The sequence below is a fragment of the Lemur catta genome, chromosome 12 (assembly GCF_020740605.2).
Source record: "Lemur catta isolate mLemCat1 chromosome 12, mLemCat1.pri, whole genome shotgun sequence".
In the NCBI taxonomy this organism is placed as follows: Eukaryota; Metazoa; Chordata; class Mammalia; order Primates; family Lemuridae; genus Lemur; species Lemur catta.
In genome coordinates, this window is record NC_059139.1 from 16,015,778 (window position 1) to 16,087,866 (window position 72,089).

The 72,089-nt window shown below is 33.6% G+C and overlaps 1 non-coding gene across 1 annotated transcript; it reads right to left on the reverse strand.

Moving 5' to 3' along the window:
* Positions 1–40,069: 40,069 nt before the first annotated feature.
* On the reverse strand, positions 40,070–40,282 carry LOC123648781. Its single transcript, XR_006738780.1, has one exon. It is a non-coding gene; the product is annotated as a small nucleolar RNA U3 (small nucleolar RNA).
* Between the last annotated feature and the right edge of the window lie 31,807 nt (positions 40,283–72,089).

Genomic DNA, 72,089 nt, shown 5'->3' on the forward strand with positions numbered 1-72,089 from the left:
TGTTGTCTTCTGAGTGCACCAATCTGTTCATATCTCCCTCCTTTTGCCCATGTTCCTTCAGCCTTGCAAAAACTTTTTATTACTATCTTTCAAGTTAAATATTTTCTATTTTTAAAACCTTTTTTCAACTGTACCTGCCCACTTCAGTTAGAATTAATCATCTCCTTCTTTTGCCTACTTGCATACTCAGTGAATATCTCTTGTATTTCATTGACAGTATAAGATCATTCAGAAAATAGATAGATTCAGCACCTGTTTAGCACACTTATTTAAAAATTTGAGGTAAATTTTTAAAATTAGAGGTACCACATTTTGTCAACATTTTTCAACATTTTAACATCTCTGACATTGGAATATATGTCAAAATTTATATCATGTTATAATATAATTGGCATAAAATTTTCTTTCTCTGCAGTATGTGAGATATTGGTAAGTGATTTAATTGGTAGAGGAGTCACTGTGAGAAATTTTAGTAATATTTTCTGATTTACCTACATTTATTTCCTGACATAATCTTTCTCTCTCCAATAATGATAATTATTTCTAATTTTGTAATAATATATACAAGGAGATGATCTCATTTTATGTTGAAGCCCAGTCATACAGTGTGTGATTAATTGTCTTTGCTTTATTTCAAGGTTCTCACAGAGCACTACTAATCCATATAAATTGCAAGAAGATTAGGCAATGTTTAAACATAACTTTCATGATTATGGTAAGCAAATTTTAAATGTTTTCAGATTTCATTTTCTGTGTGAGAGCAATCAACCTTCAGAGGCAGATCTAAGTCTTGTGGTTAAGAGAGACAGACTAGTGTTAACTTAATATTCCAAAGCAATTCTTAATAGAGCTTCTAAAGGTATTAACCTGCTACCTTGTAAAACAATGCAATTGGGCTTCTATATAATTGGAAATCTCCAAATAATCTTAGTGGCTATTAGTAAAAGAGTTTTTAAAGGTGTTGTAGACATCAGCTGAAGAAGAAAGATATTGAAAAAAATGAACTTTTTTGTATAATTCAGTTTTGGTGTTGCCTCTTTTCAAATACTGTCAAACTAACCTTATTCTAATAAATGGTTATCTGTGGGTTAATTTGAAATTTGAAATACATAATTTAAAAATAATATAAATAATGATAGGAAATGTGTTATTGGGAAAAATACAAGGAAGACAGATCACAAATTATCTACCTGAAATTAAAATAAATAAATATTACATATTTAAAATGGAAATGAACATAGCAATATGTCTAAATGAAAGGAAGAAACAAGGGCAAATGCTACAATCTTTGAGAACAGGTGTGCTGGGAAATAAGAAAGAAACTTCCAGGAATCAAGGGACTGATCCTACTTATACTTCCTTTGGGGAAATGAAAATGAATGCAAATAAAATGCAACTACGTACAGAAAAATAAGCTGAGTCTTGAACTTTAAAATACTACTGTATGTAGATTCAGCTTAACATCATCTTCAAAATAATTTTGGAGCGAAGACAAACATTTTAAGTGAAATATGCAGAAAATAAAGAAAAATGTCTTCACATCTTATCTGAACACTACGAAGGTGCAGATAGACTTTTCCTTAAAATACTAAGTACTGTGGCAGTAGTAATATTTAAGATTATGAAAAGTAGAAAAAAAAGAAAAAACATAATATGTGCATGCATCTCCCTGTGTGTGTTCACATGTGTGTGTGTATATGTATATATATAGTATTATAATATTTATTCCCTATGGAAAAATGTACTCAAAATCACAGAAAATTTATATTTACAAATGTATGGCTCATACAGTAGTAATGTAGACCACAAAATAAATTAGTAATAAAATCAAATGTAAGATGATAATAAAACACAGTTAGATGAAAAGGTAAAATTCAGAGTTAAGAAAAAATATTGAAGACTAAAACAGGATTATTACAGAATTGACAAATAAAGGATATCAAGAGAAGAAGATTGACAACATTGGAATAAATATGCTGACATGTTGAAGATACTTAAGAAAACAACAGAATGTTGAAGCATATAAAGATTATTTAACAATGTTAGGAATGAAGAGTACAAAAATACAGAAACATCATTTGAAAACACAGGTAATATTTTCTGTAAAACACACAACAATAAAAATGTATTCATATTTACCGAGATAACATACTATAGTGATGAAAGAACAAATGAAGCTGCAGAGTGAAGATTATGCTATATTTTTAGAAAATTTATACAGGTTGATAAACACCAACAGATTTTCCAATGAGCTTCTGACTTTTAAAATTAAGAAATAATTCTTCTGGGGTCCAATAAGAAAAAGCAAGTTAAGTACAACAATAATAAACTAGTTATGCTGGTCTCAGCCTTTTCTAAAGCAGTAGTCAATGCTATTGGCCAGGGAACATTGTTTCCCAATACTTAAAGTAAGCAAAATCACAACATTTTACACGAGGCAAATTATCCATAATAGATAAAGACAACAAATACAAGCCAATGGTATGTGTTTTTTTTTTTTTGTTTGTTTGTTTTTGTTTTTTTTTTTGAGACAGAGTCTCACTCTGCTGCCTGGGCTAGAGTCAGTGCCATGGAGTCAGCCTAGCTCACAGCAACCTCAAACTCCTGGGCTTAAGCGATCCTACTGCCTCAGCCTCCCGAGTAGCTGGGACTACAGACATGCGCCACCATGCCCGGCTAATTTTTTCTATATGTATTTTTAGTTGGCCAGATAATTTGTTTCTATTTTTTAGTAGAGACGGGGTCTCGCTCAGGCTGGTCTCAAACTCCTGACCTTGAGCGATCCACCCGCCTCAGCCTCCCAGAGTGCTAGGATTACAGGCATGAGCCACCGTGCCCGGCCAATGGTATGTTTTAACATAAGAAATCACTCGTATATCTCTAACAGCTAAATGAGCACACTCAATCTTTCATTTCCTTATAGATAAGTCTGGGTGATGCTACTTATTATTAGACTCTGGTAAGATTTTTGTGGGCTTTCAATTACATGAATGTTTGGATTCATCACACATCATAATTTCAGGACACTTTGTTAAATAATGCTGAGCATGTGAATGTCGGTATGTTTTTGAAAAACACCACTTCTGAGAAAGACAATATGGTTTACTCAAATTAACACTCCATGAAAGAGAAGATATAAAAGCCCCTTGTCATACTAAAAGAAACTTTGCTACTAATATAGAAAGAGGAAGGCGCAGATGCATGATGACTGGCTTAGGTCTGGATTTCCCTGGACTATACAGTTAGGCATTAAGTTTAATTCAAAAATCAATAAATAGCCCACACAGTTCTCTCAGACTTCCCCAATCTGAGATGAATTTTTTCCTTCTTTGCATTTGATAAGTTATTGTACACAAAGGAAACCTTTGAAGTGTATTAGAATAAATTATAAAAATTCCACAGTATTAATATAGCAAGTAGAGCAACAGAAAAACAGGAAATGAAACATGCTAATTTAAATTCAGGATAGCAAAATTTTGATGGCCAGTTTTCAAAAAAGTGTGATAACTGGTTTTATATTCATAATAAATTGAAGGTTTTCATCTGAGTTCGTACTATTTAAAACATTCAATGAAACTTGACTTATTACATTTGTGATTTATTTTGATGCTTAGAAAAACAATTTGAATAAAGTTTAATCAATATTTAAATTTTAGTGGAAAATTAATTTTTATATTCTTAAATTTTTTATTGTTTGTGTAAATCATCTTTAATTAGAAGCTTGATGAATAATGTTTAAAATAATTTAATAGTATTATAAAGAGTAATTTCTTACATTAAATAGTTCTATGTATCCTTCTTCATGCACAAAATTCATTCTGATATTATCTATCAATGCATTTTAAAAACTGAAAATCTAATAATATCTTTTATAAATGGTGCACTATTTAGGAACCTTGGAATAAGAAAAGATTGTATGATAATTTTTTCTCAATTATGAGTTTACTTATATGAACTTAAAATATGTTTATTTGATTTTTGAATACTATTTAACACATGATGGAAATAATGAAATCTCAATTTGGGGAAAAGATACATTTTTTTTTTCATTGTAGACAGAGGTAGAGAATATGGTTCACTTAGGCAAATATAATTCACTTTTTTTCCTTCATTAAAAATCCAAAAATATTTACATATCAGCATTCTATGTTTGTCATTGTTATAGTCTTTGGAAATATAATGACAAATAAGACATGCATGATCCTTGCTGTCATGGAGCTTAATACCCAGAAGAAGAGAGAGGCAAGCCAAAAGAAAACACTTTAATAAAGTAATTTTAACTGATGTTTGAACACAAAGAGAGAATCAAATAAAGTGCTAAGTTAAATAACAGGTAGGACCTATTTTTGACAAGAACAAGTGGAAGATCTTACTGATAAGCTGAGTTATAAATGGATTCAAGAGTAATAAGATACATCCATGCACAGAGAGGAGGAATGTCCGACGTGAGAACTGGTCTGGCTGTAAAGTCATCACATTTCCTGCCATGGGCAAGGCAGAGTGGCAGAATATGTGGCTAAGGGACTGAACAGTGACCTAATCACGAAAATCCTTCTAGGTCAGGTTGGGCATTTAACGATTATTCCAGGGTCAATAGTAAAGCCATCAGGGGTTTTAAGGTGGTGTTATTATCATTAATAACAGTAAGAGTTGTTTATTGAGAGCTTAGTGCGTGCCAGACACCATCCTAAATCTCAGGCGTCTGCAAGTAGCCTAAGAGTCAAATCTGCCCGCTATGCACACTTGTACAGTCCCGGGGTGCTGCCTGGGAGGTGGCTTTGAGGACCATGGAGACCCAGCAGGACGTCCCCCTCCGCCCCTGTTCTCTCTCTGCCCCCAGCGCCGCAGGCTAACAGCCAAGTGGGGAGGGGTGGGCTCTCCCAGGGGCCGCCAAGACTAGCGTGTGACTGGACAAAAAGTGGAAAGTACCGTGACACCCCACTGCAGCCGCAACTCGGATCTGTGGCTTTACCACCTCAGGTCTCACCTGAGAGCAACTGGGCACCTGGCCAGCCGCTGACCTGGACCACCCACCCAGGCCTGCGGGTAGGCAGGTATTGGTGTCCTCTCATCATTGATGTGGCTTTGTAATATACTTCTTCTTGCCTCATGTTCTATGAAGACTCAGCTATTAGCTGTCTCTTTACTTTCTTAGTCTCTCCCTAATGCTAGTCAATCCATAACCTTAGCATCCCCATCCAGCAGATGTGGAACTGAAGTTCAGCAAGGCTGCTCCGCCTGAGGCATGGTCCAAAAAATAAATTAGGGGAACCTAGATGAGGTCAAAAGAGGTAGAGGGGAAATAGATGAAGAGATTAGCAGTATATTTTAAACACAAGATTGTCAAGGCTTATTTTTAAATCTCGTGTTAGAGTGAGTTAAGGATAGGCAAATTGGGAAGTTTCTTCCTCTGTCAAGGATGCTAGTACAATTCTAGGATGGGAGTAAATTGGGAATGAGGTGAGGATAATGGGGAAAGAGTGGATTTGAAAGAATTTGTCCTACTGAATTGAAGATGTCTGTGAGACTCCCAAGAGGACCTGTAAGTAGGTAGCTCAATATAAGGTTCTAGAACTTGTATTGACTGACAGAGCATTCACCTTAGATGCAGAAAGGAAGTTGCCTATTGCTTTTTTTTTTCCCTCTCCTCTCTTTTTAACAGGAGACATAGTAAGACAGAACTGAAAAAGCAAGTTATAGTTAACCTCAGAACCAGCACAGCAGGAAAAGAAGAGAGAAAACTGAGGAGTACTGAGTATTCACTTCATTAAAGAAAACTGCAGTTTATTTGATAATTGCATACTGTGTTATTAAACTATGGAACTTAAAGTGGTTTAGCATTTATTTCAAAATTCAAGTTGTCATTCTGTAGTATATTATTTTGTGAGGTTGCCTAGTGCATTAACTAGGTTAGCATATTTCTATAGCCTAGGATTCTTAAAATATTCTATGATAGAGGACATTTAAAAAAAAAACAGCCTCAATAAGTGAAATTAATGTATAACAAAATTAAATCCAAATAACTTTAACACAGAACCATTCATTCTTCACTTTCTTCTATCAAATTTACTGGCTATCCATGCTTGATTTAACTTACATTGGATAAATAAATGGGGGATCTTTCCATAAGTTTCTTCAATATGATGACATGCTTTACTTGTTCCATTTATTCCTTTTGAGAGATCCAAAGGGTATGTACGAGCCAATCACTTTTACTCTGAAACCAGCAAATCATATTTTACTGAATATATTTTGATTGTTATCTACAGGTCAATCAAAAAAAGAATTAGCAAATTAGAAGTTGGTAGGAAATTGGATAAAATATGTTTACTTTAAATTCTTTTTTTTCCACTCCAAAAGGTTTAGAGCAATTAGAGATTTTAATTATATTAAAAATCACTTTCATCCTCTAAACAAAAAGATACTAACGTCTTCATACTCTAGTATATTACAAAGGATGCTGCCAAGATGTTAGTGTAATAGATGTCAAAAAAGTTTGGGGAAGTACAATTAAAATTTCACTGCTGAAATTATAGGAAGTCAAGTGGAAGCCTGTTAGAGACAAAACAGCAATTACTGAAGAAGCAAGAGGATCAAGTTAGTGCTGTATACAATTAAAAATGTCATGAAAGAACAACATTCATGTTAATGGGACCAGGCAGAAGGTTTCCACTTTTTCTCCTTCTTCAACCATTGGTATAATTCGCTGATGCCTACAAAGGCTGGTATTACCTAGTGAGCTTGGTGGGGGAGGGGAAATGGTAAGGCATGTGCTGAGGGATTAGCATTTTATTAATTAGAAATTTGGACCCTGCCTTTGTGGCCTTGAGAAAGAAGTATCCTCTGTCTTCTGACATCATTGCAGAGTTCATAAACTGAAAATTAATATATTTTTATATGCATGCTTTAGTAAATGTTGGGCAAATGTTTCCAATTCCTGTTTGAATAAAGACTACTCTCTAATTAAAAATATTTGCCATTTGTGGGAGACAATTTGTCAAATAGCTGAAATCTTATCAAATAAGAATCATAAAATAAATTATTAAATCAACTTATTACAGATAAAGAATATAAAGGGAAAAAAGAGAAAGAGGGAAGATGAGAGTACAAAATACAAAAACAAACAAACAAAAACACCCAAAAACTTTAAACCAAATTATTTGTTCAGTTATAAGCTTGTGGAAGTTTGAGAGTTCTCAGATCAAGATTATGAGAGATAAGGGAATCTCAATCATATTTGAATATACGTCCTGTCTTGATAAAATGTGAGACTGCCTTACTGTAGGGATGCCAGGCCAAAGGGCTTATAAACTGTGACTTGATTGGGTATTGGAGGCTAAATAGAATTATTTCACCTGAGGAAATTCCACAATAATTTTGTCAGCTAAATTCTGTATAATTCATGGATGTGGTGTTTTCCAGTTTAAATAAAATTTATATTATTATTATTGTTAATTAACTTCTGTTTTTATTCTAAAAATCAATTTATAATGTATATACTCCCACTAATATCTTCTCCTTCAGCTCTAATTATTGCTATACTTGAAAATATAGAATATTTATATGCCACAGTATTGCATTCCTTAAATAATAGTTTGTATTTCAGGCACTACAGCAAGTTTCTTGAGTTCCTTCTTTAATTAATATTAGTGAAGTTTTAAAGTTCATAATCCTTGGTTGAATATTGTATGAATAATCTATGGGGCTAAAGATATATTAAATTCCTAGTGGGTTAAAATCTGTAAAAAGCAAGTAAGAGGAGAGAAAAAGCTGGTTTACATGAAAAAACTGAAAAGTAATGAAAATCAAAAATCAACAGACCCTCTCTCCTTTGTGTTTTCTCATCCTCCCCTTCTTCCTCCTCCTCTTAAGGCCACTATCAATGCACCTGGGAGTACAGGCTCTGTGATGCACACTCAACCAATCACTAGTCTCCCTCACCAAGTTTGGCAAGATTATCTCCTTCATCCTGGAGCTAAATTAGCTAAATTTCTAAAGTCTCTTCAGGTCATTGGACAAAGAGATCTCAAAGGGCTCTATGTTCTTTTGCATTAAAAGCACATGTCTTAATAACTCATTTCAGACTATTCATGGGTAGTAGGAACCTACTTAGAGCCAATAATAGTCATTGAGCACAACTTAGCACAAGACTTTTGGTCCCATTGCTGGAGAACAGTAGCAGCCAAGAAATTGCTTCCCTGGTTTTTCTTAGAGCCCCTCTGTTGGATTTCGGTTGTACCCACCCAGCAAGCTCCTTCACTTTCTGTCTTTAAAGACTGCAATGCTCTGGATGTGCACCAAATCCTGTGTAAAGAGGCCAACTATCCTAAGTAAGGCCCTACAGATAAAGCCTTTGTAAATGCCTGTGAGCGTGCTGGAAAGATAACCAATAGGTTTTGGCCAGGAGGCATACTCTTCAACCATTATTTGAATTGTGAGCAGCACATACATTTTTTAATTGAGATATATAGAGTACATAAAATGTGCTGATCTTACTCACTGTTCAATTAATTTTTATATATAAATACTATGTAATCATTGACCAAATAAGGATTGAGAATATTTTGGAACCCAGTACAGTGCCTTTATGACCCTTTTCAGACAATACCACTCCCTCCCCCCAAGTTGTACCCTGAAGGCACCCAATATGCTCATTTCTGTCATCTTAGGGTAGTTTACTTGTTCTTTGTTTTGCTTTTTTTTTGCTTTGGTTTTTATTGTTCTTGTCATATTATAAAGGATTAATAAAGTATGTTCTCTTTTATAACTTCTTCATTCAACATACTTTGTTGTTGCAGTTTGTTCTTTTTATTACTTTGTAGTAAAACAAGGCATCAATAGAACACATTTAATTTATCCATTCTATTATTTTTGGATATTTAATGATTGTTTTCAATTTTTGGCTATGTAAATAAAACTGCTATGAATATACTCATAGCATAGATGAGCAAACTCATAGTGAGCATACTCACTTTTGTAGGACATAGGCACTCATTTCTTTTGTATATATACAAAGAAGTTGAATTGCCCAAGTGCCCAGGAGTATACATTTAATTTTATGAGGTATTGCTACACAGTCCCAGAGTGTGGTTTCACTCTCACCTATAACGTGTGAGCAAATGGTTTTCTCTACATCTTTGACAATGCTGGTCGTTCCTTTTTTTTAATTTGAGTATTTAGTGGATATGCATGGTATCACTTTGTAGATTTAATTTATATTTTTATGATGAGCTATTTTCTTACATGCCTACTGGCCTTTTTGTTATTCTATTCTGTGAAGTCCCTGTTCACATCTTTTACACATTATATATTGGGTTGTCAGTCTTTTACTTACTGATTTGTAAATATTCCTCATATACTCTAAAAGCAAAATTGAGGTTTATCTTTCATCTCTGGAATTGGTAGAACATGAGGCAAAAGGAAGTATATTCGGTGGCTATGGAATGGGCAAAAGAAATGATTCTGAGAAACTCACCCGTGGCATACACCGAGCACGTTGTTCACACTCACCTGTAACCTTTACTTCACCTGAATAGCAAGCTATATAATGATACTGCCATTGTAGATGCTGAATGGGGATTTTGTCTCCTTAGCTAGAGAGCAGGGAATAGAGGACTAAGTCATTGTGTCAGCAAATAGAGCTATTCAATGGGACAGTTCCCTGCTCCAGCAGAGCTACTTCTTCCCTAACTTTCCAGAGGCAATTGCAATTCTAAACTAACAAGAACATTCTGACTTTTGGTGTAACATGTAAGGGTGGAGAATGATGTACTTCTAGAAGAGTATGAGTATTGTGGCCTGATAGTGCCAAGAGGGGAGCTATCTGCTGTGGTAAAAAAACAAAACAAAAGAAAACAAAAAAACCAAACCAGCCTGCAGCTGACAAAGATGACCATGTGGGTTAACTGCCAAGACAGGCACCTAATAATAGTAGTTGTGTTAATTAGATAGGAGAGAAAGTTCCCACCTAATTTCAGAATGACAAAACACTGAGAATAATGCCGAGAAAAACAAACAAAGTCATTTGGCTCCCTCACAGTTTAACCACATTATAGAGTTTAAAAACTGGTAAGTTATGTCTTTAATGTCTTAGTAAACAGTATACCTATTGAAAAAGCGGAGACAAAATTGACAATTGAAGATAATATTATATACCTGAAAATTAAAAAAGCTAAAATAACTAATACAGTTATTCTGTACGTATATATATTTCCTGTATAATAATTTAAACATTACTAATATAAATGGAAAGAAATTTTATTTATGACAAGAGCAATATCTAAAAATAAGTAACATTTTAAAGAATATGAAATATTTTAATGACAAAAGCCATTTTGTTTAAAGAACTTATTGGATAAATGGAGAAATTAACAATGTCCAAACTAATTGTAAATTACTATGTAATTGAAATGCAATTCCATTTGGAATCCTAGTGTATTGGATTTTGTTATTATTTTTGTTTTATAATTTTTCCTGACAAGACAATTCTTCAATATCCTTTGGAGAAAACTTGTGATGAGATTGTAAGGTCCATTTGGAAGAAAAATATAGTAGAAAACTAGTCCTACTAAATGTTAAGATTTACAATAATGTTATATTTAGAAGCGATAATGTTGGTCTGAGAATGAAAAATAGAGTAATAACAACAATAGAACTAAAACATATCCAAGAATATGTGGGAACTTAATATTAAAGGTAGCATTTTAACTAGGTGAAAAATAGATGGGGTTATTCAATAAATCGTTTGGGGAAATGAAGATATTCTTGGTGGAAATCCTTTTAAATATCATATATATTTTACATGTGTAAATTTAAGCTTTATTGATGACATTAACAGAAAAAAATGCATCAATATGGAAAGAAAATATACAGACGAGTGCTTATAAAAACAGTAGGTGCAGGAACACATCTATGCTAGAATAAAAATCAAGAATCCATAAAAATAAAAATTTGGCCACATTAAAATGTATAAAGTATGTATAAGACCAAAAACATCATAAACAGTGTCAAAATAACAACTAATGAAATGAGAAATATTTGGAAATCCATACTCCAAAGTTGCCTCAAATTATTTCTCAGAATGCTCCTATATTCTCTTCAAAGCAAATTTAATTCAATTAAGCAAAAGCAGAACCTCACATTTGGCCTTTGAATGTAAATGAGGGATATAATTTCTGGAAGAAACCATTTGAAAGAAGAAACCGTGGACATATTTTGAGCAGAAAATGAAGTTATTACATAGTCTCTTAAATTAACACTAGTTGCCACCAGATTGAAGGGAGGCAAAAAAAAGAAAGAGGAGAACCCGTAATTAGATAATTAAAATAATTTTGATATAATGATGACTACGATTAGCCTCATTACTACAGCATTTTTGAGGTCACAGAAACTTCAAACCTATAATGGAGCATCATTGGTGATTTGGTGATGGCAAGGTAGAGAAAGATGATGGAGACTATCCTGGACGATAGATGAACGAAGAAGGAAAAAGACAAATGGATGAGATGTTAGATATATATGTATAAATATTTATGTATGTCTATATCTCATATGTACAACATAAAAAAATCATATTAAGATGATAAAATGGCTATGGAATGATTAATGAGTAGAGTGAATAAAGGCCGCTGCTTAGGATCCCAGCATGTGCCTCTCTAGCTGATGATTTCTTCAACTATTTTCTATACATTAATGAGTTCTCAAATTCTAACTCAAATCTGGTTCTCACCTCCAAGTTCCAGGTTGGTAAAGGTAACTATTTATTCAAATTCTCCACTTTATTATTTCGAAAGCACATTCAACACAATATGCCTGAGAGGATTTCTGATCATTTTCTTGTGTTCTATCCAGTCGTATGCCCATTTCAATGAATTTTATATTATTCTCTTTAGTTCTTAATTAAAAAGTAATTTTTATTTCCCTTGTCTCTGTCTCTTTTTCTGTGTGAGTGTATACACACACATAATTCACTTCATTTAAACAAATTCCAATTTTCCCTGATGCTTTCTAAAGTCTCCTTAGGATCTGACATCATGCCGCCTCTATGACTCATCACCCACCACTCTCCTGCTCACCCATTTGCTGCAGTCACTGCATCCTCCTGTAGCTGCTGTTAACATTATCTCAGTTCCTAGTTTTTTGCCATTTGTCAGTTTGTTGAGTATTAAACATTAAATAAACTAATAACTTAAAACATACAGAGAGCAATTAATGATTTAGTCTTTACTTTTTGAAAAGTGCAATTTTGGCAGAAGAAAGATCATCATCATCATAAAAGAAAAAAACATAGCCACCCCTTAAGTATACTTAACTAATTTCTGAGACTAAAAAATTAAAATGACAAAAGCTCATTCTCAAATATTTTAAATATATTAGCTCAGAATTAAAACCTCAGTGAGTTATTCCAAAAGCATAGAAAAGCTTGCTTGATTTCAGTATAATAATTATTAGAAAAATTACAAATATACTATAAAAATCCGCTTCTACCTGGATTGGTCAAACTTGGCTTAGGACAGCTGTTTGAGCCCTTGAGCTATTTGTTCCGAGCTTTAATTAGCCTTATCTGTTTACTGAGGTAAACTGTATAAATATTATTTTCTGTATGTACCATCAGGTCAAAATACAGAGAAGCGCAACTTTCAGGTACAAAATTCCAGTGGTACTGAAACTGTTAGCATAAGAAACAGAAAATTTCAAACTTCTTTTTCTGAAATATGCCTATCTTTTTTATCAACCCCCCAAAAAACAAAACAGAACAAAACAAAATTGCAATAAAAGAAAACTAGACTAATTTGGCTTTTCAAAACATATTTAAAAATCCAATTTACAACTATACTAAATAGATTCATGTATTTAAGATGCTTTTGTATAAGAAAGAAAAAGAAAGCATACACATCTGTAGATGTCACAAATAATCAAAATAATATTTTCATTTATTATATTTATTTATTATAAGAACTCTTAATATTGAAATGGGGCATAATGTCTATCTATCTATCTATTTCTATTTATCTATATCTAGGACTGGAATTACACTTAGTAGGCAATAGTGAAATAATTGCTATTAAAAGAAGAAAGAAGAAATAGGAAATTTTTAAATTTTTAATAAACTAGTTGCTCTAAAGCCATTTGCAAATAAACAATCCACGATAGACAAAATAATTCTGAAACAAATAAAACTGATGCATTAGGGCAAGATACAACAGATACGAAAACTTATTATAAAGCTACAAAACTTAAAGCAATTTGATATGAGCAAGTAAATACATATTATAAAAAGATAAAAAAATGGAAAAATACTAAGAAGAAAACCCAGTGGATATGGTGTATTATACATAGTGCATGTATGTTAATGAATGCAAAATGGACTATATTTAATACACAAGATTAAAGACAACTTCTTTAAAATATGAAGATGGTCCCCCAGTTCATTACAAAATCACGTTTAAAACCATAGCTAGGAAAAGCACCTCATGCTCATGGATAGGAAGAGTCAACATTGCTAGAAAATGGTATCTGCTAATTTAAATTTTCATATTCCTTATGATGAGTAAGTTTAAAGAAATGTTAAATATCCTCTTAAAATTTAAACTTTTATTTATTTTATTTATTTATATTTACTTTTTTTATTTCAGCATATTACGGGAGTACAGTTTTCCCACCTGTTTTAGAGAATTTTTCTCTTCTGGCTTGACCTGAGACTTGTTCTTCTCCTTTTTTTTTTTTTTTAATTTCAGAATATTATGGGAATGTATATACTTTGGTTACATATATTGCTTTTGCACTACTGGAGTCAGAACTACAAGTGTTCTTGAAATCATCCTCTTTAGGCATCTTTCTGAAACCTTATTGAACACCAAATACATTCTGCAGTTGTTTCTAATATGTAGTGGTGTAAAATCTGCTTTTGTTGAAGTTCAAGTTTTCGTTTCCTTTTTCTGGTTGACATTGCATTATTTGCTTGATTTATAAGATACAAAAGAGTCATCTTTTTGGTCCTGTTTATAACATAGAATCCTTTTGAATGTTTATCAGAGTGCTCGTACCTACAATATGAATGCCCAGCCCACTGTTTTGTGTTGCCTAACAATATGTTTCTGTAGAATCTTATATTGCATTCAAGTTATTTTTATGTGTTATAGGCACATTTTGTACTATCCTATGACCCCAATGTAGTTTAAAAGAAGATCATGTTTATTTTAATTTCATTGACCTTGCAGTACCATTTGCAAATTGTTACATTTAGAGGCTTTTGTATTTGGTGCATCTTAAATTTTATGTTAGTCTGATGGTTGCATTTATACATGTTTGTTGATTATTAAATTCTTGATAAGGAAAGCAATCCCAATTACTTTATTCTTATGTGACTATACAATTTCATACAGAAGAGTGCTCTGAGGAATCCATTGTAATAAAAATATGAATTGACCATATAATATGTGTCTTCATCATAGCCCCATTTGAGAATCTAATAAAAGCTATAGATGTTCTACCCACGGAATAACTTATTAATATATAAATCATATATACAGCAAAATATTTTACATCTGAATTCATAGGATTTGTAAATGACTTGAATATTAACCATAGGCAAGAAATTATTATATCTCGGATTATGACGTTTTAGAAAAAAATGCATTGACAGGTTTAAAATGAAGCATCTTTCTTCATGACCTTGGAATATAATAATTGAAATTATCTTAACTCTAGTTCTATGGCTGAGATTAATTGGGATCTACTCTTATATCTACTTACATATATGGCTTTCAACTTTCTAGCTTGAAAGGTCTTGCTTTATTCTTAACAAGGTGGACTAATTTTAAGCATCAGAAAATGTCATTTTTATGGTTACCATAAAATGGGATAGTTACCAAGCAAGCTATATTTTTGGCAAAATAGCTGTGTTAAAGTCATTAGTAAATATCATATATCAAAAAATTTGTCTAGGAAAAATGAAGTTTAAGAAATAATTAAGTTCTGAAAAGCTAAAATGTTTAAGAATATAATGGTGTTCAAGTATTTAAAATTAAAAGCAAAGTAAATTTATCCTATTTTAATTCAATCTGTTCTTTTATTTACTTAATGCTCACTGTCATATCACTGTAACATGGAATGCTAATTGTCTCATTATTACAATAGGCTCTGTATCATTCCCTCTTATCTTTATACTTCTCACAGGCATCAGAGACTATTATTTCTTAATGTATTATACAGAATTTGAGTTTGAGATCTAATAATTAATTTATCTATGATAGCTGTAGGCTAAACATTAAATTTTTGTTACTATCCACACAGTTCATCTTTTTCTTTTCCTCAACAGGAATAAGATTGAGACACATTTTATTTTCTCCCAAAGCCTAGAATAAATCAAAACTAATAAAAAAATAAGTAAGCAAATAAATTAAAAAACACTAAAAAACTTATTTCTTGTATCTAGGGATAATTGAGCGCTACAAAGTCATAACCTAGCCTGTAAAACCATTCAATCTCCAGGCAGTGCGTCCTCTTGTTCTGAGTGAAGATATTTACACATGTATGTAAATGTATATGTAAACATAGAGGTTTCTCCTAGGGCCCATACCTCTGACCTTGTGGTTTTTATTATTATTAATCTTTGCTTTGAAATAGTTTCACACTTAATTAAAAGTTACAAAATAATAAGCTAAGTATTCCCATATATTCCTCATATGCAATAACTAAATGTTAACTATTTCTAGCATTTACTTTTTTTCCTATGTGTCGCTTTGATAAATGTTGAAATATTTGAGAGTAAGTCACAGACATCATGTCCCATTACCTCTAAATATGTCAGTATCTACATTCTAAAAATAAGAACATTGTCTTACATAAATAGAGTATAATTGTAAAAGTCACAAAATTCATTGTAATAAAATACTATTTCTTCTACAGATAGTCAATTTTTATCAATTGTTCAATAATATATTTTATAGCAAAAGAAAAATAATCTTGTCTATCTAGAATTCAATCCATGAACACATGTTGCATTCAGCTGCTGTTTGTTTTTAATTTAGTCTGGAATGGCCTTTCAATCTTTCTTGTATATCATGATCTCTGCATTTTCTAAGAGTTCAAACCAATAAAGAAGTGATTAAAGAACAGGGAAGGTATGTGAAATGAAAACAGGAGTCAGACTGAAGTATTCCAGTTAGTCAGACTTGGGACTATTTGAACATTAAGGAAATAATAACAATAACCGATTATAATCCAGAAATAAAATAAGAATCCATGAGTCCACAGTGATATAAATGAAGAAATAAATAAAGGTCACAGAAGGGAAAGCTTCTCCTTATGGTATAATTCCAACAACCTAAAAGTGCAAAAGCGGTGATGGAAATAGAAAATTGCAATTTGGCAACTACAGCAGTTACAATAGATGCTAGCAAAAATCATCAACAGATGCTAAAACAGTAAAAAAATATGATGAAAAATAAGATACTTATCTACTCCCAAATTATTTCCTGCAGATTCTTATTGGTGAAAAAGTGTAAAACAGTAAATTTATAACGCAAAACCTTAACAGCTACCACCACAATCAGAAAAAAGTTAACTTCACTAATAAAGAGATGTCAAATGTTTCAATATCATGTACTGAGAAGGACACAATAGTACTTTCATGATATTCTGGCCAAAAATGAATAACCAGAATCTAATGATAAGGGAACATGAGATAGAGCCAAATTAAGGACAATTCTACAAAATAACCAATCTATACTTTTCAAAATAGTTGACATGGTTAAATTTTATATGTTTTGTTTTGCCCCATTCTCCCATGGTGGCACATTTCTTTATTCTAGGTTCTTCTCTGTTATTTCTCCCCCCTCTCCTTATATGTATTTCACAGAACGGTGGCACATAGCATAATGATGTACTCAAGATGTCACTATATGAAACTGCATAATGAACCCCAATCTCAGCTCAGTTCAAAAAGTATTTATTTTGTGAGCACTCAGATTACAGGCACAATTCATCTTTCCCTTATCTATATAACAAAAACTTTCTCTTCACCCCATCCATTAGGTTATGCTTTATGGTATTATGCAATGATTCATCCCCCTTATTAGATTATTTAAGGGAATCATCTATGGCTTACTCACCTTTGTATTCCCAGCAGTGTGCATAGTTGGTAAACAAACTGAATTTGAAATCTGTGTTATATTTTCAGATATTGACACTTTCCCTTGTGTTGTGTAATAAGACAGGTCATTGGTCTTTTCATCCTCCTCAGGTCATGTTTCCATATTCCCCTAACTGCACTCAAATAGATTTACTTGTGAAACTCACTATTTTATCCCAGCAGTTGAAAACTCAGTTTTCTAAGGAAAATTAATTTGCGTTCATCTTCCCATTGATCACAGAGGCATATATGAAGATATAGGTTAAAGAAGAATTCAAAGTAATTCTATTATATACAATTCTAGTATTGTATGTAATATTTTTAAAGTTGCATGAAAAACAAACTGTTTTTAAAAAGATATATTCTTCTTGCAAAGTTCCTCCAGAGCATGCCCTCATTTCTGAGGCACATTTCTGGCAATAATAGGTTGCGATCTCCTTACCCTTTTTTCTCTTAAAGTAAGTGAAACAGTTTTTACTGTTATGTGATTTTTCACTCTATTAACCAGTGATCAGATCAATTATGTAGCTGACCATTTTTTTTTTTCTGTTTGCAGGAAGAAGAAATTGATTCACTATTTCTTATGGAATGAAATAGAGTCTAAAAGAGATTTAGATTTGAGAGTTTCTTTTATGGTGCTTTTATTTTCAACAAGAAAATGCATAATTAGAAGCAGAATGTGTTAATATAAATTCTCATGTAATTATCCATATGGAAGGATAGTAATTAAGCCCTATACTGGTTCCACCTCACCCTTTTCAAAACCAAGTCCCTAATAGAAAAGAGACGGAATCTGGAGTATCTGGTTTTACACTCAAAGATAATAAACCTAGGATCTAATTATTTCAATGCCACTGAGTGGTCTATAACTAGTATTAAAACTCATTATCTGCATTCACATGTTTTGTTGGTTGAAATTATCATTCCTTATTCTCTCTGCAGGTTTAAATAACCAAATAAAACATGGAAAAGTTTTAAAATGCCCTGAATTTTTTGTTTGAACTTAAATAATTATAATAAAACTGGTAGCATTTTATAGAGATCAGTAAGGATATGATTACACAGGGTTGCATCTAATTTGGAAAATAATATATTGATACTTATCATTATTAGAGTTGATTTGTATAGGAAATGGCTAACATGGTATCCATAGAAATAATTTTCAATATTGTATGCCCTGTTGCATTAAAATGGGTAACCAAGCTACTCATTTTAGCCTACTTGTGGGCCAAATGTGGCCAAAAGTTCAAATCTAAGCAAAAGGCCATATTTGCCCTGAGACTTGTTTTCATAAATAAAGTTTTATTGGAAAACAGCCACATCCATTCTTTTTATGTCTATGACTGCTTTCATGATACAAGGACAGAATTGAGGAGTTGTCATATAGACCAAATGGCCTTCAAAGCTCCAAATATTTACTATTGGACTTTTATAGAAAAAGTTTTCTGACTCCAGAATTAAAAGAAAAATTTTGGGCAATTTTTTCTGATATTTGTGAATAGGTTATATGCATGTATTGATGGTAGGGAATACTCGATATCCACGCTCACTTGGCTTACACTTTCATTTAACATTAAAAAGGGATTTTTATAGTGAAGTTTAGAAACAAATGTTAAACTAAAGAATTCCTCATTTGATAGTGCAATTTTTTCTCAAACTGAGTTAAGTAGACAAAATGTTGCCAAATGTGTACTGCATATTATATGTTAATATTTTCTAAAGGCTGACCTTTGCAAATATCTTATTTACCTTATATTTGCATTATAGACAACATGATTATTTAAACCACTATAAAAGTTGTAGTGTATTGTTATTTCTTTGTATACTTTTAAATATGTTCTGCTTATGATGTTTTAGTCACTGATGTGCATATTTATTTAGCAAAATAAATTTCCCTTTCTCTTGGAAGTGAAGAGTGATATTTCATTAAGGACACCATGGTGTCGTATCCCTGAAGAAATATTTTAAATGTGAGCCCAGTGCTGAGACAATACCTTGGCCATTTGATCTGGACTTAGCCCAACATTTTTTTCACTCATGGTCATGGATTTGTAAGACTAAGGGTCAGTTAAAGCAGTTTTACTTTTGATATCTATAATGAAACATCTACATACGGAAAGCTGGATTTAGCCTTCCCGCTTCAGGAATAAAACACTTTTTACTCACTGAGTTTATGCTCAGTAGTTGTAGTTGAAATGTTAGAAATTTGCTTGAATTTTCTAATTCACTTTAACATATAAATGTAACAGTATTTTTTAACTTCATTCATATACCATTTAAAGTCATTTTAAATATGTCTGTGTAACCACATCTTTGAAATTGCTAATCAAAACCAACAGTTTCTCTAACCATTATAGACACTGAAACTGGAGAGTTTAAGTGACTGGCTGAATGTCACCTAGCGTCTTATTGCAAGGTCCCTTCTCATGTTTTGAGCTGTTTGTATTAATGACACAATACAGGCATACTTAGAGACATATGGGTTCAGTTCCACACCCCTGCAAAAAAGTGAACATCACAACAAAACAAGTCACAGAATCTTTTTGGTTTCCCAGTGAATATAAAAATTATTTTTGCTCTATATTGTAGTCTATTAAATGTTCAAAAAATATACATACCCTAATAAAAAAATACTTTATTGCTTAAAAATGCTAACAATCATCTGAGCCTCTAGCTAGTCATACTCATTTTGCTCATGGAGGATCTTGCTTTGATGTTAATGGCTGCTGACTGATCACGGTGGTGGGTGCTGAAGGTTGGAGTGGTTGTGGCTATTTCTTAAGACAAAAATAAAGTTTGTCACATCAATTGACTGTTTATTTAAAGAAAGATTTGTCTGTAGTGTGTAATACTGTGAGCATTCTACCAGAGAATTTCTTTCAAGACTTTAGTTCATCTCTCAAGCCCTCCCATTTATTTATCAACTAACCGTATGTAGTATTCTAAATCCTTTGTTGTCATTTCCACAATGTTCACAGCATCTTCACCAGAATTAGATTCCAACTCAAGAATCTACTCTTTCTTTGCTCATCCATATGAAGCAACTCCTCATCTGTTAAAATTTTATCATAAGAGAGCAGCAATTCAGTTGCACCTTCAGACTCCACTTCTAATTCTAGTTCTCTTGCTGTTTCCGCCTTGTCCGCAGTTACTTGGCTAGTGGCTTGGCTCAAGGGGTATGGCTTTCGATCTACCTCAGCTTTTGCCATGCCTTTCTCACTAAGCTGAATCACTTCCAGCTCTTGATTTAAAGTGAAAGATGTGAAACTCTTCCTTTCATTTAGAGGCCACTGTAGCCTTGTTAATTGGCCTAATTTGAATATTGTTGTGTCTCAGGGAATAGGGACACCTGAGGTAAGGGAAAGAGATGGGGGAACAGCCAATCAGTGGAGCAGTCAGAACACACGTAGCATTTATTGATTATGTTTGTTGTCTTATATGGGAATGGTTCATGGTGCCCCAAAATAACTACAAGAGTAACATAAAAGATCACTGGTCAAAGGTCATCATGATAGATACAATAATGAAAAAGTTTGAAATATTGCAATAATTATCAAAATGTGACACAGAGCTTTCCGTTTTCACAGAAATGTGAGAACATGCTGTTGGAAAAATGGTACCAAAAGACATGCTCAATGCAGGGTTGCCACAAACCTTCAATTTGTAAAACATGCAGTATCTGTAAAGTGCAATGAAAAGGATGAAGTGTGATAAAAGCAAGGTATCTTATATGTGTAAAAATGGTAACTGAAACAGTAATTTCATTTTACTGTAAATATTGTTGAGAGTTTCAAAAACAATCAAACTTGCATTCATTAGACTGTGGTAAGGTAACTAATAGAAAATTTAAAATTACACTTTTATCAAAACCTTGCAAGTTAAGATTATACATACAAATTCCCTGACATCTCTGTTCCCAGGTCAGGACCTTGACATATTTAAAGTAAGATCACAGGACTGCCCAAGTTTTTGAGCAAAAATAGTTCAGTGTGAGTGACCTACAAACTTATTCAACTAATCCAGTTAAATGGGCAAAAATTAATAACCAATTAATTTTAATTAGACATTGAGCACATATTAGTGTGCTGTTTTTGAATCAAACAACTTATTTCTTACTATTCCAGTTCAGCTACAGAATATAGATAGTATCTGTATTATGTATAACTAGTCTCATATGTAAGAATAGCCACATCCTCTAAGTAGAAAAATTTGACTCATAATTATATCACGTGGGATTTTTATCTTGGCCTCCTTAGGTATTAATAAAAGGCCTTGCAGGTATATATGTTAATCTAACTTTTAAATAATGTTTTTCAGAATTTATAATTTTATTTTAGCTTTAAATTATGGCCCCATTTTAGCCCTGGGATTTTTCTTCCTTAGAGGCATAATTAACTAATGAAAAATTATTTCTCAGAAAATAAAAAATAAATATAATATTTGCATACAAATGAGAAAATATGAAGTCAGCATATTTCATTGAAACAATAGTTTTAACTTATATGTAGGGAAGCTTTTTATATGGAACTTTCTACAGAAAAGGTAAGATTAATCATTGTTTAAATATATATAAGAATATTCAAATAATTTAGCACTAGAAAGTAGTTTTTATTACAACTATGGTTAGCTTTGTTATGACTCCAAAAGATTACTTTCAATTGTTTCTTAGGGCTAGTGTCAGTATATTTTTATCATCATTTTTTTTTCCATTTGAACAATATGTGCTTTTCTAGTCTTATCTTAAACCTAACTCTTTTCATTCATCACAATGAATATTGCTTTTTCCAAACTGCTTTAAAGTAGAAGCAATTATACTTGATAAAATGTTAACACCTCTTTTTATCTTTCTTTCTTCCTAAGTTGTATAATTTTTCCATGTTATAAACCTTGGCACATGCAAATCACATTTGGATACTGGAAAATAGTCAAAGAGAAAGAGAAAGAAAAGAATGATTTTGTGCTAACACAAAAACACAGCAAACTTTATACATTTTTTCTATGGATGCATCAATTTGGTAAACAAACCTTTTAAGATGACGTGATGGTTAATTTTAGTGTATCAACTCAACTAGGCCATTGTATCCAGTTGTTTGGTCAAATGCTAATCTAGATGTTGCTGTAAAGGTATTTTGTAGATGTGATTAACTATCAATTAATGGTAAACAAAAGAAATTACCATCTATCTTGCAGGTGGGCCTCATATAATCACTTGAGGGCCTTCCAAGCAGAAATTGGTCTTCCAGGGAACAAAGAATTCTGCCTCAACAAGGTAATATATAAATCTTCCCAGAGTTTCCAGCCTGCCCTATGAATTTCAGACTCAAGGCTGTGACTTCAACTGTTGTCTACGTTTGCAGCTGACTGGCCTGCCCTACAGATTTCAGACTTGTCAGACTCCACAATCCCATGAGCCATTTTCTTAAAATCTCTCTCTTTCTCTCCCCTACACAAATTTCTCAACTCCTTTTCCCAACATTTTTTGTCCTTCTAATTCTTCTTTCCTATGCAAAAGAGTCACTATATAATATTGTTGAGTATAATCAAAAACAAATTTTTTGGCATAATTTTCACAAGTTAATGTGAGAAAAAAACATGTTGCATAAGTGATAGAAACTGGGCCACACTCATGGGTGATTGATTAAAGGGAAACGTCAGAGAGGATGCTAAGTAAAAACTCTGACATTAACAGTTAAAATACCTATAAACCAAAGTCTCTGATGACTATTAGCAATAGTCCAGTGTATATTCTAAAATTATTGTCCAGAAATAAGGATATGGAACTTTCTGGGGGCTACAAGATATTTGGTATTACAGTGGAGTGGAAACAATATGACAGAAACAAATGTTAGAACCTAGCTGACTTCTATTACACCAGGCATGAAAGAAATTTATAAAAATACAAACTAATAGCACTTAGATCATTTAACAATTTTTGTCTTGGGAAATATATTAATTTTTAATAAAATATTTTCTTAATAATTAATGAGTTTAGCCTATTTAATTTTAAATGAATTAAGAAAAATCTTTTAAAAATTTCTCAGCTTTTATTTCTAATATGATAAATATCTATCTATCTATCTATATAAAACCCATTGCCTTAGTCTACTCATGCTGCTATAACAAAATACCACAGTTTGGGGGGCTATAAACACCAAAAAGTTATTTCTCACAGGTCTGGAGACTAGGAAGACTAAGATCAAGAGATATCCTTGAGGTTTTCTTAATTTTTTGAGTAGGAAGAGTTATGAATTTTTATGAAATCCGAATCATCAATTTGTTTTTTTATAGATTGTGTTTTGGTTTTCTAAAGAGTCTTTGCCTTAATCCAGGTCAAAAGTATATTCTGAGGTACTTTGCTCTAGAAGTTTTACAGTTTTTTGTTTTATATTTAGATCTTTTATCCATTTTATGTTAATGTTTGTATTAATATATGTCATGAGGAATGAATTGTGGTTAACTTTTGTGTGTGAAAAATTTGTGTTTATTAAATCTCCAAATACATCATATATAATGTGTGCTAGTATTTAATACGGTAAACAATAAAATAATTTGTGATCTGTCCTGTGAAAAGTCATATGCTCTTGACTGAACTGTGTTGAAAGTATCCTAATAGTACCTCTAATGATAATACTTCCAATGCATATTTTCTCACATGCTGAGCACTTCCAAGCTGTTCTCTGCTGCAAGTTGACAACAATAGTTAAAGGATCTCAGGGCTCAGGTCAGAGGACTTCTGTTTGGTTTTTATAATGATCTAATATTGATTGTTTTGTTACTAAAAATTTTAAGCATTGTTTATAAACTTGATATATCTACATATTTATGTACTAGATTCAAAAAAGTAGTAAAGACTTCAGGTAGCATTCACTTTTGTGAACATTATATTTGAAATTTAAAATAAATAATATGTTGAAGATGTCTCATTCTGAGGCTTTCTGCCTCCCCTAGGGACATGTTTATCTTTTCAATAATTTTGAAAGAAATCCCTTTAGGATCCTGAGGAAAGCCAAGATCATAAACAACAAATGTCCTACACAATGTAGAGTTGTGTGTATGTGTGTGTGCGCATGTGTGTAATACAACTATTTAAGGTATTCTTATACTCAAACTAAAAGTTAACAAAGTAAGTTTAATATAAAACATTCTTAAAGAGACAATAGGTACTGTTAATACTTAAAAGTTTCTATATTACAATATTCAAATTGGACAAAAGACTGACAATGATCAAACAAAAAACACTGTAATTAAAATTGTATTTACACCATACACATTCATAGGAAGACTTCTAAAGAACAGACTTCCAATGTAGCAAAAAAGATTCTAGTCCTTAAGAGGGGCGTATTATTATTCCAGAGGAGAGCTGACAGATCAGAAATAGTAATTGTATAATTAGCAATTGTAAATCATACATTTATTGAAAAATCTACACATTTTTCCTCTAATTTGAAGTGCCAATTTTACCTAATAAATTTCTTCAGTTAATAACTTGTCTCCTGCTTATAGATCTACATATCTATCACTGAGCCAACATCACGATGATTTAATCAATATAGTTTTATAATACTTTTATATCATTTATGACAAATTGCACACATTATTTTACCTTTTATGAATTTTATTTTCCATGTGAAATTTTAAAGTGAATTTTTAAGTTTTATGGGGTAATATGGTATTTCAAATAAAATTATTTTATATGCCTAGATAAGTTAGGAAAATCTGATCTTTTTATCACTTATTGTATCATTTAGGAATTGTTCATTAGTCTCCATTTATAGAAATAAAATTTTGGTTCATGGTGTTGATTTTCCAAATTGATAAGCCTTGCTCTTTTTTGTTAATTATATATGAGGTTATAATTTTGAGTGCTATTTTAAAATATATATTTAATTTTCTTCTGATAAGTTATTGTTAAAATTAACAAAAGCTTTTAATTCTAAATAGTAACCTCATAAATGGCCAAATAATCATCCTGTGTTATTTATTTTCAATTTTTCTTAATAAAAATAATATAAAATATTTTCTGTGAGAAAAGTTAGGACTATAATAAAAAGATTTTTATAGCAGTTTCCAAATACTCTAAAAACTAAAAAGCATTTGATCAAATGAGTATTTTAAGGTAGACTTAATGTTCAAGTTGTTATATATTTTAAAATATTTCATTAATACTTTTTAAAAATTTTCTTTTATTGTAGTAATGCAAATTTTATTGACAATATAAGGTAATTTATTTTTTCAACATGGTTTATAAGCTACTTTTACTTGTTTATTTCACATGTTAACTCCTGACATCTGTTTGCTTATTTATTTGTTCTTCAGTTCTCATGTTCACTTAAATTTTTTAAAATATTCTGAAATATATCTCATAATATAGGCACAATGTAGGATCCCTTTATATCTCTCCACTAAGAAATAAAATAATAAATAGATCTCTTTTAGCTCCTCTCTGGTGTCTTATAAAGATACATATGCTTTTCTCCTTGTTTTTTTTTTCTGTTACATTAAATTAAATTCCTCATTATATAAAGAGTAGACTCACTCTGTATGTAGCTGCTGACATATACATCTGCTCATGACCTTTTATAGGCTGCCTTTTAGGAAGCCAATGGACCAACAAGGTGATCTTCCTGAGACTTACTGCAACCATCACAACTTACGTCTGTTTTCTTTCCTCATGTCCAAAATGCCATATATAATTTTCTGACTTTAAATAAAAGTACAAGTGAATTTCCTACCAAATCATTATTTTATTCACACTATTCTAATTCTGAAATCCATTTCATGAAAGTTCAATGTAATTATAAAATGCAATGTTCTATTTCTCTGTATAAATGAATTAGCAAAATCATAGAATTAAAAAATATGTGCACTGTATTCAAATGTATCATCTACATATACCTGTCCTTGAAATAATTAACTCTTATTGTGTTTCTTGAATATAAAAAAAGAAGATAATGAAAAAAGTGAATAGTAAATATATACGTGTAAATCTGTTTATATACCTACTTTATATATTAATAAATCTAAATGTAACACTAGAAACATTTTATATTGTTTGTACATCAATGTTTAAGCTGTATCCCAAGCTGAATTTTGTCTTTCATGTATCTATACATTGCTTTACAATGAAAGTGCTGTTATGTCCAAATTATCCAATAGGGTCCCAGTAACAAATCAAAGATTGTGACTTACTTAATATCAAATCAATGTTAAAACTGAGATTTTTATCGTTATGTAGTGCAAAGGGTTAGAAAAATGGCTAAAAAATAGCTATAGGGAATGAATTAAAATAAATTAAAAGCCACAGAGGTACCTTTGTGTTATGTTTAAATTTAACTAAAATATGAAACTGTTATAGAAAGATTCTACTATGGTAAGTACCATCTGGTTTTATTTTGTTATATAACAATTTGCATAAAATCTATTAAGTTTGCTGTATTGTATGCTTCAGGAATTTAATAACCCAGAATTATGGATGATATACAGGACTTGGCAACAAATGTTAATAAACAGAAATTTTACTTCTAGCTAAAAATGCATATAGAAATGAATATGTAATTTTAGAGAAAATGAAGCTATTGCCATTGTTTTCATCATTTTTAGTAATTAATTAATTTGTTCTAATTAAGAAGGTGTGATTTGTATTCATATGTCTAATTCTTCAAGTATTTAAGAAAATGAAGTTTCTTCATTAACTTGGTAGCATATAATGGGTATCTTATCATTCCTCTTACTTAGTATCTCTTTTTCTCTCTTACTCAGTTTTTCTCCCTTAAACAGTAATGAATCCACATGAAATTCCTTATTAGTTGTAAAAATCAAAAGTTTTGCTAAAAAATGTTTTTTATCTATACAAACATGATACCCACAAGGCCTTGGGCATAAAAAGTTTGCAAATCCTTTCCATTCTGTTTGGAAATTATTTTATTCTCTTTCCCTCCAATATGAATTATTTCTGAATTTGGATTCCTCTGGGGCAAAGAATATAGAAAACATAATTTTATATCAGAGTAATCTTTTGGCATAATACCTATACTTCAGGTACATACATTATATTTTTATACCCTGCTAAAGCCAAAATTATTAAACAGTACAAATGTTTTCAGACTTTCCTTGAGGTCCTCTATCTTATTAATTGCAAATTTCTAAATAGTCTATGTGGGTCTTTCTGTACCATCAATGCTGTAGTATAGTACTTAAAAATATAGGCTTTGGATTCATAGATCCCTATACCCAAATCTGGATTTCACTTCAACTTAGCTGAGGGACCTTAGATAAAGTTATCCTCTAATCATAGGTTTCTTTAACAGAAATATGAAAACCTAATAGTAACACAGGATTAATGTACAGATTAAATGAAATGAAAAATATGTAGACATGCTGGGCATAAAAACATAACACAATAAATCCTGGCATATTTAAAGCTATTCATTTGGTGTCTATTCAAAACCATGAAGCATTCCGTCTGTGTAAACTATAATTTGTGAAACCAAACAAATAGAGGTCTTTATAATATTTGTGACACATTTTATAATTTTATAACATTTAAACGATTTATTTTATCAAACAAATGGTATAGTGAGAGAGTATGGCTGGGTGTAATCAAGGGTTTGTGTGTGTGTGTGCATGTGTATCCTCTCTTTTGCATCTGTCAGACCCATTAGCAATAAATAAAGATAAGTTTGAGTAACAACAGTAAAGTGGTTTTAGTATATTCTTGTAATTTCAAATCAAGCAAATTCCATTATGTCAACCCATTCATCTTTGCCAGAGTTGTTATTTTTTAGAGGGGCTAGAAATGAATTTGCTTTCATTTTTAAGGTTTCCTCTGAATTCTCTAAGTTTTATTCACTTTGGAAAACAAAAATTGAGAAAAATGGCCTCAGCTCGCTAGCCAGCCAGCCAATCAACAACTCTACATTGAGTATCTATTGTATGTCAGACACAGATGATAGGTCTTCAAGAAATAATAATGAACCAGTCATGGTTCCTAGTTTCAAGAATATTTCAGTTTAATCAAATATGGAAAAGTAAATAAGTGTACTGCAATGAAATGGGCTTCATATAAAAAAATGTATAAAAGACACTAGGAGAGCAAAGCATAATTGACTCTAATTACTGGCTTAGCAAAGATGTGATAGTCAATATAATCTTTTAAGTATAAATAGAAATTCACATGGTAGGAAAAATATGTTATCTTTTTGAATAAAAACAAAAACAAAAGGCCTGACAGGATTAGAAACATGATGATTCTCAGATGGCAAGAAATCCTAATATTTATTTTCCATATTTTTCTAAATTAATAATATGTTACTCCAAAGCAAATCAGTATAGTGTGCTTTAGAATGATTACTTTTAGAGGAATAATCTGAGAATAATAAACCATATACAATATTGTATAATGTTATCAAAAACTATTGAATATTGACTGTCCTCCATATTAGTATTTGGTAACAGTGTTGTTACGGTTTCCCTAATTTATACACAAACTTACTGTAGTATAAGAGGGTAAATATTTTGCCTGTGATCGTATAACTGATAAATGAATGCAGCTGTATTCAATTAAAATTCTAGCTTACTAAAACTCATACACTGTCCCTCTAGATTATACCTCTGACTCTTCTTATTTTAAATCCTTTCATTTTATCCCATTTTATTTTCAAAGAATAACTAGCTTGGTAGACTGGACAGGACTATTTATCTATATTATATTCACCTCACTTATGACTCATGAAGTGTCTATTGTCAGTTGAATACCCTTATAGTCATGAGAGATGTACCAGAAAACTAGGGCACTTCTGCCTTCAAATCTGTCCAATTGGTAAGATAGGTTAGTCACAGGAAATTTGCAGTATGTAACCTGAACAAATGACTCTATCATGCCTATAGAATAATTAATCACATTCCTTTTATACCTTTTATATCTCTAAATTAATTTTAAAGTGTTAAAACCCACTGTCAAAGCAAAAATTGCACTGGACAAAGTGAAGCATGCAAGATAGATTTAATTCAAGGCTGTCGCAATAGGGGGGTTGGGACAGAGCTTAGTCTGAACTTAACTCCACTGAAACATAAGGTGTGTGGGTTTGGTGGCAAGTTGAGTTGGGGGAAAATTAATAGGAGGACCTTGGGGAAGTTGATCACTGGGATGTGTCAGTCAAATTTAGTTATTTCCAGATTTGTATGTGTTTTTCTCCATGATTAGGTCTTCTGTCTTGGATAATTGGCACCCATCAGAGTTAGGCTCCTACCCTCCTGCAAGAGACAGTCAGGATACCACCTTCCTTGGTGATTACATTTCAAAAGGACGGCTTCCAGGTCCTTAAGGAAGACACTGTTAGGTTGTAAAATTGGCAAGAAGTTTTTTAAAAAGATAGGAGCACAGAAAGAATTTATAATTACAAGTTTTCTTGTAAATCCTCTAAGAAAACAAAGGTCAGTGCCTAGAGTTAGGAAGAAACCTTTCTAAATTTTAGTTAAGCCAAGGGGAAACATTAAGTCCTCTTTGCCACAAAACATGCTGACACAAATGTGTCAGTAGGCACATTTCCAACATGCTGTTTATTTTATCCTATCTCCTATGTTTTATTCAGTACCCGTGAGTACTTAAAGCAAGCCCTGGAAATTTACCTGGTAAAAAAGTCTTGTTTCATGTATTTGGTTTAGACTATAAATAGTTGACCCATGCAATATCTGAAATAAATATAGGCAACATATTCAATTTGGGGTATTCTCTATATTTTAATAGATTATTTGCTACCCTTGAAAATTGGAAAATCTGGTCTTTTGGGGCATTGGTACTTGTAATGCCTGTCTTATATAACCTAAATGAAATTTGTCACCAATTCCATAAGTAAGTTGTGGGAAGCTCTGTCATCTAATAGTTGACTGCTGCCATTCCTATTATAGATCCACTCCATCATACAGTGTAGTTGTTGGATATTAATTAGATGCCTTCAAGTGTTATTTGGCTTTATCTAAGCTTACAGCAGTGTAGTCATCCAGTGAAGAAGCCAGTGATATCGCCTCACATTTACATGAACTAGAGTGAATACTTCTTTTCCATGTAGACTTACCTACAATTAAGACTTATGGTATTTTTTTTTAATTTCAGCATATTACAGGGGTACAAGTGCTTAGGTTACATATATTGCCTTTGCCATGCCTGAATCAGAGCTTCAAACTTGTCCATCCTCTAGACAGTGCTCACTGCACCCATTAGATGTGTACATACCCATCTCCACCTCCCCCCTCCCCCCCACCTGCTCGACACCTGATGAATGCTACTACTTATGTGCATATATAGTAGTAACAGTTTGATACCAATTTTAATACCAAATTTAATACCAATTTGATGTACATGTGGTGCTTGTTTTTCCATTCTTGTGATATTTCACTTAGTAGAATGGGCTCCAGCTCTATCCAGGAAAATATAAGTGGTGCTAGATCACCATTGTTTTTTGTGGCTGAGTAGGACTCCATGGGATACATAGACCACATGTTATTAATCCACTCGTGGATTGATGGGCACTAGGGTTGTTTCCACATCTTTGCAATTGTGAATTGTGCTGCTATAAAAATTCGAGTGCAGATGTCTTTTTTATAGAATGTCTTTTTTTCCTCTGGGTAGATGCTCAGTAATGGGATTGCTGGATCAAATGGTAGTACTACTTTTAGCCCTTTGAGGTATCTTCATATTACTTTCTGCACAGGTTGTACTAGTTTGCAGTCCCACCAGCAGTGTATGAGTGTTCCTATATCTCCACATCCACATAAGCATTTACAGTTTTGGGACTTTTTTATAAAAGCCATTCTCACTGGAGTCAGGCAATATCTCATTGTGGTTTTGATTTTCATTTCCCTGATGATTAGAGATGTTGAGCATTTTCTTTCATATGGTTTGTCAGCCATTCCTCTGTCTTCTGTTGAAAAGTTTCTGTTCATGTCCTTTGCTCACCTTTTAATGTTTTGTTTGATTTTTTCTTGCTGATTTTCCTGAGTTTTATATAGATTCTAGTTATCAACTCTTTATCACATGTGTAGCATGTTAATATTTTCTCCCATTCTGTAGGTTGTCTATTTGCTCTTGTGATAGTTTCCTTAGCTGTGCAGAAGTTTTTAATTTGATGAGGGGAATATATTTAACTAAGGAGGTGAAACACCTCTACAGAGAGAACTATGAAACACTAAGGACGGAAATGCCAGAAGATGTAAACAGGTGGAAAACCAAACCAAGCTCATGGGTCAGCAGAATCAACATTGTTAAAATGTCTATACTCCCCAAAGTGATCTACAGATTCAGTGCAATTCCTATTAAAATACCGACATCTACCGATCTAGAAAAAATAGTTCTGCACTTCATATAGAACCAGAAGACCCTGTATAGCAAAAGCAATCTTAAGCAAAAAGAACAAATTTGGAGGCATGAATTTACCAGACTTCAAGCTATACTACAAGGCTATAGTAACTAAAACAGCACAGTACTGGCACAAGAACAAAGACGTAGACCAATGGAACAGAACTGAGAATCCAAATATAAAATCATCTGCATATAGCCATCTAATCTTTGACAAAGCAGACAAAAGCATACCGGGGAAAAGAATCCTTATTCAATAAATGGTGCTGGGAAAATTGTACAGCCACATGTAGAAGGCTGAAACAGGATTCACACCTTTCACTTCTCACAAAAATCAGCTCACAATGGATAACAGACTTAAACCTAAGACATGAAACTATAAGAATTCTAGAAGAAAATGTTGGAAGAAGTCTTATAGACATTGGCCTAGGCAAATAATTTATGAAGAAGACCCCAAAGGCAATCACAGCAAAAATGAAAATAAATCAATGGCATCATTTTATAGATAACTAAATTTCAGAGTATATTTTAAAAGCCTTGCATATGAGAGGTTGAGATGTACACCAGATCATGTTCTTATTTGGAAGATGTTCTTCTAATTGAAAAACTGTTGAATAATGTCTCAGTTTTAAATTGCATCCTTATATACAAAAGCTCCCCATATATTTTACTTTGCCTAATTTTTTATGGCATGGCTTACATGAAGACACAGAGAGTTTGATTTTACAGTCTTTACAGAAGTATCCAAGTTGTTTTATATAACTAATTTGACTCATTTATATTATTTATTGTTTGGGGCTAGATAACTTTGCAGCATCTACAAGGAAAAAAATTAATAGTAACTCTTGTAACATAATTTTTGGAGAGTAAGCAGTACACATGGACAAAAGGTCTTAGAATTTTAATATTTGAGGCTTTGCTTTCTGAAATAGTTAATCAAGCTTATTTACATTTATTCAACTGATAGTATTCAGACCTGAGGATAAGAAATAACAATCCTCTTAAGTTAGAGAAATTATTTCAATAGTATTGAGTTCAGTGTGAAGGCAACATTTTATAACTGGAATTGATAGTGTATATAATAGTAACTACAATAGTTTTACAAAATTATTAAATCACTCAATAAATGTATTAATGCAGAGAGATAATTATGAAAGTTCTGGAAAACTTATGACTTAAGAAAAACATTTGTTAGTTGATAATAATCTCATAGCAGTGGAAGATCTGCCTATATCTTTTTAATATGTTGTTCTGAAAATACATTAAGTGTTCTTTTATAGAATATTATTTAACATTTAACCTAATGTTGAGTGCCCACATTAATAAAAGTAAAAAAATATGCCATTACATTAGCATAAATTGATTTGTGATCTAACACAAAAAAATTTAAAATCTTAAATACATGCCATTAAATTAAACTTGGTCGTCTATAAGTCAAATTCACATAGATAATTCTAAATGTAAATAATCTCTCATAGTCTTTATATATAGGACAAAATTCTTCCATCATATATATAATAACCATTTTTAAAGCTGTGTCTGGAAAAATCAATAAAAATAAGATTCAGAAAGTTTTTGTAGTTTAATTTAGCCCAGCGCTTATACAATTTGTCCTAATAAAATTCAGTAAACAAGAAAAATTAAATTTGTAAAATTGATTTTTAAGAATGGAGATTTTTCTAGACCTCAGCATGTATATGATGGGATATTATATTTTCATAGCTAAAATATGATTCAAAATAAATATGCTTTCAACATGAGAGTGGATGTTATCATTGCCAAGGCAATCAGGATTTAAATATTATTTTAAAATTATACTCTGTAAAGTATTAACACAAATATGTATCTGTGTATGTATGTTTGGATATTTCCACTCAAAATATGATGTATACAAGCTATCCATAGGTTAACTTAAATAAATTACCACTGAGAAGCAAAACACAAAATCAGTTCAGTATCACAGTCATGCTAACTCTCTGGTAGGACATCAAATAAGGGACATTTAAAAGAGAAGCTTTTCTATTCACTGTCATTTCAGTACTCATAGCATGGGAATCCTCATGGTCAAAGGTTAAAATACGGCTAGAGACGGATACTCAAATGATCTCATGAAAACATAGCCTTATCTCTGTATCTTGGCTCTGACTTCTATTGTGTTTCCTAAATTCAGACTAACCTTCTTCTGCTCCATGCAAGTTGGCTTCCAATAGCACTAAGCTTATCTTCTATTATTTAGACATCAATAGAGGTAGATTGCTTATATTTACAATAATTCCAACAACAATTGTAAACAAAGTCTCATTGACCTAGTGCTGCATGTCCATCTCTATTAGTCAGTTGAAAATACACAGCCAGCTTGTAGTAGTTCAACACAGGAACATTTTATTTGTTGCTCAAGTCATGTCTGATGCAGTCATGCTATCTTTAACTCATGCCCTTAAATGTCTCCAGAGCAAGGAAGATAAAGGAAATACAGGTAAAGCACTGTGAACTATCTTGACAAGGATTCAATCAATGGACCCAACTGAATACACTGGTAAATATACTTTCCTGCATGTCAAGAAAGACAGAAAGAAACAGGATTTATTTCTGCCATGTTTTACTTCCCCAATCACTTTTCACATGGGTTTGGTACTCTAATTAGCCAGACTGGGGTAACATATTACTTTTGAAGTTTGGGGGAGATAGGAAGTCAACAGCATTCACATTACACTTGAGGGGTGTTATATCTCAAAATAATAATTACTTTTATAGCTCAATGAGGGGATAGAGACAAAGATATAGATTGAAAAAACAAACTGCCCAGATATATAAACAGTTGTTTAGAGAAATATATTCCTTCTCATTTTTACCAAATAATAATGTTGTCTGTCACATATAAGTTTTAATCTCATCTCCCTCAACAAAATATAGATAATTAAGTTTATAGTCTAAATAATTGATAAAAAATATGATTATGGGAAAGGTACCAGTGTTATGCTTAATGATGCTATGTTTTATTAGGTATAATAAAAGTAGGATTTTCACTACTCAGTAACAAATTTATTTTTAAGAAAGACTCACCAGACATGTATATTTGATAGATTACTATGTGCTACAAGTAACTTTTGGAGTTAAGGAGGAGATAAATAGTATTTGGGTTACTAACACATGTTCAAATTTGTGGAGATATGTTTAGATATATTCCAGAATAATATGTTTGTAGAATCTCAAAATTAGAAAAATACACAAAAGTCACTTAATTCAACAGGAATCTTATGTCTGAAGGCCCTGTCTCTCACTCCACATAACATATGCTGAATATTTGGTGATTGTGTTCTTTTTTGTATTTAGATGTAAGCCATTTACTAAAATATTAATAGCTACCCCATTTTATTAAGAAAACTATTGTCAGAGTTTAAGGAAAACAGAGTTTCATCCAAAAGTTTTAGTGAAATGAATAGAATGTTGAATTGCCACCTAATTAATAAATGTGTTGTGCAGACAGGATTCAGACATTCTGAACAGTCTCGTGTGCAAAGCTAACATCACTGGTTCATTTCTGTCAGGCCTATTATCTTGGCATTTTATTCTTCAGGTACTAAGTTGAATTGATCTCCTGTCTCTAACAGAGAAAATTTCATCTTCATGTATTATGCAAATTAATGCTAATCCATCATAGTCTCATTTAGTTCTTTAAAATACGACACAGCAGGCTTACATTGAAAACATGTGCAGCGACGTTCAGTCTGGATATGTCTGATGTTATCATTTTTCCCGTCTTTGAAGAATTCTGTGTAGAAATAGGCTACCTGGCATCCTGGAAAGATTGTTCGAGGCCACTTGGGAAGGGATCCCACAGCCTTTGCTATGAAAACCTGTCCTGGATGACACTGTGTTGCTTAAGTTACCAGGGAAGATTAATATTTATAAATGTTTGTTTTCAGAGATGTGCAGAGATTAGTAGTGTAAATCTTTTAGGAAGATGCTGCAACCTGAAGTATAAAAAGATTATGGAAAGACAAGAACGTGGCTGTGTTTCCAATTCTGACAAGACATTACCTGCATGTAGAGTGTCCCCAGATAGAAAGCAGAGGACAGTGAAAGCCACACTAACTTATATTTCACTTATTTGTGCTCTGTGCAGTCAATTACTGCATCCTTGGATTAAAAAACACCAGAAATAAGTATGTTTTTAGTGTTTCTTCCCACCAATCCCTATTTCATTTGAAAAATTTCAAGGGCTATTCATCAAATTTCCATTTCTTTTAGAGCTTACTCCTGTAACCTGGAACACTTAAGACTCCTTTTTGTCTTGTCTGAATATCTCATAATGACTCAACAGAGCTTATCAAGCCTATAAATCTAACTCCTCATACCAGAAAACTTAGGCAATAGAGGTATGACACCATGAGGGTGAAATAATCCAAATCCAGGAAGTGGAAAATGCTATAGAACAAGTGATCCCATTTAAATAGTGAATGAAGAAATAAAAAGCATTAATGAGATAAACTGAGGAAAACGCTGTGATAAATTAAATAATGGGCCATATTTGGATCTTGCCTGAAACACCAACCAAAAGACAATTTCAAAATGTATTTTTGATACTCCAGAAAAGATGAACATGATCTGTTATTACATGATATGAATAGACTATGTTTAAACTTTTAGGTGTGATAATGGTATTATTACAGTAAAATCTTTATTACTGACATACAATGATGTACTTTTGGGAAAAAAAGTATCATACTCTGTCTCCTCTTTGGACTGAAGATAACTTTGGGGGAGACTGCTATTATACGTAAATGATTTTTCTGACTATATTTATGATGATGGCATGTTGGAGTGACAGAAGCCATGTGTGGCAGTACTTAAGTGGTAAAGAAATAAGGTTATGTTTCATATAGCAAGCAATGTCACCACTGCACCAATCAGAAGTGTTTGACAGATTAAGTTACTAGCCGCAATTGTTGCTACTTTGCATGCGTATGTATAATATATGTGAATATATGTATATACACGTATGTACACACAGATATACACATTTATTAATGATTTTTTTCTTTTGAACCTGAATACTTCTCAAACTTTGAAAAGAAACCAAAGTCATTTAAATTGACTAATTAAGAAATTTTGATTTGCATTTCCCTGATGATTACAGATGTTGAGCATTTTTTCATATGTTTCTTGGCCATTAGTCTATCTTCTTTTGAAAAGTTTCTGTTCATGTCCTTTGCCCACTTTTTGATAGGGTCTTTTGATTTTTTTCTTGCTGATTTTTCTGAGTTCTATATAGATTCTAGTTATCAGCCCTTTATCAGATGTGTAACATGCAAATATGTGAGTGGATAATAAAATGTGATATATGTGCACTATGGGGTGCTACTCAGCCACAAAAAACAATGGTGATCTAGCACCTCTTGTATTATCCTGGATAGAACTGGATCCCATTCTACTGAGTGAAGTATCACGAGAATGTAAAAACAAGCACCACATGTACTCACCATCAAACTGGTATTAACTAACTTAACTGACCAACACTTAAGTGCACATATAGTAGTAACATTGATCAGATGTCAAGCAGGTGGGATGGGGGAGGAGGAATGGGTATATTCACACCTAATGGGTTCAGTACACACTGGGGGATGGACACGCTTGAAGCTCTGACTAGGGTGGGGAAAAGGCAATATATGTAACCTAAACATTTATACCCCCATAGTATGCTGAAATAAAAAAACAAAAAGAAGAAATTCTGGTACAAAGTCTAAAGGGAGAAAACTGCACAGAGTTTTTCTTTTTTAGAGATAGGCTTTCACTCTGTCACTCAGGCTGGAGTGCAATGAAATGGTCATAGCTCACTGCAGCCCCGAACTCATGGGCCCAGGCAATTGTCCTACTTCAGCCTTTCAAGTAGCTGGGATTATATTTACCAGATTCCATATCTGGCTACATTTGGAGTTTTGTCCCTGAGTAGAAAATTTTAATCTTGTAGGGATCAGGAGGGTGCAGGCCACAGTTTTTTTAAAAAAGCATAAAGAAAGAAAAGAAAATTAAAATTTTATAACTTTAAAATTCACCTATATTTTAATAATAAGACATACGTATTTTATCTGAGGTCTAGTTTTAATATAATTATTGACATATTAATACCATTCAAATCTTTTAATAATTAGACATTTTAAAACCCAACATATTTTGAAATTTTAATATGAAATTCAATAAACATTCTGTATGTAGGTACTTTTATAACCCTACAGGAGCTTTAAATAAATGTTTAGACATTATGAACAAGACTATACCAAATGCTATGATTAATGTTACTAAACAGTTTCTATTAAAAACTTCTGTTTTCAGAACCTGACATGATTCTGAAAAAGTCTCGGTTTGCACTAAAGTGTCGCATGTTTTGCCTTTTTCCCAAGGTGATTTTTTTCTCACGTGTGGGCGGAAAATCTGTTCCCTTTGTCCAACAAGAGAGAATGTGGAAAAATATATTTTTTCATTGTAAGAATAATTTGGTACTTGTTTGCATTTAAAGTAGTTCAAGTGATATGCTTATATAACTACTATAAATAATTTTGCACTTTATTTTGATTATAAAAATTATACATAATCATTGTAGAACTATTTAGAAACAGAAGCATTTAAAGAAATTCAAAAACCAACACAGTGATAACCATAGTTTATATTTTTTCTATTTCTTTGCAATCTTTACAAAATAGATATACTGAATATTTTAGAAATAGGAATATATAAGTATAAAGCAGCAAGCCATGTTTTTAAATATTCTAAATTATAATTCTAAATGGTTCCATAATAATTCATTAATGCAAGAACTATAATTGTTTAATCAATCATCAACAATAGAACAAGTATTTTGTCTCCAATTTCCTATTATAAAAATTATATAATGTACACATATATTTCTGTGACTCAATATTTCTTTGCAGAAACTTCCTTGAACTGGAAAAGACTGCTATCAACTGAATATGTTCTTGCATTTATTAAGAATGAAGCCAGATTATGTTTCTTTTATAATTAGGTATGGTCATGTGACTAATTTCTCTTCAACCAAAGGTTAGCTGAATTGAAGGGCACCACATCCAGATCTTTTTCACAAAATCTCCTATTTACTGTCCTGCATGTTCTTCCATTTTGAATGACTGGCCTGCTGCCAACAAAGGTGGCTTTGGAAACATTTGCTGAATTTAATAGCTACTTTGGTCTTAACTTCTGGACTACAAAGCAGAAAATTATTCTGCTGGCCTTCCCACCTGCCCAGAGCTTTGACTTGAGAAACAAACTTGTTCTTTAAGCTACAAAATTTCAGGGTTTCTTTTTTTAATTATATATTTTTAAACCACTTTATTGAAGCATGATTGGCCTATAAAAAGCTGTGCATATTCAATATACACATCTTGGTGAGTCTAGGGTAAATATACACCTGTGAAATCATCACCACCACCAAGGCCATAAACATATCCATGTCTTCTGAAAGTCTCCCCCTCACACTCATTATTGTTGCTGTGGTTGGTTTGTATTTTTGGCTTTGTGTTGTGGGTTTTTTTTTTGTTATTTCTTTTCCTTTTTTTTTTTTGAAAAGAATACTTAATATAAGATCTATCCTCTTAGAAAATTTTAATATACAATACAGTATTGTCAGCTATAGGCACTATGTTGTATAATAGATTTCTATACATATTGAGCTCCTTTTCATTCCAGATTTTTGAAATTTATTTATCTTGTGTAACTGACATTTTGCACCCTTTAACTATCACCTCCCCTTTCCTTTACCACAGCCCCTGGAAGCCACCATGCTGCTCTCAGCTTCTATGAGTCGACTCTTCTAGATTCCACATATAAATGAGTTCATGTATCATTTCTCTTTCTGTATCTGCCTTATTTCCCCTAACATAATGCCCTACAGCTCAATCCATATTGTCTCAAAAGGCAGTATTAACTTCTTTTTTTATGCCTGAATGATATGATGTTGTATATATATGCTGTACTTTCTTTATACATTCATCTATTCTGGAAAATGTACATTGTTTCCATACATTGGCTATTATGAATAGTGTTGCAATGACTATGGGACCACAGATATCTTTTTAAGATCCTGATTTCAATTCCTTTGGCTATATCCCCAAAAGTGGGATTTCTGGATCATATAGTAGTTCTATTTTTTTGTTTTGAGGAAACTCCATAATGTTTTCCATAAAGGAGGTACTAGTTTACATTCTTATCAACAGAATATAAGGATACCCTTTTCTCCACATCCTCTTCAACCTTTGTTAACTTTTGACTTTTTGATAACAACCATCTTAGCAGATAAGAGTTATATCTCACTGTAGATTTGATTTGCATTTTCCTAATGATTAGTAATATTGAGCACCTTTTCACATACTGTTAATGATTTGTATATCTTCTTTGGAGAAATGTCTTTTCAGACATTTTGCTCATTTCCTAATAGGTTTCTTTGTTTTTTGCTATTCAGTTGTATGAGTTACTTGTATATTTTGGATACCAACCCATTATCAGATATATTATTAGCAAATATTCTCTCTTATCTCCTAGGTTGCCTTTTCATTCTTTTTTTTTAAGGTACCGCTGCGCCTGCATCCTCTTCCTCTTCCTCCCACCGTAGGGAGAGGAGAAGATCATCCTTGGCAAACGGTGGTTTCAGCAAAGCAACACCAAGAGCTGACTTCACGCTGAGGAAAGAATGCTACACCTCATTGAGGTTTCCAGTACTCTACACATTCAGAGAAACTTTTCTAGCAATGAACTATAGAAATGATCTCTGAAAGTATAGTGTTGCCTTTTCATTTTGTTAATTGTTTCTTTTGTTGTGCAGCAGATATTTACTTTGATGCAATCTCACTTGTTTGCTTTTGCTGCCTGTTCTTTTGGCGTCATATCCAAAAATTGTTGCCAAGACTAATGTCAAGGTGATTTTTTACTATTTTTTCTATTTTTTTGAGGAGTCTTACATTGAAGTGTTTAATCCATTTTAGTTGATTTTTGTGTATATTATATGAGTCAAGTTTCATTCTTTTGCATGTAGATATTCAATTTTCCCAACACCAAGAAAAAATAACTAGTTATTCATTTTTGTCTTCTTGTTTTCTCTGTCTGGAGGAAATCAATTTTGGATACTTTATTTAAAGGTGTTAATTACCACAGATTATTGAGACCATATGGGGTATAGTCATTAAAATTGAATATATATTCTCATAAGTATACTGTGTACAGCTTTCAAGAGAACTTTTGTAGTTCATTAAGATGTCATATTCAATATTATGTTTATATTATCTTGTTTGATATGCTGATAATGTTAATTTTATTTTTAAGCTGAATATTGGTGTTTAAAGTTATTTTCTACTTGTATACTTGTAATTATTTATAATATAGCTTTCATATTACATTATTTTACTTGAGAATTTATATAGTACAAACAATACATTGCTTATGTTTAAATACTTATACATAAGATATATATGAAGGCTCTTGAGACTAGTTTAAGAAATTTATAAATGTAAGAAAAAAGTAGTATATTATAAAATGATGGAATTTCAAGTTTACTTTCTTTGGGACTTTGGGCCACAGTTTAATTAAATCATTTTTTTAGTTCCTTATTTAGAAAAAAATTGAAGGTTTTTAATAATCATTAATGTGCATTTTGGGGTCTAAAATATTGCCTGTAACTATTTCTCACATGTAAATATTTATTATGTTCATAGCTACCCTTTCTGAAAATTATTTTTTTTATTTTGCCTTTTCCAGATTGATTAAAGCTTCAAATTCAGGTTAATAATGTTCTTTGGAATATTAAAATAAATAAAACTGTTAAGATTCTAGCCCACAGGTAAATCAAACATATGTTTCTTTTTCTTATATAAAAAGAATAATGTAGATAGCTTGATTTATTTGACATCTTTTAGATTTTAATTATTTTACACTTATTGTGAGAGCTCTTTTGTTTACTAAATCTAGGATTAAAGAAAATGGATATGTGAAAAGAAAAGTGAAGTCATTCTAGGTTAATTATGTATAATTAAAACATTAATATGAGTATGTTTTAATGGCTATATTTCTCTGGTTAAAAGAAGCATACTCAAGTTTTATGCATGGACTGGCATAATAACTGTCAACAAATCAATTTTTAAATGAACAGAACAATTGAGAAATAAACTTGTCAATCATTGACATCCATAATATACTTCACAGGATAAATTAAGGTCTCTGGAGATTTGCTAATATCCTCATTGTCACTTTACCTCACATATCACTATCCATCACTGTAACATCCTGAACCCAGTGAATCCATTAAGGAAATATTCATGCCCAGTACAGACCTTATAAAAATTCCTTTGGATAACGCTGATTTAATATTGTTGATTCACACTAAATGGGTGTCAAGAAAGCTATAGTATCATAGCCATAAATTCACCATTTTAATATACAAACATGTTCCAGAAATTGAATCAATTCAAATGACTAAATTGCTCATCTCTACCCAAGCTGTCCATCTAATAAAAGATAAATGTACAAATAATCATATAGATGGTAGGTGTGCTTTTGGAGTGGACCTTGGTAATTTTGAATGCTTTGACAAAAGAGGCTTCCTGACCTCTATAGAATCTGCCATAAAATAAAACAAACAAATTAAAATATGTTTTAGATTACTTGCTGTTCTATGGGCAGCCATAGTAAAGGTGGACTGTCATTCAAAGCATACAGGCTTAGAATCCCAGAATCTCCTATGAGCACCTTAAAAAGCACTATAAAACAAATCAGTTGCCTGCAGGTATGGGCTATAAATATGATATGATTTGTTAGCTCAGTCTCAGGATGAATTGAGGTTTTTCCTTGCCAGAGAGCTACTGTTTTAACAGTAGCAAAAACCAAAAATTGTTCATTTGTTTTATTTCTAAACTGGGGAATTCCAACCTAACTTTCTAGTGTCAAGGATACAAATTATACTGGGACTATCACTGAAGAATTCTGCAAACCCTTGCTATTACTCAAAATATCCATTGCTCATATAATACTCAATCCTTAATCTGTATTAAGGATACCCAGAGAACTCTAAAATAAGCCAAGTGTGCTACTCAGGAGAGCTCCCTTGAGGAATTACCCTACTCCCTTTTCATGCATGCTGTATGAGCTGCAATTCCAATTGTGGAATAATGCAAACATAAAAGGGTTCTGAATTTTTTTCTGACCTTTTTTTTTTTCAGTCATAAATAAGCATAGGTCTGCCCTAGAGGCTAGAGTGAACAATTTATATCCATTACCCGGTATAGTCTTAGACAATTACTTGCACCAACTTTTCCCTTGGTTAGACAACGAGAACTTGAAGTAGCAAATATTTCCTGTTACACCTGTAGATGAAAAACAAAGATCAGGTAAAACAATTCAAGAACAATTTAATGAAAATGACCATGTGGTCTAGAACAAGCCTTGCCGTTCTTTGAGCTATGTTTTCCTCCTCTGTATTTGTTAATCTATGCCTCTGTATCCATAAATATCTTTGTTTTCCTTAAACCTTCTTTAGAATCACACATAAAAAGCCCCTCCTCAATCTCCCTTTACCAACACAGCCCAGGTATTTTAGAGAAGAAAAAGAAATGTCTTTTCCTCATCTATCACAAAGTTTATGGCTAAGACTCCCATAACAAAAGGCATATTAACAGAGAAAAGCATACAAACTATTTAATATGTGTTTTAGGAGATTAGAGATGAAGACTCAAGGGCCCAGGGAAAACTCTATATTTTGATGGAAAATTATTCAGAAGTATGACTGTAGGACAAAAGAATATGATCTAATAATGGAAACAAATTGGGGGGAACTCAGCAAAGCCTGTTTGTTCAGATTCTTTTCTGTATTTCTGTGTGACATTCCTTCCCTTCCAGTGTATGACAGGATAAGTGTCACCTGAGGGTCTCCAGGGAAAAAGGAAAGGCCAATGTCAGAGAGTGACTTTCCTAGGTTTTATGGTGTATTTCAGAGAGAGAAGGGTAAAGGGAATGCCAAGTTATGTGACCTGCTTCAGGAGAGAGGGGGCAGGAGAAGGCCGGAGACACCTTCTTGCTTCTGTAGTTTTCCCAGTTTCCTTCAGTGTAAAATACTCAGCATGCCAAGGTACCATCTTTTTGGGTACCATGTTCTGAGCCCTGACATACATATATTACCCTTGCTGCTGAAATCTAAATAGGTCTAACTTTCAATAAAGGTGTGTTCTTGGAGGTCTTTGGCTGATGGGCTTCTATATTTCTTAGAGGCCTTCAAATGAATTTTTAAATTTTAACTATTCTTTTATTTACTATTAGAAATAATAAATATTTAAAAATATTTAAAAAACTTAAAACAAATGATATATTACTGAAGAAACAAAACCATTATGAATTAATGGGGTAAATATTAATACATAATATTAAGAAACTATTTTGGCTCCCAATTGCCAGTTTTTCTCACATCTAATAATTTGACCTAATTTTTCATGTTTGTCCAGATCTGTAATGCCTGCAAATCTTAAAGTTTGCTTTACTCCTATCTCCAAAATCACTCTCTACCGAAATCACTGCAGTTCCTTACTGTATACCCAGTTTTGTCAAAGTCCCCTAAGTCCAGGACATGCATGGGGGGTTGAGCAATGGAGGTCATTTGAACTTTCAGGAGCACAGAAAGTTATTTACAAAAGAATGAAGTTCACGTAAAATATTTTTTAAAAGGCACAATAAATTCTTTTTTATTTTACTTAATGCATAAGCATATTTTATATGAAGTTATGGAAATACATTACTTTTCTTTTGCTAAATGTATGCTGAAAAATTACTGTGTGACCTGAATGCATTCCATGAATAAGAAATATACTCAGCAATAGAAGTTTCGAGTATGTTCCTAACAGTCCTACCTTTGCTGGTGATTTTTTCTCTATGTAGAATGCCTTTTTCCTATCCTCCTTTCAGTCTGATAGCTAATTTGCTACATTATCTTTGGCTCATGTGTTAACTCCTTCAGGAATCTATCCTTGACCACTTTAGACTGAATTTGTCGGCCCTTTTCTGTGATTCCATCATATTCTGTATAAATATATCGTTCCATATCCTTAAATTATTTTTTTCTGAGTCTGTTTCCCCCTTAGCTAATGGGTTTCTTGAGAGAAATCTTACATTATTCATTTCTGTATCTGCAATGCCTAGCTCAGTGATTGTACAATAATCTCCAAGTAAATGAGTGAGAAATAAATGTATGGTTATAATCTCTTCCTATTTCAGAATTAAAATCTAGTAGAGACAACCAGGTGCTTCTTATTTAAAATACATCATTTTGAAAACCTAACAAATGCTCCCATATTTGCTATTATGACTGATTAAGTGTTCTCTACAGTGTATAATGAAATTACTTTCTTTGTATTGAAAGTGATTTTTGTTGCACTATTGAAAAAAATATCAATTAGATACTAATTAGTCTTGCTCTCTGCTTGTGGAGGGTTTGAGGTAAATGGGTGTGGAAAAGAATGGGAGCAATAATTAAGTAAACATTTAGGTAATTCAAACCTTGTGCTCCTTGCAGATAAAAATGCAAATCAGGTTTACAATATAACCTCCATACAGACAACCAGGGCAGATGTTAATGAATCTAACATGTTTGTCTTGAGTAGTTTAGTTTTAAAATCATTGATTTCTTTGCAAAAAAAAAAGACTGAAACATAAAGTAAAGTTGTTATGCTGTACCAAACCTGGAAAATTAAAGGCTGCTAATGGCCCTTTGTAATACATTGTGAAGATGATGATTATGAAAAAGCATAGCAATATCGATGAATCATTCTCATCTGGCAAGAGGTCCTGACTTATTTGACAGAAGGTGGGTTGCATAGATCAGCACAGAGAAGTGAGAGATAACAGCTATTGCGCTGCATGATAGTGTAATAATACAACATTTACAGAGTTTTAAAGCGCAAGTGAGAAACAATAAAAGTGAAGAATTTCACAGTTAAAGAAGAAACATACCAGTCTGCCCTTTAGCACAAAGTCACAACCCACAATTAAGGGACTCATGATTCAGGGTGAATGTGGCTGCTTGTTTAAAGAAATAGTCTGCACCAATTATTCAAGTCTTATTTATTTCATTTTTTTACACTGAGAAATATACATACTTTCTTTACAATGCCTGGATAATAACACTCCTTAAACCATATGGTTTTGCTTTTCTACTCGAGAGAAAAAAAAATGTTGGCAAACAATTACCAATCTTGTGTAAACGTAAGTTGGCCTAGATGTCTTGTATATCCAAATCTAGGATGCCCCATTTTTCCAAATTTGTTTCCCTCTCCTCTCTAATTGCACCCTCTACTGGAATTACTGTCTGCTTGGTCTGAAATAGTCCTTGAGAGCTTTTATTTGCATGAGTCAATCTCCTTCTTTGTGGTTCTTTGTCTCTTACCTATGTCTACCCCCAATTCATGCTCCTATTTTAAAAGCCCCTCCTATGTCCTATAAGGATAACATTTAATGTTTATTTAATGCTTCTTATGTGCCAAAATGGGGTGAGAAGTTTACATGCAGTATATTATTTAATCTTCATAAAAACCTTGAGGAGGTTGTAATAATTATGCCCATTTCACAGATGATGAAACTCAGAGAAAAGAAGTCACATAATATCTCCTAGGTCTAATGTCTAACAACTAGCATGGTTTAAACTTGGTTCTGACCAACTACAAAAATTTCCTTCTGGGTTCTTTCTGAAATTATTAACATCGTCTCAGAATTTAGCTTTCAATTATCTTATGATTATTTTCACATGAATTATTTATGTACCTAAGAGTAGACTATCAGATGGAAGAAATCCTAAGTTTTATATTTCTGAGTTTCCAGAACATTTAAAATGTTAACTAAGGAATCTTGAACTAAAAGGAAGAAGCTGAGGCACAAAATATGATTTTAAAGAATTTACATGAGCCTGAGAAATACTTCCAAGTTGCTCTGGGGAGTGTGCCATTTGGCCTTTGTTACAAGCAGGTTTTTAAAGGAAAAAGGGTACAAGGAATGGACTGATACAAAGTTGTTTGACATGAGTTCTCATTGGTTTACAGAAACAGCATTGAGTAGTGGTTGGCTAAATACATTATTGAACTATAGTGTATGGGTTTTGCTGTCCAGCTATTCATTGTTAAAGTGTAGGGCATGAGTTATGTCCAGTGTATGACATTTTATGGCTACTTGATTTCAGCTGGTCTAAAGCATAGTAAGCGGTTTCAAGAGGTAATTAGCTCAAGGGAGGAGTGAGATACATAACATTTTAAATTCCTCTATGGGACTGATAATTTAAAGGGACTTATAGTCTTCAGATAAAATGTGTATTTTCTTTCTTAGGCACTTATTACTCAATATGCAGTGATAGGTAGAAACACACAATAAAGTTATCAATCTTGGTTTTAAAGGACATATGATCAGTTTGAAATATAACATATTCACTAAAAAGAAAAGGTAAAAATCAGTATAAAAATAACCATAATTTTTTTCAGCTTATTATGGGGGTACAAAAGTTCAGGTTATATATATTGCCCATGTCCCGCCCATCCCCCTGAGTCAGAGCTTCAAGCGTGTCCATTCCCCAGACAGTGTGCCTGGCACTCATCATGTAGTTATACCCCATCCCCTCTTCCCACCCCCATCCCCCTGAGTCAGCACATTCAAGCATGACCATTCCCCAGACAGTGCGCAATGCACTTATACACCCATCCCCTCCCACCCCCCACTTCAGTCTGATACCCAGTTGGTGTCATTCCCAAATGTGCCTTTAGGTGATGATCAGGGAAACCAATTTGCTGGTGAGTACATGTGGTGCTTGTTTTTCCATTCTTGGGATACTTCACTTAATAGAAGGGATTCCAGCTCTCTCCAGGAGAACAAAAGCAACCCCTGTGGAAAGCATTATGGAGATACATTAAACAGATTCAAGTAGACCTACCATTCGATCCAGCAATCCCATTATTGGGCATCTACCGAAAGGACCAAAAGTCATTCTATGACAAAGACACCTGTACCCGAATGTTTATAGCAGCACAATTCACAATTGCAAAGATGTGTAAACAACCCAAATGCCCATCATTGCATGAATGGATTAGTAAATTGTGGTGTATGTATACCATGGAGTATTATTCAGCTATAAGAAATAACGGTGATATAAAATAACCATAATTTTTTAAAACAAACAAGACAGTTATTATTTATAGAAAATAACACCAAGAAAGAGATTTTTACTGAATGTCTATAAGAAAATTCTATATTGAGCTGGGTACTGCAAAATCCCCAATGAGCTTACAGTTTATAAGGAGAAACTGATCAGTAAGCCAGCAAAAAAAAAAAAAAGAAGAAGAAAAAAAAAGAAAAACAAGGTCTATGAGAATCATGTGCACCCAGTGTTACTGAACACACAGAAGTGACGTACAGCTCTCACAGGAAGGACTGCCTAGATGCTTGGATGCCTCAGATGATCCGGGATCATTGAGAGTTAGCCAGGGAAATGAAGTAGAGAAAGATATTCCAGGAAAAAGAAAAAAAAAAAGAAAGAGATAAAAATGAACACTGAGGAAGGGAGGTCAATGTACATTAATGAAAATGCAAATGATTCAATAAGACTGGACTAACAAGCGCAAAGGGTGCAGTGCTAGTGGGGAAGCCAAACAATGTAAACACACGCTGTGTCCTTGATTGTCTTTCCTGCCCCACTAAAAAGCTTTGAACTTTTCCTTAGAACTTTGGCAATTCAATAGAACTTTTTGCAAGGAAGGTATGCAATTAAATCCCTAATTTATAGAATCACAATGATAGAAATGCTGAGGGTAATTAGAGGGGTTGAAAAGTTAATTCTGAGTCAAGTTGTTATAAATCAAGGAAGAAATAACAAAGCAGCAGGGAAGGATATTCAAAAGATACTCAGAAACCAGAAGCAAGGGAACTTGGTGAAAGATTGGATTGCGAGAGTAAGAAAGAGCATATCACAAAGGAAGAAATTCAGTGTATAACTTAAGCAACTGGATAGATGTGAAGGACTGCCTGAGATTGCAGAACAAACATACTGATAGCACACTGTGAAGATGATAAGATCAATCTGAATATTTATATTTGTAATGCCAACAGGAGATTTTTAGCTGACAGTCTTGACCTCACAGTGAGATTTGACATGAGATAAAGATATGGGGATTCAGTATTTAGGTAGAGGAGTGATTTCCATCACGCAGGGAGTATGTGCATAGCACAAAGAAAAGAAAATGGTAATTGATCCCTGAGGAAAGCAAACATTCAGAGGGTAAGCAATAAAAGAGAAAGCAGAATATAAATTGGGCCAACACATGTAGGAATGATAAAGTAGAAATAGGGAGGGAACCTGGAAGTCAAAATTTATTCTAGAAACAGCACCATTCTATGTACTTCAAATGGAGAAGATTTAAAACAAAGAACTGCAAATTTATCACAAGGACTGGGAAAGCAAAAAATAAAAACAGTGAGATTATTCAAAGATTAATAACTTTGATAAATTACTACTACTCTTAAGTCAAAAGAGCCAGATTGCATGATTGCTCTGCTGCTGGAAGAGATTGTGTGGCTGTCCTGGCTGCTTTGGAACAACTTTACAATTCTACCACATTTCCACTGCCTTCCCAAAATCCAGAGGCCCACACTACTTTTTATGCTATAGTAGCATCTAAATTTAAAATAGCTCACTGATATTTTTGCTGCCTTTGGCAAAATTAAGCTACCAAGGCTATGTTGGAGGCACATCCATAAGTCAAAAAGAGAGCAGCACATGGCTTCTTTCTTTTTCCCATTTCCCAGACTCCTAATGCCTTTTATTGGGAAAAAAATCTATCAAGGAAATAAGTTTTTAGGCTTCAACAAAGTAGAAAAAAAAAAATGGAAGTAGAGCTGAGGAAAAAACAGACAAATGCCAGGTACACAAAATTTTAAGGATGAATGGTCAATGTAAGAGATTTGGACTGAAGAATTTTGATTTGATTGAAAACTACCAACCAAATTGCTTTCTGAAATTATGCTTCAGTTTATTCTCTTACTAGTATTTTATGGGTGTGTTTTTACACATTCGTCAATACCAGAGATTATCAAACCTTTTCATTTGCATTGCAATCATTGGAAGGACTGTTTGCTGGTTGTTTTTATTAAGAGATCTGAGTACATTTTCAGTGCCAATTCAGCCACATATTGTACCTGTCCAGAAGGATACTTCTAGGAAAGACATGACCTCACATCTCTCCTGATCCTTGGAAACAAAAGAGTGGTCTTGTGGTCATGGCAGTGATTCTGTTTTTCAGCTAAGCTTTCTGCCTCTCAATATTTACAGTTCCTCAAAGGGAGATCCTGAAATGATGATTTGGCTTCAAGAATTTTATTTAGTGAGTAAACTCAAGAAATATTAAAGATACAGGGAAGAATATGTCTTGAACTTAGGATACTTACTAGTGTGATTCATGGTGCTTCCTTGCCCAGACATAACATAGTGACATAGTGAAAGTGTGAGAAAGTGAGAAAAGGAAGAGAAGCAAGTCAATAAAGAATGTATTAACTTATTTGCTGTTACTGTAAAGATTTGACACTAAATCCCACAGGTGTGCCTTTGAAAAACTGTAGAGCACTCCCCTAAATTTTGTCTCCTCAAATCCAAGGAAACAGATATTTTTCAACTCTTAGTCCTCATTTGCTGAGGATAAATCTGGGGGTATTAACTTGCTGGTATTTATGTGTATCAGTTGAAGACACTCCTGTGAACAGAGACACTCTGAGGCAGAAAGAACTTGGAAGCCATTGTGATGTATTGGAACTGGTTTTGAATGAATATGGACAAAGGTGAAATGGGTGTAGCTCTGCTCTGTTCCTCCCCTTTCAACACACCCATCCCGAATTAAGTTCACTCTTTCCAGTCAATGACTCTTCAAGATTGTAACTGGAAATGATGCTTCCAAAAAGATCTTCAAGTAGAGAGTTAACTATGCAATTTACAGTCACTATGCTATAGTTTTTCTTGAGGCCATAATTAATATTTATTACTTTATTCCTCTACAACAATTCTAAATTCCCCCTCACCTTTATTCAGTATTTCTGCTGGTCTAGGTTGTTTTTTCCTATTAAGTGACTGAAAGTTTCATTTCTGAAGGACCTGAACCTTGGTTATTTTCCTGTGACAGGCCATGTTTGTCACAATGTTAACACTCTAATGGCTATGTATGGAAGCACCAAGAGGCACCTCAGTAAATCCTTTACATTACACACCTTCTCCTCAGTTTCCCATGATGTAGTACTAATACCTGTTACCCATGAGGATCAAGTAAAATTATCCCAGTCAGTAGATTAATTATTTCCTTTGCCCTTACCTGAAAAATGACTCAGGCAGCAAATATGTTTTTGGTTTCCATGAAATTCTTACTGTGACCCTGATGGAAGTATTGCACACTTATGAAATAGGATGTCTATTCCACAGAGCCAAAGTTTCAAGTTCAGGGCAAAAACATTTTGCAAGCTAGTCATTGGTGATGATGGTGAGAAGAGAGGACATCCCTACTTTCTATTTTCTAGATGCGTGTTCTACTATCAGGTCCACAGTATCATACAATGACTCTTGGTTCATTGAGTATATCATATCTTGAAAGACAGTAGTCCCAACCTCAGTGAGAGTCAGCCCCACACTGGTGGTTCCTTAGCTAATCCTGAAATGGCAGTTACTAAGTTCTGTCAGGCTAGCAGTTTACAAGTGGTGCAGTGTATCATAGATCCTGTGGATTCCCAAGCATCTGCTCATTACTGCACTTTTTTTTTCTATACGTGATTTTCAGGTGATTTTATGCAGGGTTCAGCATCAGTAAGTGAGACACATTGTGAGTTCTTCAGTAATGAAGACAGAAACACTCAGGGTGGGAGTTCAAACCCATATTCATAATACATCTCAATTATAGCAAGAACAAATAAATCCTCATCCTCCTCCTCCTGAGTTGAAAAGCTCTAGCAGACTCAAATTTTATCAGAATTTGGCTGGCTAGTTTCCTCAAATAGACTGTCTCTGCTGCTAGTAAGTTACACATACAGTAATAGTAGTAGCTAGATCAGATTGTTGAGAGTAAGGACATATTGCTTGAACCCATGAATGGCTTCTCTCTGTGCCACAATGACCACTACATTCATGGACCCACTGTACAGCATTTCAGTGTCCAAAGACAAAGGATGGCTGGCAGGCATTGAACAAATAATTTACCAATTTCTATGGTGGATACTTTCTATGGACTTTGATATAGGATTCAAAGATCTATACTGTTTTTATCCACCTCAATAGGACCATTCACATGGATCTTCTCCAGACCATCTTCTCTATCATCTTACAATCTTGCTCATTCCTGACAATTGAACATTGACCATATTCAATACTTCCTGAAATTTTTAATATATTCTTCTTCTGCCTGCTTTTCTCTCTAGATCAAGGAGTCTACCCAATGGGAGACTATCTCCTCATCATTGACAGGTGACACTAATTTCAGCTGTAGCAGGTCCAATCAGCTGTGGTAGGTCCAATATATCAAGGTGATCTATCCAGCTTTTTTCCCTTCTTCATCAACTAGTGGTAGGATGCCTCCACACACATACACAGAAGACCGTATGTATGACCTGAGGGAAAGAGTTTAGCCATCTGTATTGGTTTTCTAGGGCTGTTGTAAGAAAGTGCCATGACCTGGGTGGCCTAAACAACAGAAATATACTGTGTCACAGTTCTGGAGACTAGAAGTCCAAGATTTAAGAGTCAGTACATTTTGTTCTTCTCAGAATGGTGAGGGAAAATTTGTTCCATGCTAGCCATCTAGCTTCTAGGAGTTTGCTGGCAATCTATGGCTTTCTTTGTGTTGTAGATCTCTGACTTCATCTTCACATGGCATTCCTCCTGTGTGCATAACTGTGTCCAAATTTGCCCTTTTTATAAGGATACTGATCATATTAAATTAGGAGCCCACCCTACTCTAGTATGACCTCATCTTAACTAATTATATATGCAACAATCTTATTTCCAGGGGGTCACATTCTTAGATATCGGTGGGGAGAGGGTTAGTACTTCAAAACACAAATTTTCCCAGGGCATCATCCAACCCATAATATCATTTATAATTACAAGGAGTCTATCTTCTCTTTTTGTGAATTTGTATGTTTTTGTGTATGTGTGTGTATGCGCATATATGTGTATTTGGGTATTATTAGGATTAAAAACTCACCCTCCCCAAACTTCTATCCAACTCCTAGAAAACCCACTGCTTTCCCCTTTGTAGGGGTGTATTAGACATGTAGCCTTTGCCAGATCCCTAGGGAGATAAAGGAATGGAATGCAAGAAGGGAAATTACTTTCCTTATCCCTCCTGATAAGGATGACACTTATCCCTCCTGGTTGTTTGAAAAGAATTTATTGCAGTGGCTCTTCTGGCCCAGTTGCTCACTCCCCCCAAGAAAAACCCTCGATAAAACCCAAGGCTCTCCCCTCCCTCAGTATGGATGCTTTTTTTGGCCTCCACCCATCTGCACCCAGATGCCCAAAATAAACAGCATTTTGCTACACATGAGGCTTCCTGTGTCTCCCTCTCAGCTCCAGACCTAATAGGTATGTGAATTGTGTGTATACTCCACACTTGATTAAACCTACTCACAAATATATACATGAATTGCAGTTGTGTCCACCCGAATCAATGCTTTGATGGTCTGTCCAGGTGAAATCGATGGTTCTAGTCAAATCATTTTACATAAACTAGATTAGGCTCAGTAGCCTGTCAGGCATTTCTTTTTGAATGGGCAATGGTTACATGCTGCAGATGGTCTTTTTTCCAGAACCCTAGGGATTTGCATAATGTCTCTCCTATTAGAGCTTGCCAGGGACACCGTATGCCATTTCTATCTGCCACAGATATCTGGGATTTTAGAGTCTACTGAGTCTTATTGCCGAATGCAGTGAAACTTGTACCAAAGCCTAAACCTGCTGCAGGACTCTTCCTTTCTCTGCACCTCACTCAAATATGGCATCCTTCCAAGTCATGTGGTTGGAGGAGCATTCCCAATTGTACTATGGGCTATTTACAAAATACAAAGTGATCTATCATCAGATACTATGTCTCTTTTTTCATGGTTGATATTGAACATTAGATAACTTGTCATATATCTTAGATAGAATGACTCCAAACCATTAGATATTAAAGATGTCCCTAACATTGAAGAACCCTAAATTTTTGTAGGGTTTATCTCTCACTATTTACAGGGCTTTCAGAATACTTGCTACTTTTGATCTTGAGGGTGACAATAATTTCTACTATACCATCTTATGTATTTTTTATTTTTCCAATTAACTTTCTTGACTAAAGAAGGAGCAGTTTCTGGGTCTTCAGCTTCACTTTCTTAACATAATCTCACTTACTCCATAAGTTATGGAACTACCATGAAAATTCTGTCCACTGCTATATATATTATTCCATATTATATAATGAAGGACCAGGGGAAAGACACAAGGTGGGCACGTGGAACTCCCAGACCCTTTGTGAGATGAACTGGGTACAAGAATCCTTTTATGACCTCTGTGCTTCCCACTCTAACAGAGGAGCTGTGATTATGTTTTGGGTCTCCTGGTATCAGTGTAAATTCACCCTCTAATCAATTGTTCTTGTAAGATCTGGACGTTCTCTTTACTTAGTGTATAGTATTTCTAGTAAATGACTGTAGATCCCTTTGGGAAGGAATTAGATAAAACAGTGTCATAAATTCTTTCTGGGACAATTCAGTTTCTATCCCCAAGGGGTATAGGAATCTTCTTCAATAGTCTCTTAGTCTGAGAATTGGCTCAGTTCCAAAGAGTGTGTGAGAGATAATAATTCTCAATGAAAACAATGACATCAGCCCTCTCATTGACAACTTTTGATTTTTTGGTTATATAAGCAGAATACCATCTTCATTGGCTGGCCATCTGTCTTCCACTAGTAACACTAGGTTCTATTACCCACTGCCACTGATCCTGCATGCCAACGCCAGCTGGTAATATTCAGCCTTGCTGCCCATTGTGGCAATTCTACACACTTTATCTTTGACAGTTATGTGCTGCCACCTGGTCCAACTCTTCCAGAACCTTATAATCATTGATATTAACAAATTTTTTTTGTAGAAAATCTTTTTCTATGAAATAATTTTCATTAGAAAAACTCTTCTGTATACATCAGGTATTGCTATATTTCCACTGCATAACATACGACTCCAAAACTTAAAGTCTCACAAAAAATATCATTTAGATTTTTCCCTCACTGGTGTACAGTTTAGCTAGGATTGCTCCACTACACATTAGAAGTTGGCTGGGATTGATAATAAGCTTTTAGCTAGGATTATACCTCTTCAATGTTTACCTTCATTTTTCTTGGATTAGTGCCTACTTGGGGAACATGATCTCACGGTGATTATGAAGCACAGTTAGTAGGCAGAACAACATATGTCTTTAGGTTTTGACAGTACTGGCTGTCCATGGCTTTCCTTCTCATTTCAATAGCTCAACATTAATGTTTGCATCTTCCCATACGGTACATGGCACAATCATATAAAGGGAAAAAAGTGAAAAATCAAGAAGAATATTCCAATCTACCACAGCCCACTGTATTGGTAACAATTATGCACATTTCTTTCACATGCCAATTAAGTTATTAATAATTTCCTTCACAGGACACCAACACAGTCACATTGCATCAGGCTTGAGGTCCAGGAAATCATAATCTTTATCAGGTCTAGATAGGGATTCTCTTGATCCAATATCTAGGAAATAAAAATAAAGATTACTCCTACATATTCAACTTACAATGGTGGTGAAAGGGGAGATAATATAAATGGAAAGTGCTTCATCCATGTTCACTGGTCTATTCTGAAAACCCCTGGACTAATGTGAGATTTCATTCCTTGGGGATATGGATTATGTCTTTCTTTGACTCAGATTTTCTCCCTGAGAGTATTCCTTGGACTTTTATTTTTCATGACTTTTGATTCTGCTTCTGGGAGATCCTTCAGTTTCTATTTTCCTCTTTGGGCAACAGGATAGTGAGCATCAGAGAATATACCCTCCCTGGTAACTGAGCACTTCAGTGAACATGCTTTCCATGGAGAGAAAATCAGAACCTAAATTGTTTTTACTTTCAAACAGCTACAATCTCTTTTAATTCAAATTATTGAATCTTTTAAAAAAAAGTTATGGATATATAATATTTGTACATATTTATGAGGTGGATGTGATATTTTGACATAAGCATACAGTGTGTAATAGTTTTATAATGATAAAGGAGTCAACTCAATAAGAAAATATAACAATTGTTAACATGTATGCACCCAACACTGGAGTGTCCAGATATATAAAGCAAATATTGTTAAAGCTAAAGAGAGAGATAGACCCCAATACAATAATAATTGGGGGTTTCAATACCCCACTTTCTGCATTGAACAGATCAGTTAGACAGAAAATCAATAAAGAAATATCTGACTTAATCTGCAGTATAGACCAAATGGACCTAATAAACACTACAGAACATTTTATTCAATAGCTGTGGAGCTTCTTGGATTGCCACCGGTGACATGTTGTTTCTTACAGTAGGAGAAAATAGAATATTTGCCAAAGAGACAGAGAGAGAATGAGAAAGAGATAGACAGAGACTGAGGCAGAGACAAAAACAAAATAAAATGACAGAAAATAATTAAAACCAATAGAGTCAGGCTAGTAGTTGTCAACAGGAACCCAGTGACAATATGTGAGTATGAATCTTGAGAACGTTGGATTTGCAGAGTGGCAGAGGATCAGGGTTTCTTCTTTAGGCTGGGGCTTGTGGAAAGTTCTGCTTCATGCTATAATTCTGATGAGCTAGATCTGTCTCTATGTGTGTCATCCTCCTGGGACCTGCAGGCTGTCTAGGATATGCTCTTCTCATGGCAATGTCAGAGGTACAAGAGGGCCAGCAGCACTACAAGAGGTCTCTGACTGCCAAGGCTCGGTAACATCCTGCTGCCAAATCCATCAACCTTCAGATTATCAAATCTTGGCTGCGATTAGGGGGAGGTGAACAAGGCACTCACCTGAAGCAAAAGATGTAAGGAGTTTCCAAAAAACTTAGTGAGCAAGATAAAAATGTTTTAGTGAAGTTTTTTAAAAATGCAAAAAGTTCTGAGATTGACAAAATTCCCAAATTTTATATAAAAACAGAATCCAACCTTGAATTTGCATGAGCCTGCATTACTTGCCTTTCCCCAATCCCACCCTCCAAGTCATGCGGCCAAGCCAAAGTTGACAGGATGAGAAATACACTTCATGTACTGAGATGGAATTTAGGGAACAGAATAGTTTTGAACAACACTGTTACTAAAAAATAAAAAATGCACCTAAATATTTCCATGAAGAAATTATATCTGAAGCAAACCTGAATGATAAAATGATAATTCTAGTGATGAAAAGCTGTAGGAAGGAGGAGGGATGCATGCCTGTGTGAATAATGACATGAATAAAAATCCCGCATGAAGATTTTAAGATGTATTTTCAGATAAAGTGACTTAACTAGTTTTAAATTAAAAGTTACTTTGGCTTTTACTTGAAAGGCATTATATGTTTAGAAAGAGCAGGCAAAAATCCTATTCAAAGTGTTTCTGTTTAAAAGCTTATTCACTAGTACAAACAACTAAATTGCAAGACTACAGTAAATCTTTCTAGACACCAAACAGGACCCAAGAACTCAAACTAGGTGGCAAGGCTCTACTGTTTGAGCATAAAGAAGGAGAAGCTATATATAGCAGCCCCTAAATTACATCCTTCTCCATCCCTGATACAAAAGTTCACTCTCTTCTCTCAGCCATGCATCAGGCATTCTCAGGAAAGCTCTCCCATTAAGTAAAAAACTCAGAGGTGGTAATTTTCACTCCGCACAGAAGCCTAATGAATATAACACATTCTCACACAGTAGTTTGCTTGGGATAGAACACCTTGTAAAACCAGTCACCCTGTCACAATGTCGAACTTGCAGAGCGGTGTCTGAGTATGTGCACATGAAATAAAGTAATAATACAGCAATCCTCAATTTGAAGTTCAAGCATGAACCATTGTTGTAGGCCAGCACATCCATCATGCCAGCGATGTTCATCTTTTTTCTTGGATTCCAACAGTTCCCATTTTTAAATAAGCAATTTTTACGATTTGGAATAAGCAAGGAAGTTGAAAAGCTACTTGAATAATTCAGGGTTTTTTTCTTAGCAGTTGTTTGGAATTAGAACTGACCCCTTTGGACTGAACAAGTTCCCATAGCTCTTAAAAACTCTGGAGTATTTTGCTTCAAATAATTAATTGAAAATAAAGTTTGCGAACAATTTCTATTAGTTTCTATAAGGTGATAGAGCAGAATTTATTGATGTTACCTATAATGCTATGTAAGGCATCATCCCTAGGTCAAACCTCTCTATCTTACTCCCTTATAATGTATGACCTTAAGGGATTTAATTTTTTCTTTCATTGACACTATGTGCAATATCGTTTTAAGCACTTAGCTTAGTCACAAAGACCATAAGGGTTGTGCAGAAACTCTCCCCTTAGGTAAGTGATGATGTTGGGATAGAATCCAGGCAATCTGAATCTATAGTCTGCAATCCTAATCATGGCACCTTCATTGTCATTATGTGCCTTTCGGTACTTTAGGCCCAGGATCAACAAACTCCCCATATACTTAGCCATGTTAAGGGGGAGAATCTCCTTCTTTTCTGATATCCCATGATAGCTCAGACTTTGAGTATTCTACTCTCTTGAAAAATTCTCTACTAAAAGAACCTTATGCCTCTTCCTGTAAACTCTATGACACTGTAAGTCCAATGCCTATGGGCAGGGAGCATCGACTCCCACCATCTCCCTGTATTCTTTATTTTCTAAATACTTCTTCATTCCAGCCATTCACTCCTTTGATTCTATTCTGCATCTTAGCATCACATGAAAGATGCCACTAACTTAACAAGCATTTGTTTTTCTTTAGTTTAGCCCACTTTCGGTGCTCTTCTCCCCGTTGGTGTTCTGAGTTCATTGATTCTTTTACTTTACCTCTGCCTATCATCCCACATCTTACTGTAATTCCCTTCAAAATCAGCTTAAATTCTAAGGTCTGTCATTTAAATCATTCCACAATATCATTGCTCTGCTCATGGTTGAGAAAAACCTAAACCTAGGTTATATTTACAGTCTACCTTCTCTAAGAGCTGTTCAGGTTATTGAGCATTATGCAAGGAAATCTCAAAGTCCAAATGTATTTTTAAATATAAATCCATGCTTATAAACTATAACTTACCCTGAACACTGCATGGGAAAATCTGCTTTTCTACTAAGAACCTCTCTAATTCTCTATTACCCCTTAAACCTCAGATTGTAAACATTCATCCCAGTCTCAGTTTTTATGACCTTGCTTCCAAATATAATGAGATATCAGGAGCCATAAGACAAACACTCCAGAAAACTCTGGCTTTGGCAACGTGTTTCTTACTTTCCTCCATTTCAGTGAAGGCTTTTGACTTTACCATAGTATTATTTTCAACTTTTATCTGTCAAACACTTTCAGAAATGAAGAGGTATAGGAATACAAATAGAAAGAAAGCCAGAACTGAGGAAAAACACTTTAAGATGTCTGGTTACTTCTATACTAATGCATTTATTCTTATACTGATTTATTCAGAGTCAAGTTAATGAGTGTTTGCTGGGGGTTTGTAACAATGCTAGATGCTGGGGATATAGGAGTCAGAAAAAGCAACAAGGCCTATGACAAAAACAGGCTTATGAATTGTGAAGGAAACAGATAATGCACAAAAAAGAATCACAATAAAGCGGATTCTTGTAATAAATAATAAAAGTGGATATATTGGAAGCATATAGTTATTGTTGTCAGGAAATTATACAGGGAAGCCAACAATATAAAGACCCAATCAACCACTTAAAGTTCTTAAAGAATGAAAAAATAAAACAAGCCACAGAATACACAAGGCTTCAAAACACAGGATAGTGCCTGCTGCGTTTGAGAAAAAAAAAAGCAAAAATGAATAAGCAAACAAAAAACTAAGTGGTTGAAGCAGAGACAGAGGCAAGATCTATGAAACGAGTTGAAAAAAGTCAGGGTCTAACCAATACATTAGGTGTCAAAATAGGAAATTTAAATTTATTTCAAAGTAAAATATGATAACTTGAAGAATGTTAATCCAATGAATCAGATGAAACACATGGTATTTTTTATTTTATTTTATTTTATTTTGGGGGGAAAGAATGTTCTGAATTTTATTTTATTTTACTCAAATTTTATGTAAGCTTCCAAATTTACAGCTACAAATATATATTTCTCCTATAATGAGAACAAAGTCAGATATTAAAACATTTATATAATTTTGTATGATCTACATTAATACAGCTATACAAAAATATAATCACACAATTGAAGAACCTAGATAGAATTACATTAAACTATTTCAGTGGTTGTTTATGGATGGTAGGCTAGGTATGATTTTTATTTTTTTATTTCTTTTTTCAGCTTTATTGAGGTATAATTAACCTCATATAAAATATATGCAATAAAATTACATATATCTGAGGTGTACAATGTGATGTTTTGATATATGTACATATTGTGAAGTGATTACGACAATCAAACTAATTAACATATCCATTACCTCACATTGTTACCATTTGTGTGTGTGTGATGAGAATACTTAAGATCTACACTCAGCAAATTTCAAGCACACAACACATTATCATTAACTACAGTCACGATGCAGCAGCTTACATCTATAGAACTTATTATCTTTTTTTTTTTTTTTGAGGAGAAGCAAAGATGAGTTTATTAATTTGCCAGCAAAGAGGAAGCTGGCAGACTCCCATCTCAAAGCACCAGTGTCCTAGAACTTATTTATCTTGTAACTGAAAGTTTCTACCCTTTCATCAACATCTCCTCATTTCCACCGGTCCAAGATCTCCCCATTTCCCCAACCTCCTGATTCATGGTAACCACCTTTCTGCTCTGTTTCTATGAGTTTGACTTTCTGAGATTCCACATAAAAGTGAGATCATGTAGTATTTTTCTTACTGTGTCTGACTTATTTTAGTTAGTATAATGTCCTGCAAGTTCATTCACGTTGTTGTAAATGACAGAATTCCTTTCTTTTTTATCCTTATTTTCTTTATCCATTCATCTGTTGATGAACGCTTAGATTGTTTCCATATATTGGCTATTGTGAACAACGCTGCCATTAACATGGGAATGCAGGTATATTTCTAAGATCCTGGTTTCACTTCCTTTGGCTGTGTATTCAGAAGTGAGATTGCTGAATCATATGGCAGTTTATTTATTTATTTATTTTTTTGAGGAACCACCTTACTGTTTTCTAATAATGGCTATACTAGTTTACATTTCCATAGTTTATAAGAATTCCATTTTCTCCACATTCTAGGTAACATATGCAAAAATAAATAAGTAGCACTACAACAAACTAAAAAGTTTCTGCAGAACAAAGGAAACAACAACAAAAAATGACAGGCAACCAGCAGAATGGGAGAATATACTTGAAAGTATTAAATCCGAGAAGAGGTTAATATCTAAAATATACAAATAACTCAAAATCCAAGTGAAGTTTATAAAAAGTCGCTCAGGTTCTAGTGTGGAAAATTATTAGAAAATAAAGAAAAACAAAACGCTAGGAGAAGCAGTAAGACAAACTATGTGTACTATAGTAGTCCATTAGAGAAAGGATGGTGACTGGGGTGCTTTTTTAATTTGTTGTAATTATTTCGTAAGTATAATACATCAATATATAATGCTTCTCTGCATCATAGAGCTTTCATGTCACACATGAAAGTGGCTCATGTCATACAAGTGTGACATTCATGTTTCAATAATAACACTTATTGGTGTCTTTTCTTTATACATATTTTACATTGGATTGAAGAAAAAATTAATCACGCAAGTTTTTATTTTGAAATGCATATAGATAGAAGTATGAAATAAATTTAATTTGGCTTAAACTTACATTCATATGTAGCTAATTGCAACTTAACTTAGTATGCAAACAAACTTAGAGTATGTTCTTGTAACAAGCCCTTAAGTCTCAGCCAATCACAGCAGCTGAGCTTTAACAAATCACAGGCTACCAACTAATTAGCTTGTGTTCCTGTAAGGCAAATGCCAAGCTGTAACCAATCAAGCTGTTTCAGTATATTATTTTCAGTCTGTAAATACTGCCTGCCAATATTTCTGGGTTAAGCTCTCTAAACCTTTCTAGGTTCTGAATCCTGCCTGTTTCATGAACCATTCTTTGCTCAAGTAAAGTCTGCTAAATTTAATTTGTCTAATTTTTTTTTAACAGTTTAGCCTTAAGGGTGAGATCCAAAGTAGACCTTCAGTGACCCCTCTGGGCACCAAATAACCAAGCAAAGTTACCTGCTAAGCCCATTGTGCCCATTGCTCTCTTGCATCAGCTAGGGCCATAAGTGAATCGCCTTGCAGATTTGAGCTTTGTTGAATTTGTGTTTTGAGCTTTTTGAGTTAATTTGAGTATTTTTGATCCAGACTGGGTTTGAAGACATGGCAGAAACAGGACTAGGTTCTGTAGGGAGGGCTTAAGAGTCTGATTGTGTCAGACAGAAACTGGGTTGGACGTGGTTCAGTAGGTAGGTAAAGTTACCAAAAGGTGGTGAATCATGGGATCATCTGTATCCAAGGGGGCTAGACCTCCTCCATTTGGACCTTCAGCCAATTTCAGTTAGAAGAAATGTAGACCCATACTTACGCTTTTCTGGAGAAATGGGTGAACCTTATTAAAAGCAATTTACAGTTATAGCAACTACAGTGAGGAAACTCCTTACCAAACACAAACAGGTACATGTTTTTACAGCTACAAGCACTACAGGTATCAAGAGACCTACTTGAGCATATTTATAAACCCAAACTGAGGGATCTCAAACTAAAAACAAAAAAACAAACAAACAAAAAAATAAACAGAAAAAATCTTTTGCCCTGAAATGTCTTCCTTTATTTCAAACATTCAAAGCATTAGAAAACAAATCGTCCACTTTTACAACAGCTGTATGCCAGCTGTATGATAGACCCATTCTTTTTGGCCGGGACATTTTCCCCACTTGAGAAAGCAACCAAAGGCTTCAACCAATATGTCAGAGAGAAAAAAGAATATTTTTGTATTGGGTGTCTCAAATCAAGTCCAAAAGTTCTCTGTGTCCGAACCAGTCTAACTAACTTTTGAACCATTTTCAGAAAAACATTTGTAAGATTTAGTCCTCTGTGTTTTCTCTATTTGATATTGTTTTTCCCATGGGAACCTCTCAGTCAACTGACACCCCAATTCTCAAACCCCTGCTAACTATATACTCAATCAACTCTGTCTACCTCTTTCTTATTGTCTTGTTGATCTTTGCTAAGTTCCAAACCTCTTTCTTGGGGTGGGGAAAAAAAACAAAACCTATTAATTGTTGTGTCATTTTATCTTGAAAACAAACAAACAAACAAACAAAAAGGATGAATAAAGTCCCAGACTATGAGGCAAGATTTGAAATATACATGCTGAGTCCAGACATACAAAATTCTTATCTTATTGTACCTGGCACATAGCTAAAATTTTAGAATGAAAGCTATAAGATCTATTTCTGTTCATGTGTTTATATATGTCTGTATGTAGGCTATGTATGTGTGATTTTTTCCTATATCATTATGATTTTGCCAAAATTAAGTTATAAAGAAGCTCTATTTAATAGGCTTAAGGAAAAATAAGTGCTTATATAAATTAAGTATTACTTCAGAAAAATAAGAGCTAACCCAAATGTTTTTTAAATTCATGTGACTTGGGCCATCTTTAGGAAATAAGAATACTGTTTGCTTAATTAAAACAGGCATATCTTCAAATATAATGCATACAAAGAACTTTTACTACCCAGATTTACTAGTAAAATAAATTTATGTTATCTCTATATTACAAAACATATCAGTAAGAGAAATAAGATTATGGCTAGCTGTTTAATGTCTCATCTTCATGAGTAATTCAAGCATAATTTTTAAAAACAAGTAAGTTAAATAGATATAAACAAGATAAAACTTCCATGTGAAAGATGTCTACCTTATGCCAGAAAGTTTTAACATTCTGATCAGCAAGACTAAAATGTTGAAGCGTATGGAAATCTTTACAAACAATTTAATTCTCAGGCCTAGCCAAAAATACCTGAGAGAGTAGAGGTAAAATTTTGCCTCCTCTATACTTTCTTATTACAGAGAGACAAAAGAAATTTGGTACCATGAATAAATAGGTTCTATGCCACATTGACAAATTAAACTATGAGATAAAACATACTCCTTGAAATTATGAATGATATATGAAAATTATATGAAACTATGAGTTATATAATCACTTAATTGTTGGTAGCCTCCAACCATGCAATGATGCAATGATGGAGCCCTGGATAAATATCACTAGTACTTCTCTACTGGCGACTTCTAATGCACAAGGCATCCCGCAGGGAACTGTCTGTTGTGCCCCTCTAGGGTATATTTTTGTATGTGCAGAATTTAACAACCTACCATATGTGTGGGCAACTCTATGTCTCAATAAGTGAAAAATAAGGAATCAATATGAATTAGGAATTCTAAAAATACCACTATCACTCCATAACCGATTGAAAACTACACATTGATCTACATCTCTTAATTTGCACTATGGAATAAAGAGGAATCTGCCAGCAGGCATAATCTGTTTAAATGGATATCTCTTGGTAGAATGCTCTTTCACTAGCTTGGCATAAATGTGAGCCAATGTGAATTAGGAATTCTAACAGTACCACTGTCACTCCATAACCAGTTGGAAACTAAACATTGATCTACATCTCTTAATTTACACTATGGAATAAAGAGAAATCTGCCAGCAGGGAAAAAAAAATCCCTCTAAATGGGCAGCTTTTGGTAGAATGTTCCTTCCCTGGCTTGGCATAAATGTAAGTGGATTTGTGATTAGAAGTCTGTTTCAAACATCAGCTACTATAGCAGACTCTACTGAAAAGGCTATAGTTGTTGCTCAGCAAATTTTTTAGAATTCTCTTGTTAAAGTTGTTTTAGATAACATGATTGCTTTGGACTATCTGTTGGTTGAATAGATGGTAGTGCATGTGATAGCTAACACCTTCTGCTGTACTTGGATAAATGCATCTGGTATAGTAAATGCATCTGGTTGCAAGAAATCAACAAACAAGCTACTTGGTTAAAGCAAGTAGATTCCTCTTCTGGCTCATTTGTGATGCATTTGATTTTGATTGGTTCCATTCATGGTGACTTCTGTTAAAGCGTATAGTTTAACGTCTTAGTGTTACCCTCCTGGTATGTATCACAATAGTCTCCCTAGTTCACTGTATCCTCTCAAGAGTCCTAAATGAGTGTATGCAGCAAGTCACTATACATCAAATGGTCTCACTAACAGTCATAAATATGAAAACTTATAAATATGAGGCATAAATAATGAGAACACAAAGAGAATATAACGAAACATTCAACTGATTTGACATTGTAAATTGTGAATTCTGAGACTGAGACAAAACAAGCCCAGTACTATGTGGGCAAAGAACAGCGTCAGTGCCCAAGGTTTTGGTCAATCTCTTAAAATTCAAAGGCTGATTAAAAGGGGATAATTTCTAAATTAATTAAGTTTGGCCTAAATCTGCCTTCATGCTTATCGAACTGCAACCTAACTTAGTATGTAAAAAAACCCACAACCTAGGAGTATATTCTTGTAACAAGTAGCTGAGTCCCAACCAATCACAGCAGCTGAGCTTCAATCTAACAGGCTGAAAATAGCTAGGCCACATCTATATAAGGCAAATGCTGAGCTGTAACCAATCAAGCTGTTTCTGTATGTTACTTCCTTTTTCTGTCTATAAATACTGCCTGCAAATGTTGTTGGATGGAGTTCTCTGAACCTTTCCTTGTTTTGAGTCCTGCCTGGTTTGCTCAAATAAATTCTGCTAAATCTAAAGTTTTTCTTCTGAAAAGCTAATACCACTGAGCTATTTTTGGTATTTTATAAATTAAACAAAGCATTACAATTAGAGAATTTGGGTTTTGTCTAGTATGCTCTATGCTAAGCACAGTAGATATCTAAGAAGCGATTTAATCATGGAACAATGAGGGGTAGAAGATGGTCTGCCCCTTACATTTATTATTGGAGTAAAACGTTCAAATATACATCTCAGTTGACACCTATAAGAAACTATCATTGATCTAAATTTTTATTAGAAATTTTCAATAGTAAGCATTCGTTATGAGTGTTTAAATAACTACAGAATAGAAAACATTCTTGTTGCTCATAAAAGGGAATTTAAATTGAAAATGAATTTGATAGTTTTTAGACATACTTTGGGTTCCTAAAAATTAACAGCAGAATGTGCAAGAAAGAAGAAAAACAAACCAAAATCTAGCAACATAATATCTAGAAGCAGTGCACTGAATTTGAGTCATCAATATTAATTGTTTTCTAGTGGGTTAAAAAAAAAGAAAGATATAAATAGATACATAAGAAAGATTAGGGTATCATAGAATTTTAGCTAGCGATTATTATAGGTATATTAAATATCTCCATTCAATTATAGTTTCTACAAACTTAGGACAAATCAGGATCATTGGGAAAGTACAAAGGAGAGTAATTAAAAGGATTAAATGATTAAAGTGTAAAATATATACTAACGTTATGGGATTTCAGGTTATTCAACCAGGAATGAATAGTCTCTCTGGATAATGGTGAAATATCTTTACACTCTTTGCAGAGTCATTGAATCTCTATGCAAACTGGAGCTTGTGTAACTGTTCATAATTAGTATTGATTTTATTACTGATTTTTCTCGAAATGAAAAGAGTAGCAGAAACAGCGACAGCAACACTAAACAACAATGAAAACTTGTTCCTCAAAACCAGTCTTGTAGTTGAAGTGTCTCATACTACCTACATTTGCACATTGCCTTGTGTGCTCACTAAACTTGCCCAAACTCCAACTTGTCCCACAAAGTCACTGGGAAAACATTGTCAATTTTTGCCATACTTTGTTGCTGAATACCTCTCCTGCTATTGCCGTCAGGCTTTAAGGGCTATACTCTTTGCAGTTCTTCGTCCAGACCTTGGGCATCAGTGTGTATAGTCCTTGTCACAAACACTGTATCTCTTTATCAGAGCCGTGGAATGATCTGATGATCCAGAGAAAACTCTTAGACAAAAACAGCATTATCTCCTCCAAATAAGCACTTTCCTTCTTTGCCATAAGGCTCTCAGTGTCATGGCAAGCCGTTAGAAACCAGGCTTCTTCATCTGAACCACAGAACAGAGAAAATCATTTGAGTTACTAAATTCTCCCAATTCTCTCAAGGATAATACTAGTACCATGCTAGATGCATAAGAAGTTTTCATTACACATAATGGGCACCTTAATATATTAAGACAATTTGAAGAGAATCCCTGGTGGAGAAATTCTAGGCCTCTGGGCCATGTTTGTAATTTCTCTCAGGTAATTATCCATAATTGTCTGGATATTGACCTGAGGAGTGAAGGGTGGGAAAGAACATTCTGAAATTAACTCCTGCCCCTTCCTTATTCTTTGCTTTCCAGTCTATACAAGTAGGAGGAGGCAAAGGTATCTTTCTTTGCTCTCTTTTTAAATTTTTTGGGGGGCTACTTTCCATGTGTCATATTCTCTTTTCTCTACCATCACGGGTGAGATTGGGATAGACACTAAACTCCTTGGATTACTCATAACTTGTGGGAGTGGCTGCCTCTGAATATTTTTGAAGAAACTCTAGAGATCTGAGTCAACTACACATGACTTTTGACAAAAGAATTTTAGAATAATTAGGAACTGCTGAAAATAAGAATATAATGGGCTTAATATTGGTTTGCTAGCTCTAAAACAAAAACCCTGTAAAGCAACTATCTGAATATAAGTATCTTCTTCTAAACATGAACTTAAAAAGCCATATAAGAATTTATACTAATGCACATGGCAGGTCCCCAACAAAATGCCATACTGATTTTAAAAATAGATCATATTTTGAAAATATTTCAAAGAAACAGAGGATAAGTTTTTTTTGCATTCTGTTGCTACCTGTCTGACCTTGACAAGTTGCAAATTGTCTCTGAGTTTTGTTTTCTTCATCACTATAATAGGAATAATGACCTACCTGTCTCACAGGATTAGAGTCATAAAGTGTAATTTTTTAATAAAGGATATTGTAAGTTCCAAATCATTTTAAAATATATTCCTATTTTCTTTTTACTACTTTTTAGTTACTTTTAACTAAGGCAGGAAGTCTCCTCTTAAGCATGCTTGAACATTCAGTATCATTTTATTTGGAGAAACCACCGGTAATTAGTTAAGATTTGGAATTCATTGTCACAGCTTGTACTTTCTAAGCTCTCACCCTTATGAACTGCACTCATTTCCTTTGCACAGCTTGACCTTTTCTAATTAATGCACAGGATTGCTTAACTGCAACGTGCATTGATGTGCTGTGCCTATCAGGAACTGAAAAAGTTCCAGCTCTATAAATTTCCTGAACGTTGGAAAAATGGATCTTTAAAATTTTAGTTTGTTGGATAGTACCTAAATTATTCTTAGCTTATTATTTCATATTTTTCAGAAGCGAATATTATCTAATCTGTTTCTTGATATTCTTATTCTCCTTAAATCCATATAAAGGAAATAATTTTATTCTTTAAGGTTACGCTTTTAAAATTGTAGATGCATTCATTGTTTGCTAACAGATGAGAATGGTGGATTTAAAACAAGCTGACATAAATAAAAATTATTAGAATGATCCAACAGAAAGAGATGATTTAAAGCAATATATTTAAGTAATATCTTTTATGTGTTTTGTATCTCAGTTTCTTTTTATTAATACAGCCTAAGTTTAGAGCTAGTCTTTTCTCTTATTTCTCCACAGCCCCACAAAATATAAGATTTAATTTGAAAAAATAATTGAAAGGTCAAGGAAGAAAAAAACAGATGCTAAATCACAACTACTGCACAAGTCCAGGCATCGTTAGGGTCACTTAATAAGCTGTTCTTCTGGCTTTCTCCTTGCCTTCCCCTCATATGGCGTGGGCTAGGCTGTATATAATATTTCGCCAAGGCCTTCTGGCATCTTTCCAGAGTTCAAGTCAAAAATATTCAAGAATATCAAGTAATCGTAAAACACATGTACAACTCAGAAAGTTTGTAAGTACTATTTTTTCTCTACCTTCCTATTACCAATCAAAATTACAATGGGTGACCCAAGAAATTGCACCAACTTTTAACCTCTGACTTCTATTATTCCCTAGCACATCCAGGTATTCACTTGCAGTTTAAGAAACAATTCAATAAATGAATCTCTTTTAAGAGGAAAACATACACTAGGTTGTGATACTAAGTTGCTGAGAGCTGACACTTATCTTGACCTTTCCTTAGAAAAATATCCACAGCTAGGAGAAAGATGCCCTGAGAGGCAGGGAGGTAATTGCTTGCTATTTTAGATGAGTTCAGCAAATTTCAAAATAGGAATATCAGTACCGTACATCTTGCAAGAAGAGGACAATGAAATTTTTTCTCAATGTCTGATTTTCTTTTGAAATGGAAGAAAATGGTAACAGATCCTCAGATGGAGGGAGAAGAGCAAAATCAATTTATTCTTTTGCATTTGAATTTTCGAAGATTTAATGTCATGGGAAAATAAGCGTATTATGCTTCTAAGTAAAAGCAAAATAAAAGGAGTTAATGAAATAATATATAGAAAAATACTATTTTTAAGGAAACATGCAGTCACACATATACATGAAATCCACATGTCCTGATGTCACAAATCTAAGTATATGCAATTAGTCACATTTATTTTAATATTCAATTACATTGTATTTAATTGAAATGTAATTACTATGCTTCAGTTTAAATGCAATGGTATTTCCATCAGTATGTTTCTTGTTCCTTGGCACTACCAGACCTGAAAACTCTTCCTTAATGTTTTTGGATGTTCCCTTGGGATGACCCATCTAGCTTGCCATCCTGCATGTCCACAACAGTAAGTCAGTGGTTTCTACCATGATACTTTTGCTAGCTCAGACCTTCTGTGACTGATGACTACCCCTCAGAGGCTGCCTGAAGGACCCTCTGAGAAGACACTGCTGGTAGCGTCCCTTGTGAAATCCCAGTTCCACGAAAAGGTGGTCTGTCTGAACCCTCTCAAAGCTGCCATACTCAGGTGACAAGGTGGTATTGAATTGCATGTATTGTGGCTGGAATTGTGGCACCTTACTACGGTGACCTGCCAAAAATTGTCACTTAGGTTTCTTAAGCAACATTGTTCATTTTCATTGCCTACCAGATTCATGAAAGCAGAACTTTCAGCTTTTCCTTTCCAATCTCGATTGTAATGTCAACCAAATGAAAACAAACAAAAAGCCCCAAAACTCAAAAATACCAAAAAGAAAAAGTTTATTCTCTAGCTAAACAAAAACCTGTTTAGGCATAAGCTGTGCCCATTTACATTTCATCTAGACTTTTGTTGTTGTTGTTTTATTATTTATTTATTTGGTCTCCCTAACACCCACTACAGAAAAGAGAATTTTGAAATTAAAATAAAAGTCATTCTCAGTCTCAGAAGATAATCTGACCAATATCGATATTAACATTCCTAAACCATAACAAATGTCTGATTTACATTAAAGATGACTTCTATTCCTACTTTGTAGCAATGAATATGTTCTTACTTTAATTTATATAAGAAAAGGGCAATTTCTGGTGATTTCATTTTTTCTAAATTAAAGAAAGGATTTTCCCAAATCAGAGAGAAGAAGGGCTAGTGAGATAAAAATCTGGAAGAAAATACAACAAATTCAAAGTTAAAGCAGTTATCCTTGAGTTATGTAAATAAGTACAATTTGTATTTCTTTTAAGTGTTCTACAAATAAAATGCATCAAAGTAATAAAATAATGCTATTAGAATGTGATTGTATGTTTAGATTCTTAAGGGTGATGAAAAGGAAAGAGAGGTGTTCGCAACTGTTTGCAACTGTTTGTACTTACCGTTTCATACTGCAATTTAGTATCCAAAACTGCTCTCAATTCTTATTACACAACCCCTAGGGTTGCCATTTTTGGGGTTTCTGACATCTCATCTGACAATAGTTATAGTAAAATATAGCACAAAGTATTTTTTGCATAATTAGCTGGTTCACTATATGTAGAATTTTAATTAATGTTGGAGATTATGAAGAACATTGAATTTATTGGTTGTATGCATAGAGAAATTTATGAACTTAATGGTGAACTTAGCCTTCTGTTGAGAGCTTTTTGATGATTATCTTTGTACACTCATTTCTCTTCTATGATTCTGAACATACCTTGTTATACTTCTGGACCTAGATGTGGTATTTTTTGCTCTATCCTTAGAAAAGAGTGAAATTAAATGCATAATATGTTTAGATAATTTTTGAAGTGCCTAGAGAATTATATTTTCCTATTTATGCATTCTCTTCCAATACATGAATAGCTGCCATAGCTGGGGTCATTTCTGATACTTAAGCTACAACAATCGACTACACATTCTGCCTTGTTCCAAATGAACATGTGTGTATCTGACAAGCTATGTATGACATGGCAGCCCTGTCCCATAGCATCTGGAGTTGCATCCTTCCCTCTTTCTTCAGCAATTAGGACAGGTTTCTCTGTGTTGACTTGCAAATCAACTTTTGGTTTTTAAATTTTACTTTCCCTATGTGCATTTTTCTTCTTTGTATTAGGCTGCATTACCTGATGTTTCTTCAAATTCTTAACACCGATCGGGTAGAGGTCTCTCTTGGATTCCCTTCCTGCAGTGATCTGCAACTGCCTGTGCTCCAGATGGGAAATTGAACACCCCAAGGAGCCTCTGCTGGTCCAGCAGAGCAGCTAGAGCTGTTTCTAGTGTCTTTCCCATGGGGTTCTCTCTTTAATTAAATGAGGTTGGTGATACACATAGGGCCCTCACTGCTCAGCCATTCAGTTGAGAAACTACCATGAGATCAAAAATCAAGCCAGGTGAAATAAGTGGTCTCTTTTGTTTGTTTAATAGCTTCTCAGGAGGCATGGTTAGTAAAAGCTGTGATCATGCATAGTAGCAAGAATACTAGAAAGTGAGTACGCAGAACAAATGCTACCTTTTTCTAGAAATCTTCAACTGCATCCACAGCAGCCTATGTATCTTCTGGTTTAGGATCAATTCGGGGTGGCTTCAATACAAATCTCAGCAAAAAAGTAGAAATTTCTCAAGTCTATTCCTAGGAACTTAAAAGTGTAGCTATGAAAGCCTATTTTATGTTGTACTTTCTTTACTCATCTTGGTCGCTTGTTCTCAGATACATGTAACGTATTTAAGGAGCAAAATCAATGAGAGCTTAACCAGTAACACTGCTATAAAAGCTTACGTATTAAAGGAGTTCGTATTAATATTTTCATTGGTGCTTTTGTTTCCAACCGTATCAGAAGTTTCATATCCTTTCATCTTTTTAGTCAATGTCA